General features: G+C 36.7%; 2 protein-coding genes and 1 non-coding gene across 3 annotated transcripts; 1 reads left to right on the forward strand and 2 right to left on the reverse strand.

Annotated features, from left to right (window-relative positions):
- Positions 1–34186: 34186 nt before the first annotated feature.
- On the reverse strand, positions 34187–36721 carry LOC141697867 (uncharacterized). Its single transcript, XM_074502422.1, has 2 exons — positions 35477–36721; positions 34187–34860 (listed from the first exon to the last, which is right to left on the reverse strand). The coding sequence occupies exons 1-2, from the start codon at positions 35639–35641 to the stop codon at positions 34447–34449; spliced, it is 579 nt and encodes a 192-aa protein (XP_074358523.1). The 5' UTR covers positions 35642–36721; the 3' UTR covers positions 34187–34446.
- LOC141695707 (F-box/kelch-repeat protein At3g06240-like) lies at positions 35784–36590 on the reverse strand. The gene has a single exon (XM_074499934.1). It carries the CDS (start codon positions 36588–36590, stop codon positions 35784–35786), a length of 807 nt encoding a protein of 268 aa, XP_074356035.1.
- A 32718-nt stretch (positions 36722–69439) lies between the features above and the next one.
- On the forward strand, positions 69440–69546 carry LOC141699022 (small nucleolar RNA R71). Its single transcript, XR_012565513.1, has one exon. It is a non-coding gene; the product is annotated as a small nucleolar RNA R71 (small nucleolar RNA).
- The last annotated feature ends 2543 nt before the right edge of the window (positions 69547–72089 follow it).

The following is a 72089-nucleotide window of genomic DNA, read 5'->3' on the forward strand; positions in this document are numbered from 1 at the left end:
AGGGCTTTGATTGTATATGTTCTTAGCTTTAATTTGCACTATAAAACGTTAAGTTTGGTTTACAGAATCGAAAGATGGATATTTGGCCGGAGTTCTTGATGGTTTTTATCGGAGAAATTGTTGCAGGGATGTTTCTGGTCGATTTTGGCCTGAAACAGATTGGGGAAGTAATTTGGGATGTTTTGGGATCAAAAACGGAACCAAACGGTGTCCGTTTGGCCGGGAATTGGGACGTCGGAGTCCGGGAAACCCACCGGAATCTGGGGATTTTCCGGTGAGTTCATCCCCAACCCGGAAAATTCTTGGTGACCCGGTTGCAACCCGATTTGCAACCCGGGTTTGATCTGATTTTGTCAGAAATGGATTTCTAACATCTGTTTTTGAATTTTAATTTTAATTTTTATTAATTTTAAAAATCAGATTTATTTATTTTATAAATTGATTAATTAATTATTTAATTAATTGATTTATATTATAAATAATTCTGAAATATTTCTGAAAATCAGATTTAATTATTTTCAGAATTATTTATTATTTATTTATTATTTATTAATTATTTAAAAATGATTAATTATTTTGATAATTAATCAAATAATTTTCAATAAATCATAATAAATTCATTTTAATTCCAAAAATTATAGAAAAATTATTTTTAATTCTGATTTTTCTTAAATAATGATTTAAAAATTATTTTTGAGCTTTAAGAATTAGTAATAATTAATTATAATGATTAATAAATGGAATTATCAGTATTTAATTGATAATAATTCAACCGTTAGTCCGTTTTGCGTGAAACGAAAGCCTGTTAACTCAGAAAAATGAATCCTTTTCATTAAAAATAATATCAAAGCTTAATTTCTTCTAAACATTAGTTGATTTTGTGATTTGTTTGATTATCAGTCGAGTTACCTGCTGAGACGAGTCCGAAAAATTCCGGAAAAATGGGAAACGAGTTAGATAACGATCAATTGAGCGATCTGCGAGTCGATTTTGGTTCTAAAAATTATTTTAACTATAAAAATGATTATGTGCCTATATGCTTATGTGTATTACGTGGTTAATTGAGTCTTACTTGCTTATATGTATTACACGAGTCGGTCATAAGCGTATGGGTAGATGTTAGGAACGGTGTGAAGTCGATTCAAGATGCAAATGAAGTACGACGTGACTTAACCAGTATGTTTTGCCAACAGAAGCTAAGCCAGCCAGGCAAGTTGAGTCGGTAATAGTCCAAGGTGATAGACATAAGTGATTCAATTACAGTGAGTCGCGCAGAAGGCAAGTTTTTCCCCTATTCTACTTTCAGAATAGTGATACTGATTCAAATGCTTATCACATTTGCATTCTCTTGATTATTGTTCTTGATCACTGATATACACTTGCTATTCCTTTGTTCATATTTCATTTCGATTCTTGATTTCTCCGTTTCTTTGAATTCTTGATTCATATTCCATTGATAATGCATTGTGATTGATATATTCTGGTATTTGGGATATATCAAAGCATACCGATTGTTCCAGTTGCTAAGCGATGGACTGGATAATCATATTTTTGGGATTGAGTGTGTCTTAATCCTGAGGAACGGGATGACTGGTGCCTCGACGTGGGCCGTAGTGCCTGGGTACCCGACTGGATCTATATATTGAGATATGAATCTGCATTATATTCTGACTGATCAGCAGAATATAGATGTGAACTTGTGTCCAGTTTAGTTCATTTGTACTCGCCAGTAATGGCCTTCTTTCAATTCTTGTGAGGTTATATCTTTGCAGATATACATGGGATGACGAATTCATTTAAAATGCTTTAATACTGTTTTTATTTTATGGACTTGTTGAGCAATTTTTGGCTCACCCCTTTTGTTGTTATTCACCTTATTATTTTCAGTTAAGAAGGAATATGAAACCAATCAGGACTCGAGTGGTAAAGAAGCGGGTCAAGCCTCGGGATCCTCTCATACCCAAGGTGTTGATCCCAATCCAGGAAGAAAGCTTTGAGTTGCCCGAGCAGGTGGAGTGTTGATAGATAGTGTGTGTGTTTGAATAAAAGTTGAACTTAGTTTAAAATGAATTAGACGATGGTTTGTAATAAAGAGAGTTTGTGAGACTTTGAATTTTGGTTTGTAATAAAAGTAGTTAGTGGTTCTTGTTTTCATACTTCAACCTAAAAAAATCCTGGTTAGTGTTAAAGGGGTTTAATTTCATTTCTTTATTAATTGTTAATCAGATTGTACAGGTTTGGTGATTAGCTAGTAACCCCTAGACTTATACCCCGGGTCTGGAGGACGTTACAGCTTTGGCATCAGAGTTGTAGGTTTGGTCCCTGAAAACAAAAACATTAGGATTAAGATATGATAGGGAGATCACATAAGATAGGGATAGTCAAATTAGGAAGAATAGTGTTAGGATTTAGGTCAGATTAGAATAGGGAAGTAAAAATCTTAGGATTGTTAGTGACCTTTTCTATTCTTTGGTACATTATCAGATGGCATCTTCTGGTTATTCTGCATCTTCCGAGAGGACAGTCACTGGGTCAGCAGCACCAGTTATACCTCCAGTATCTGAGTATATGTTTCCTCCTCTACCACCTCCACCACCATTGCCACAGGAGCCGGTACCACCAGTTCAGGGGATAGTTCATGACCCCATAGAGATGTTTGATCCTTTTGAGTTCTTTGAGACGATGGTTCCTTTACCAGTTGAGCACCAGTTTATACCAGGTATTGAGCAGGAGTTACCACCACCACCATTGTTACCTCCTATACCAGTGCATGCCCCAGAGCCGGACATAATTCAGATGATTCCAGTCGAGGGGATGGGAGAGCATGATATGGATCTACAGTTAGGTTTACCACAGCAGGGTGTAGGTATTCCGAGGGTTCCTTCTCAGGAGTCAGTAGGTCAGGTTGCTCAGCCGCATATGGTACCATACCATGAGTATAGAGTTATGAGGGATGATATGGAGTATTGGCGGGCACAATGTCGGGAGATTATGCATCTGCTTGATCAGAGGGACAGAGGACCGTTAGCGGCCCTACAGCCGGATTATTATATGAGACAGCGATTACAGTCAGTATTGATGAGTGCTACTTGGGAGCTGGATGATTTGACTCATGATGGACCTCCTTCTTTTGCAGAGTTCTACAGGGTTTTCCGCTTGGCACAGACTTTGGTCCAGGCACTTAGAGAGGAGCTTAGGCGTATTCCGCCTGGGTTTTGAGGCAGTGATAGTTTGAGACAGTGACTCCAGAGTACATATGTATATAGAGGCAGCATAGTATAACCTAGTGAGTAGTGTGTATGTGTGTATCAGTAGTTTAACTTGTAGTAGTAGTTTAACTTGTAGCGATAATATGACTTGTAGCCGTAGTGATGACCAGTAGCCCGAGACTTTTTGTATCAAGCATTTACACCTGAAGCTGGTGTCACATATATATAAGATGAACTTTTTCAATTTCTTTTATTTAAATTTCAGTCTTTACAGTTTTACAGCATTTACTTTCACTTTACAGTTTTCCATATTATAATTCCTGTTGAAAAAAAAAAGAGAGAACAATTATTTTATTTAACTGTTTACATTTCCAATCTTTACATTCAGCAACTGTTTTCTTTAAATAAACCATGTTATTAATACAGGATAAATTGTTTTCCTTACATATTGTCAATTGTTTATTAAACTGTTAAATAAATACCACCTGTTATATTATCAGAAGAAGATGGCACCAAAAAGAAAGACTAGGGCTGAGACCTCTAACAGCAATTCCGAAGACCAGACTAATGAGACCATGAACCAAATGTTCCATCTGATGCAACAACAGATGGTAATGATGCAGCAGTAGATGCAGCATCAGCAACAGCAGATACAACAACAAATGTTACAACCGCCACCTCGTCCTGAGCCTCAATTACCACAAGTATTACCTGTTGTTACTTTTAAGCAGTTTCAGTCAGTTAAACCTCCAGAATTTGAAGGGTCTACTGATCCTATTAAAGCTACCACCTGGTTAAAAGAAATAGAGAAAGCGTTCGCACTAGTGAAGATAGGTGAGGACCAGAAGACTGATTTTGCTAGTTACTTGTTGAAAGGAGAGGCGAATTATTGGTGGGAATCTAAAAAGGCCTTAGAGGGTGAAGAAGTTATTGCGTGGGATAGGTTTAAAGAGTTGTTTTTAGAAAAGCATTTTCCTCGCTATGTGAAGAATCAAATGCAGATTAAGTTTCTAGAACTAAAGCAGGGAAATATGTCCGTGGCAGAGTATGAAGCCAAATTCACTGAGTTGGCTAGGTTTGTTCCAGAACAGGTTGACACTGAAGAGAAGCTAGTTCAAAGGTTTCAAGAAGGGTTACGACCAAGTATTCGTGGCCAAGTTGTAGTTTTCGAATTAACGACGTATACCGCCGTAGTTAAGAAAGCTTTGATTATAGAAGGGGAAAGTGAAAGATCTCAGCAAGTCAAGGGACAGGGAAGTTTCCAAGATCGCTCCAGCAGAAAGCCGGGATTCCAAGCCCGGGCAAATTTGAATTTTAAAAGGATAGGACAAGGTCCACAGAAAGTAGGTAATCGTTTCCAAACCTCCAGTCAGCAGGGAATGGTCAGAGTTCTAGTGCCGTACTGCAAGATATGTAATCGAAAGCATACTGGTGTATGTATCAAAAGGGATGTAACGTGTTATCGGTGTAAGCAGAAAGGGCATTATTCTAACGAATGTCCAACAGGTAGAACATCGAAAATGACTTGTTTCCAATGTGGAAAGAAAGGGCATATCGCCAGAAATTGCAAAGGACCAGCTATGGCAGCCAGTGTTCCGAGAGTGTTAGCATTACCTCCGCCGCCGCCTAATCAACCCAAAGCAAGAACTTTTAACATGACCATGAAAGAAGCGGTGCAGAGTCCGAGTGTTATTGCAGGTACGCTTTTGGTGAATTCCGTAAGTTCAAAAGTATTAATTGATTCTGGAGCTACTCGTTCATTTATTTCTGAAGAATTTCTTGATAAGTTACATTGTGAAATCGAATGGTTGGGCGAAACGTTAATTATAAAATTAGCGAATGACGACCAAGTTCCAGTAGATCGAGTATGTTCTGCGTGTGATATAGAAATAGCCGGACGTCATTTTTCTGTAAACTTAATTCCTTTCAAACTAGGAGAATTCGATGTCATTTTGGAAATGGATTGGTTAGCCTGTCATAACGCTCAGATAGATTGCGCGAATAAGAGAGTCAAATTGCGAACTGCGGAAAATGCAACGGTAATATTCAAAGGCGAAAAACAGCGAAAGAAATTTCTCATTGTGATACAGACTAAACGATTGCTTCGACAAGGATGTGAGGCGTACATAGCTTACGTGTTAGATACTGAAAGAGGAAGTCCTAGAATAGAAGACATTCCAGTTGTATGCGAGTTTCCAGACGTCTTTCCAGATGAGCTTCCAGGATTACCGCCAGATCGAGAAATCGAGTTCACGATTGATCTAGCACCAGGTACAGAACCAGTTTTGAAAGCTCCATATCGAATGGCTCCAGTCGAAATGAAGGAATTGTCAACATAACTGCAAGATCTTCTAGACCGAGGCATCATACGACCTAGTGTATCCCCATGGGGTGCACCGGTGTTATTTGTAAAGAAGAAGGATGGCAGCATGCGATTATGCATCGACTATCGGGAGTTGAATAAACTCACTATTAAGAACAAGTATCATTTACCAAGAATCGATGATCTGTTCGACCAGCTAAAAGGAGCTGCATGGTTTTCAAAGATAGATTTGCGATCAGGCTATCATCAATTGAAGATTAAAGTTGAAGATATTCCCAAGACTGTGTTTCACACGAGATATGGACATTACGAGTTTTTGGTAATGGCATTCGGTTTGACAAATGCGCCAGCAGCATTCATGGATTTGATGAACAGAGTATTCAAGAAATATTTGGATGAATTCGTGATTGTATTCATCGATGACATCTTGATTTATTCCAAGACGGAAGAAGAGCATGCAGAACACTTTAGGATAGCTTTGGAAATTCTGAGGAAAGAACAACTATACGCAAAATTTTCGAAATGTGAATTCTGGTTAAGAGAAGTACAATTTCTAGGGCATATCATCAGTAGAGAAGGCATCCAAGTCGATCCAGCGAAGATTGAAGCTGTGTTAAATTGGGAAAGACCAAAGACGCCGACAGAAGTTCGAAGTTTCTTAGGATTGGCAGGATATTATCGAAGTTTTGTCAAAGATTTTGCGAAGATAGCAACGCCGCTGACCAAGTTGACTCGAAAAAGTGAAAAGTTTGAATGGAATGATAAGTGTGAAGAAAGTTTTCAAGAGTTGAAAAATCGGTTAGTAACCGCACCGGTACTTGTGTTGCCAGACGAGCTAGGAAATTTCGTTATTTTCAGCGACGCTTCGTATCGCGGGCTAGGATGTGTATTGATGCAGGATGATAATGTCATCGCATATGCTTCGAGACAACTTAAACCTCATGAGCAGAAATATCCCACTCATGATCTGGAATTGGCAGAGATCGTATTTGCGTTGAAGCTTTGGAGACATTATCTCTACGGTGAAAAATGTGAAATCTACACGGATCATAAAAGTCTGAAGTATATCTTTACGCAAAAGGAACTGAACATGCGACAACGTCGATGGCTGGAATTGATAAAGGATTACGATGTCACGATCTGTTATCATCCAGGGAAAGCAAATGTTGTAGCAGATGCGCTGAGCAGGAAAGAAAGATTGAATCGGTTAACTTCATGTGAAGAATTAACCAAGGAATTCGACAAATTGGAAATTGAGATTCGTATTCCTAATGAATCTGCAGAAGCTATCTACACTATGACTTTCCAACCGGAGTTGTTAGAAAAGATTCGCCGCTGTCAAGATGAAGTGATGAGTCAAGATGACGACCTGACGGGAGAAGAGATCACAACTCAGAAAGATAATGAAGGAATTTTACGCTTTGCGTCGAGAATCTGGATCCCTAACGTGGCAGAATTAAAAGAAGAAATAATGCGAGATGCGCACAATTCAAACTATTCCATTCATCCAGGAAGCACAAAAATGTATCGCGATCTAAAGGAGAACTTTTGGTGGCCGAACATGAAGAAGGAAATAGCTGAATGGGTGAGTAAATGCTACACATGCCAGCGAGTTAAAGCGGAACATCAACGTCCGAGCGGATTATTACAACCGTTAGACATTCCAGAATGGAAATGGGAACATTTAGCGATGGATTTTGTAGTAGGACTACCAAGGACAAAGGCAAATCATGATGCGATATGGGTAATCATTGACAGACTCACCAAGCCAGCACATTTTCTACCAATCAACGAAAGATTTTCACTCAACAAACTAGTGCACTTGTATCTCAAAGAGATTATAATGCGACATGGAGTTCCAATATCTATCGTGTCCGATTGAGATCCTCGTTTTAACTCAAGATTTTGGAGACAATTTCACGAATGCCTTGGAACTAAATTGAACATGAGTACCGCTTATCATCCACAAACTGATGGGCAAAGTGAAAGAACTATCCAAATGATTGAAGACATGTTACGAGTTCGCGCGATCGATTTTGAAGGCAGCTGGGATGAACATCTACCTCTGGTGGAATTTTCTTATAATAACAGCTATCACGCCAGCATTGGAATGCTACCGTATGAAGCATTATATGGGAGGAAATGCAGACCACCAGTACATTGGGATGAAGTTGGAGAACGCAAAATTTTGGGTCCAGAATTAATTCAATAGACGAAAGAAAAGATTGAACTCATTCGAAAATGACTCGATGCAGCGCAAAACAGGCAACGCAAATATGCAGATCAAGCCAGGAAAGATATGGACTATCAGGAAGGAGAAAATGTACTACTCAAAATATCGCCATGGAAAGGATTAACCAGATTTGGCAATAAGGGTAAATTGAAACCACGATACGTTGGACCGTTTGAAATTTTGAAGAAAGTGGGAAAAGTTGCATACAAATTAGCTTTACCGCCTCATATGCAGCATATTCACAATGTGTTTCACGTGTCAATGCTAAAACGATATAATCCTGATTCTAGGCATGTAATAGAGTATGAGCCGATAGAAATCCAACCTGATTTGTCTTTTGTAGAACAGCCGGTAAGAATTTTAGATCGGCGAGAGAAAGTGTTGAGAAATAAGTCTGTATATTTAGTGCGAGTGTTGTGGAGAAATCCTATGGTTGAAGAATCAACCTGGGAACTTGAAAGCGAAATGTTAGAGAAATACCCTCATTTGTTTTCATAGAAGATTCTGAGGACAGAATCCTTTTAAGGGGGGAAGGATGTAACGACTGGGAAATTTACGTTTATTTTATATCATAATTATAATAAAATATGTGTATTACTATGTCATTTATGTGTGATTATCTGGTAAACCCTAACTGTTATGTGTTACGTGTATTCCATATCATTTCTGTATTTTAAGGTATTTTTTTCACATATTTTATTATGCATTCATAGGTTTTATTTCAAACGTTTTACGACCCAAATAATGATTTTAAAGCCAGTATTTCAAATAAAATAATGGGCCTTATTTTTCATCATGGCTTTTACAATCGCAATATTCAGAACATCTGGATATTTTATAAATTTTCTCGTTTTGCGAAAATTGACTTTTCCGGGCCCCATCGGGTGTCAAAAACCCCACAAAAATCACATTTTTATTTTTATAAAATTATAGGACTTTCATTTATATTATTTCTTTGCATTTTTGCATTATTCACAATTTTTGGGAATTTTTGGCATATATATTGTATATATAAAATATTTATAAATTAAATTTTAATACTCAAAAATTATAAAATTAGGGGCCTATTAATTTTAAAAAGTGTAGAATTAGGGCCTTAATTTTAATTAGGAGTATTATTTTTACTACTGTAAATAGCCTAATTTTTATTTAATTAATCATAATTAACAATTAAAAATCAGAAAATTCTCTGAAATCGGGTCGGGAAGAACAGGTTCGGGTCAGGAATTCAAGTCGTGATTTTGATCTGATTACAGCACCAAAACAAGTGATTCGAGTATCCAAATTGAAGGTTTTGATCTGTTCTTTCTGTTTCTTGCATCAATTTCATATTTTATTGCATCGTTTTTGAATTTCGATTTCTAGGGTTTATGTTCGAATTAGGGCTTTTTGATTTCAGGGTTATTTTGATGTTTTGATGATTGAAATAGCTTGCTTATGTGATTTACAGTTGATTCATGGTGTTTAATTGATGAAACGATACCTAGATAGCAAAGTACGATTTCTAGGGTTTATGTCGAATTTTCAAAACACAACTCGATGATTTCTGTGAATATTTGATTCTTGTAATGATAGGCTTTGATTGTATATGTTCTTAGCTTTAATTTGCACTATAGAACATTAAGTTTGGTTTACAGAATCGAAAGATGGATTTTTGGTCGGAGTTCTTGATGGTTTTGATCGGAGAAATTGTTGCATGGATGTTTCTGGTCGATTTTGGCCTGAAACAGATTGAGGAAGTAATTTGGGATGTTTTGGGATCAAAAACGGAACCAAACGGTGTCCGTTTGGCCAGGAATTGGGACGCCGGAGTCCGGGAAACCCACCAGAATCTGGGGATTTTCCGGTGAGTTCATCCCCAACCCGGAAAATTCTTGGTGACCCGGTTGCAACCCGATTTGCAACCCGGGTTTGATCTGATTTTGTCAGAAATGGATTTCTGACATCTGTTTTTGGATTTTAATTTTAATTTTAATTTTTATTAATTTTAAAAATCAGATTTATTTATTTTATAAATTGATTAATTAATTATTTAATTAATTGATTTATATTATAAATAATTCTGAAATATTTTCTAAAAATCAGATTTAATTATTTTCTGAATTATTTATTATTTATTAATTATTTAAAAATGATTAATTATTTTGATAATTAATCAAATAATTTTCAATAAATCATAATAAATTCATTTTAATTCCAAAAATTATAGAAAAATTATTTTTAATTCTGATTTTTCTTAAATAATGATTTAAAAATTATTTTTGAGTTTTAAAAATTAGTAATAATTAATTATAATGATTAATAAATGGAATTATCAGTATTTAATTGATAATAATTCAACCGTTAGTCCGTTTTACGTGAAACGAAAGCCTGTTAACTTAGAAAAATGAATCCTTTTCATTAAAAATAATATCAAAGCTTAATTTCTTCTAAACATTAGTTGATTTTGTGACTTGTTTGATTCTCAATCGAGTTACGTGCCGAGACGAGTCAGAAAAATTCCGGAAAAATGGGAAACGAATCAGATAACGATCAGTTGAGCGATCAGCGAGTCGATATTGGTTCTAAAAATTATTTTAACTATAAAAATGATTATGTGCCTATGTGCTTATGTGTATTACGTGGTTAATTGAGTCTTACTTGCTTATATGTAATACACGAGTCGATCATAAGCGCATGGGTAGATGTTAGGAACGTTGTGAAGTCGATTCAAGATGCAAATAAAGTACGACGTGACTTAACCAATCTGTTTTGCCAACAGAATCTAAGCCAGCCAGGCAAGTTGAGTCGGTAATAGTCCAAGGTGATAGACAGAAGTGATTCAATTGCAGTGAGTCGCGCAGAAGGCAAGTTTTTCCCCTATTCTACTTTCAGAATAGTGATACTGATTCAAATGCTTATCACATTTACATTATCTTGATTATTGTTCTTGATCACTGATATACACTTGCTATTCCTTTGTTCATATTTTATTTCGATTCTTGATTTCTCCGTTTCTTTGAATTCTTGATTCATATTCCATTGATAATGCATTGAGATTGATATATTCTGGTATTTGGGATATATCAAAACATACCGATTATTCCAGTTGCTAAGCGATGGACTGGATAATCATATTTTTGGGATTGAGTGTGTCTTAATCCTGAGGACCGGGATGATTGGTGCCTCGACGTGGGCCGTAGTGCCTGGGTACCCGACTGGATCTATATATTGAGATATGAATTTGCATTATATTCTGACTGATCAGCAGAATATAGATGCGAACTTGTGTCCAGTTTAGTTCATTTGTACTCGCCAGTAATGGCCTTCTTTCAATTCTTGTGAGGTTATATCTTTGCAGATATACCTGGGATGACGAATTCATTTAAAATGCTTTAACATTGTTTTTATTTTATGGACTTGTTGAGCAATTTTTGGCTCACCCCTTTTGTTGTTATTCACCTTATTATTTTCAGTTAAGAAGGAATATGAAACCAATCAGGACTCGAGTGGTAAAGAAGCGGGTCAAGCCTCGGGATCCTCTCATACCCAAGGTGTTGATCCCAATCCAGGAAGAAAGCTTTGAGTTGCCCGAGCAGGTGGAGTGTTGATAGATAGTGTGTGTGTTTGAATAAAAGTTGAACTTATTTTAAAATGAATTAGACAATGGTTTGTAATAAAGAGAGTGTGTGAGACTTTGAATGTTGGTTTGTAATAAAAGTAGTTAGTGGTTCTTGTTTTCATACTTCAACCTAAAAAGATCCTGGTTAGTGTTAAAGGGGTTTAATTTCATTTCTTTATTAATTGTTAATCAGATTGTACAGGTTTGGTGATTAGCTAGTAACCCCCAGACTTATACCCCGGGTCTGGAGGGCGTTACACAATCCTTCTTTGAATAATCATTTTAATTGAATATCTTACGTGCTATGTGCCATATGTGATCTGATTGATGTATAAAATGACTGTACATGCATTGTTTGGCTGTTTTATTCATAACTTTCAATCCGTACGCCGGATTTGGGTGAAATGAAGGGAAGTTAGAAGCTTGTAACGAATAGAATGAGTTGGGAAATAGTATTGATAAGTACATGTGATGTTTAACAGAAGAAGCGAGACGTAGAAAAGGAAAGCAGGTAGTCAGTGAGTGGGAACCAGTTGACAAGTGCTAGTAAAGTGAAAGCGGATTGATAAGGCAAGTATTTCTGCTTTTCCTTGTAATATAATTGCAAGTATTCCTAATGGTTCTTATTCTATATTGCAAGTACTTCGAAATACTTAACCCGAACCCCAATTCTTATTGATCTTGAGCCATAAGCCCGATTCTTCATAAACCATTGATTGTTGAATTCTCAGATATAAATCACATTTATACGATACTACTCCACAAATACATATCTACCACATACTGATTCTTGATACAAGATTGCTTAACATACCAACCCTTATATCTTGTGTAACAGAAGACCAATTCTTGTAACTCTTGAACCCTTGGGTCTTCTGCTTTCTGATTCTTTCCTTGATTGAAACCCAACCTTTATGATTTCCTAGTTATTCCTTCATGGAACTATATATCATCCTATGCTTCGAAATAAATGTTGTTTATGATTCAACTATTGATTTACATTACTTATCATATTGTGATTCTGGATTTCGATTATTTTTAAATATGGACAATATTCATGGTCGGACCAGATTCGTGGTCATAATAGGCCAATGTGTGTCTTGGATCCAGTATATAGAGCAAAAATGGGAGCCTTCCTCGGGGTTAGTGCGCGACTGATCAGCAACCTAACCTTGGTTTTAAAATGAAAATGAATATCCAATTCTAATCATTGATTATCACTAAACTTGATTCCTTATATCATTTCAATCGATCATTGTTAATCTCAGAAACTGTCATTATGACTTGCTGAGCTAGTTAGCTCACTCTTGCAAATCTGTTTATATTCTTTTCCAGTTAAAAAGGAAACTGGTGATAGCGAGGATCCCCAGACAAGTGTGCGAGCTAGGTATCCAGGCTGAGATGGAATAAGCTACCAGATAACATTTGGCTTAGTTTGTGTTGATAGTTTATAATAAAGTTTACTTCCGTTGTAAGATAAATAAACTGGGATTTGGAACGATTATAATAAATAAGGTTGTGGCTTGTGGGAATACTTTAAACTGAGTCGATCCATGGATTATGGTAAGTAGGGTCATTGTATATATATAGATATCATTATTATATTCATAAACAGGTTTAAATATGGTTTATGTGTATGTGTGTTGTGGACTCCAAAATTCTGACCCGGGTTTGGAGGGCGTTACATTGAAGGTCTTTGAACTAAAAACTAGCTGGATCGTCGGAGAAACCTAATATTACCGAAAAGACTTAGAGTTTTTGAAATAAGAATGAAAGCAAAATGTGTGAAATAAGAAGTGAGGAGAAGTGATTCGACTCACTCCTTTATATAGGTATGAGGAAGAATATGAAAGGACAAAAGCCCATGAAAGCTAAGGCCCAATATTAAAAGCCAATTTCTTGAAGCTTCTGGAATATTCTTGAGATTTCTAAATTGAAGGCCCTGTTAGATATATTTGAGATGTCATGTCTAATATGATTTATGTTTAGTTTCAGAACTTAATCAGGACTTATCAGGACTTACTGGAAATCAGAACTTACTGAAGTCAGAACTTATATCAGAACTTAAGGCCGTCAGGATTTATATCAGGATTTAAGTGTGGGTACTTCAAATAAGGAATACATCTGATTTACAGGAGATGATCTGGACTAAAACAGAAGAAGATATGCATGAAGAGTTGGACAACTAGAAGACTTGTAGAAGATAATATCTGATTAATATATTTTAGGAGACATAATTATATTCCATATCAATTAGAATATATCTTGTAACTATGTACTATATAAACACAGCTTAGGGTTTATACTAGAAGTGTTATCATTAACGAGAATATTATTCATTGTAACCTAGCAGCTCTTAGTGATATTGTTCATCACTAAGAGAGTAGTTTAACCTACTTTGTAATAGAGCTTATTATATTGAATAAACTTGATTACTGTTACATACTTGTGTTCTAAGTCGATTTGATTGTATAAACACTATATTCAACCCCCTTATATAGTGTTATATGACCTAACAAGTGGTATCAGAGCCTCTCTGTTGATATACAAACAGTGAGATCCGGTTTACAATCATGTCTGACGAAACACAAACTCCACCCAAGCGCACCAAAACTCAAGATACTCAAAACAATCAAACCCACAGTCGATATGAGAGTATTAGGGTACCCAAACTGAGAGCATCTGAGTATCCTATATGGAAGGTAAAGATGGCTATGTTCCTGGAAGCTACAGATCCAGAATACCTTGATAGAATTAATGATGGACCATATAAGCCTACCAAGCTCTCTGTTGTAGTTGTTGATCAACCAGCAAAGATGATACCAAAGGAAAAAGGTGATTATACACCTGAAGACATCTCATCTATTGCCAAGGATGCAAGAGTAAGGCATCTGCTTCATAGTGTAATTGACAATGTCATGTCAAACATGGTAATTGGATGCAAGATTGCAAAGGAAATATGGGATGCTTTGGTGACAAGATGCCAGGGAACTGAAGCCATAAAAAGAACAGGAAGACTATACTCACATAAGAGTATGAGCACTTTCACTCAAAAGATGATGAGTCATTAATTGATTTATATGACAGGTTTGCCAAACTCTTGAATGACCTGTCACTGGTAGACAAGGAATATGATCTTGAAGATTCAAATCTAAAATTCCTTTTAGCTCTTCTTGAAAATTGGGACTTGAAGTCTACTACCATAAGAGATAACTATGACCTTGCTGAAACTACTCTTGATGAAATTTATGGTATGCTCAAGACTCATGAACTTGAGATGGATCAAAGGAGAAAAAGGCATGGAAGAAAGTCAAAGAAAATTGCACTTAAAGCTGAGGAGGAATCTCCTAAAGTGGTTATCTGAAAGAGGGGCAACGAAAAGGCTCTCATCATACAGTCTGATTCAGAGTCATCAGATTCTGATAATGATGATTCAAAATATGAAAATTTATCTAAAGTGGATGTTGATGCAGAGATGATGCAACTGTGTGCTCTTATGGTGAACGGTATCACAAAGATAGCCTACAAGAAATTTAGAAAGGGCAAGAAGTTTTCTAGGACAGGTGGAAGTTCTGAAAAGAAAGGGTTCAAAAAGTCTGAAGGCAAAGGAGGAAAGTTTGACAGAGGAGACAACTCAAATGTCAAATGCTACAATTGTGGTGAAAGAGGCAATATCTCTCCTGACTACATGAAAGGAAAAAGTGATAAATGCCAGGCACTTATCACAAAGAAGAAAAACTGGGCAGACACTTCAAATTCTGAAGAAGAGGTGAACTATGCTTTGATGGCAAATGCTGATAGCAGTCCTGAAACTGCTGAATTGATGGTACCTCATTCAACTCTTCCTTTTCATACTGATAAAATTTATGAGCTAAGTTTATATCTGAAAAACATGTTCATTAGTTTTAGAGATCAGACTTTAGAAAATGAGAGATTAAAATCTGAAAGTCTTGCTCTTAAAAACATAAATGACTACTTGGAAAAAGAGTTAGTTATATTCCATCAAACTCGGAAAGAAAGAGATGGGGCTTTGTATGTTAGAGATGCGCTGCTAAAATTGAATAAATCTCTTAAATCTGAACTGGAAAGGGAAAAGGAGATAATCAAAACATGGACTAACTCTGGAAGAACAACTCAGAAAATCTTAGAAATTGAAAATTGGAAAGAAGGACTAGGTTACCTAGATGATAAAGAAGAAAAGGAAACTGTGTCATCTAAACCAAACTTTACCAAGAAAGCTAAAAAGCCAAAGGTAAATCCTGTTAAATTTGTTGTAAAAACTGATGTGTCTAAATCTGAAAAGATGAATGATTCTAAAACAGAAGTCAAAGAAAAGTCAACTTCTGAAAAATTAAAACAGGATAAACCAATTATGGTAAATGTTGGCTTAATGACAAAGAAGCAACTTAAGCATAAGTTGAAAGAGATTTGAAATGTGAACAAGGTCAAAGAAGCTAGGAAAAATAGGAATGGAAGGGAATGTGTGAATAAAAGCAATAATTATATGCATGTTCCTAATACTCCTAGAAAGAAATATTATAACTGTGGAAACTCTAACCATCTTGCTACTTTTTGCAGTAAAAATAAAGATATAAACTCCTTACCTCCTAGATCAGGAGTTAAGAGTCAGTCTGTTAGGTTTAAACCACAAAATCCTTGTTTTCATTGTGGTAGTTTATGGCATTCTATTTATACTTGTAAGGAATATCATAGTTTGTACTATGATTATTATCAAATAAAACCTTCTTTAAAGAAAGTTAGTGTAATTCCTTCTAGTGTAAATTCTGATGCAAAGTCTGATATAAAGTCTGATAAAAAACATGTTAGCATAAACTCTGAAACTAAATCCACTGTAAATGCTAAAAAACTTAAAAAGGCCAAAGGATCCAAGCAAGTCTGGGTCCTTAAAACTAACCAATAGTGGTCTTTGTGATTGCAGGGCAACAGAAAAAACATCCTAGGTTTGGACAGTGGATGTTCAGGACATATGACTGGAAATAAAGCCCTGCTATCAGACTTTATGGAGAAAGCTGGCCTAGGAGTTTCTTATGGAGATGGCAACATGGAAAAGACTCTGGGATATGGCAATATCAATCTTGAGAATGTCATAATTGAATCAATAGCTCTTGTCTCAGGACTTAAACACAATCTGCTAAGTGTGAGTCAACTCTGTGACAGAGGTTTTCATGTGGATTTCTTTGAAGAACACTGTGAAGTTATAAGTAATTCTACAGGAAAAGTGGTTCTGAAAGGTTACGGACATGGTAACATATATGAAGCCAGACTTTTAACAAATTCTGATGGTTCTGCAATCTGTCTGTTAAGCAGAGCATCAATTGAAGAAAGATGGAATTGGCACAAGAGACACTCTCATTTAAATTTCAACAACATGAATGAGCTAGTAAAGAAAGATGTGGTGAGAGGACTTTTAAAATCAATATTTGCTCCTGATGGTCTTTGTGACTCATGTCAAAAGGCAAAACAAAAAAAATCTTCATTCAAGAGCAAAACTGAATCCTCAATTCTTGAGCCGTATCACTTACTGCATGTTGATCTATTTGGTCCAGTCAATGTCATGTCTATTGCGAAGAAGAAATATGCTATGGTTATAGTGGATGAGTTCACAAGATACACTTGGGTGTATTTCTTGCACAAGAAGAATGAAACTGCATCTACTCTAACTGATCATGTCAGACAGCTGGATAAGTTAATCAAAGATTCTGTTAAAATGATAAGAAGTGATAATGGCACTGAGTTCAAGAATTTAATCATGGAAGAGTTCTGCAAAGAGCATGGAATAAAGCAGGAATTTTCTGCACCTGGAACTCCACAACAGAATGAAGTTGTAGAAAGAAAGAACATGACTCTTATTAAAGCTGCACGAACTATGCTTGATGAAGCAAAGCTACCATCCTATTTTTGGGCTGAAGTTGTGCAGACTACTTGTTTTACACAGAATGCTACACTCATAAACAAGCTTGGAAAATACCATATGAGATGGTGAAGAAAAGAAAGCCAAATCAAGGAAAGAAAGAAAAAGAGAGAAAGGGAAATGGGGTGCACGGGAGGAAAAAGAAAAAAGGGGGGCAAATGGATTTATATACTACCAAAGCAAGGGCAATCTTGTAATTCATTAATTCCTTTTTATGCTCATTGTCCCTTTTTTTTTACTCAAATGCAACAAAAATTAGATATAAAATATTTCTCTCTCGGAAAGTCAAAAATTATTGCAAGTGACGATTATGACACGTAGATCTCGAAATTAGCTTTTTAACCATTACTCATAATAGATTTTTTAGCAGACGGTTGATTTTATATGAATTTCGCAAGCTCGCTTTAATAATAACATTTTCCACATAAAATCAATTTAAAAATGAAAAGACCATCAAATAAATCCACTCATCATTTTTAAAAATTCTCTGGGACTACTAAGAAAATATCAGAACAAATCCCATGCTTTTATCTTACTCGAATGATTTTATAAAAATGCGCGAAGGTTAATTAAACCTTTATTTAAATCACATAATCCCTAAAAAAATGTCACAGAACACTAGTCATGCACACAGACAACAATCTCACATATATAATCACATAACGACTCAGGTCTTATCATAGAATTTATCCTTCTTTAATCTTTATCCTTTTCTACGCGTACCGGGTCACGTTCAACCTGACGGCCCGACGCTCAGCGTTTCGATTACGCTTCTCATTATCATTATCAATCGACACGTCACTTAGGACGAAATACTTTATTTAAACATTCATTTCATAATTCAAATTTACATTCTTTAACTCCTTATTAGGACGGGTTCCGTTCTACTAGACGGCCCGACACCACAGCTTAACTTCTAAGCTGACTCTTTAAATTGGAACATTTTGATTTACGCTCCTATATTCTAATATACAGAAAAGACAATTAATCAGCACTTAGTCACATAATTATAATCACATCACATAACACATACTTTATTGACTTGATTACGTCGCAAAATTCTCAGTCGTCACAATCTACCCTCTTTAAAAGGATTTTGTCCCCAGAATCTAATCTAAGCAAATAGATGGGGATACTTTTCTTTCATTTCGCTTTCTAACTCCCAAGTCGATTCTTCGACTAATGGATTTCTCCATAACACTCTAACTAGAGGTACGACTTTATTTCTAAGCGTCCTTTCTTTTCGATCCAAAATTCGCACTGGTTGTTCCACATAGGACAAATCTGGTTGGATTTCCACTGGTTCCAACTCGATTACATGGCTCGTATCAGCATTATACTTCTTTAGAAGAGATACATGAAATACATTGTGCAGATGTTGCATTTGCGGAGGTAGCGCCAATTCATATGCCACTTTCCCAACTCGACGTAATACTTCAAATGGTCCTATATACCTAGGACTCAACTTTCCTTTCTTTCCGAATCGAGTTAAACCTTTCCAAGGAGATATCTTTAACAAGACCTTGTCTCCAGATTCGAATTGCACATCTTTATGTTCTTGATTTGCGTACTTCGCTTATCGATCTTGAGCTGCAATTAATCTCTTTTGAATCATTTCGACCTTTTCCTTCGTTTGTTGAACTAGCTCTGGGCCAATTAATTTGCGCTCACCAAGTTCATCCCAATAAGTAGGGGACCTACACTTTCTTCCATACAACGCTTCATAAGGCGGCATGCCAATACTCGCGTGATAACTGTTGTTGTAGGAAAACTCAATTAAGGGCAAATGATTGTCCCAATTTCCTTTGAAATCTATTGCACAGGTTCGCAACATATCTTCAATTGTCTGAATTGTCCTTTCACTTTGTCCGTCTGTCTGCGGATGATATTCCGTACTCATTTTCAACTTAGTTCCCAAATGATCATTGCATTGTCGCCAAAATCTCGAGTTAAACCTTGGGTCTCTATCGGACACGATAGATACAGGAACTCCATGACGCATCACAATCTCATCCAAATACAATTTGACCAACTTTTCCAATGAAAACCTTTCATTTATCGGAAAGAAATGCGCTGACTTCGTCAACCGATCGATTACCACCCAAATCGCATCATGATTTGACTTGGTTTTAGGTAATCCTACCACGAAATCCATCTCTATATGATCCCATTTCCATTCGGGTATGTCCAGTGGCTAAAGCAATCCGCTTGGCCTTTGATATTCCGCTTTGACTCTTTGGCACGTGTAACATTTACTTATCCATTCCGCAATTTCCTTTTTCATGTTTGGCCACCAATAACTTTCTTTTAAATCCTGGTACATCTTCGTACTCCCAGGGTGAATTGAAAATCTCGAGTTATGCGCTTTTTGTAAAATCTCGTGCTTTAGTTCCACGTCATTAGGTATCCAAATACGTGAATTAACACGATATATCCCTTTTCCATCATTTTGAGCTTTAATTTCTTCTCCCGTCAACTTATCCTTTTCACGATTCATCACTTGCTCTTGACAGCATCGAATCTTTTCCAAAATCTCGGGTTGAAACAACATTGCATATATAGCTTCACCTCCACATTCTGGAGTCTGCACCTCTATTTCCATCTTTTAAAAGTCCTTGATCAATCCTTCTGATGACGTTAACATATTCAACCTTTCCTTTCGACTTAAAGCATCAGCTACCACATTTGCCTTTCCAGGATGATAGTTTATCGCACAATCATAATCTTTGATCAATTCCAACCACCTTCTTTGTCGCATATTTAATTCTTTTTGAGTAAAGATATACTTTAAACTTTTATGATCCGTGTAAATCTCGCACTTTTCCCCGTCAAATAATACCTCCAAATCTTAAGGGCAAACACAATTGCTGCCAATTCCAAATCATGCATTGGATACTTTTGCTCGTGCAGCTTGAGTTGCCTTGACGCGTATCCTATTACCTTCCCGTGTTGCATTAACACGCATCCAAGTCCTTTATATGAAGCATCACTGAATATCACGAATTCCCCTTTATCATCTGGTAATACCAACACTGGGGCGGTTACAGTCTCTTCTTTAACTCTTGAAAACTATCCTCGCACCTTTTTGTCTAAAAAAACTTCTCGTTCTTTCTCGTCAACTTTGTCAACGGAACGACAATCTTAGAGAAATCTTGCACAAATCTCCTGTAATATCCGGTTAATCCCAGAAAACTTCTGACTTCCGTAGGAGTCTTGGGTCTTTCCCAATTCATTACAGCTTCTATCTTGGCTGGGTCCACTTTGATTCTTTCTTTATTAACTACATGACCAAGAAATTGCACTTCCTTTGGCTAAAATTCGCACTTTGAAAACTTAGCATACAGCTTCTCTTTTCGCAGAATTTCCAAGGAAATCCTCAAATGCTCCTTATGATCTTCTTCCGTCTTGGAGTAAATCAGTATATCGTCGATAAACACAATAACGAACTTATCCAAATACTGCTTGAACACTCTGTTCATAAGATCCATAAATGCAGCTGGCGCATTCGTCAAGCCAAATGACATTACCAAAAACTCATAATGTCCGTACCTCATTCGGAACGTTGTCTTGGGTATATCTTCCGCTTTGATCTTTAACTGATGATACCCAGACCTTAAATCAATCTTGGAGAAACACGAAGCTCCTTTTAACTGGTTAAACAAGTCATCGATCCGCGGTAGAGGGTATTTATTCTTGATCGTCAACTTATTCAGTTCGCGGTAATCAATGCACAACCTCATACTTCCATCCTTTTTCTTTACAAATAACACCGGTGCGCCCCACGGGGATACACTCGGTCGGATCACTCCTTTATCTAACAATTCTTGCAACTGGGCTGCCAATTCCTTCATCTCGACCGGCGCCAAGCGATAGGGAGCTTTTGACACTGGTTCCGTTCTTGGAGCCAAATCAATCGTAAACTCGATCTCTCTGTCTGGAGGTAGTCCAGGCAATTCATCAGGAAACACATCCGGAAAATCTCTTACTACCGGAATATCCTCGATCTTTACAAATTCTTTGTCCACGTCCACGACATGAGCCAAATAAACTTCGTATCCTTGACGTATTAATCTTCTTGCCTCAATAGCCGTTAGAAATTTCTTCTCCTGCCTCTTTCCTTTAAATATCACCTCTTCACCCTCCTTGGTTCTTAACTTCACCTTTTTACTTTTACATTCTATTTGCGCTTCATGGTTTTACAACCAATCCATTCCTAGTATGACCTCAAATTCTCCTAACTTAAAGGGAATTAAGTCAGCAGAAAAGTGCCGACCTTCTATAGTCACATCACATTCAAAACAAATCTTGCTAGCAATAACTTTCTCTTGATTGTCTACCTCTATAATCAAATTAGGTTCTAGAGGGTACGCAACACAATTTAACTTATCAAGAATACTTTCAGAGATAAAAGATCTAGTTGCTCCAGAATCCATCAAAACTTTTGCTTCTACTGAGTTTATAACAAGCATACCTGCTACCACGTCCACATCTTGCACCGTATCTTTTATCGTTATGTTAAAGGTCCTAGCTCTAGGTTGAGCTGATGGTGCTGGGAGAGACGGCGGTCCAACAATCCTGAGAACATTAGCCTTCTGAACAGGCTCCTTGCAATTCCTGGCCATATGGCCCATTTTACCACACTTGAAACAAGTCGAATCAGGCTTCCTCGCTCCACTTGGGCATTCTGAAGAGTAATGCCCCTTCTGGTTGCACTTAAAATACGTTATATCCAGCTTATTACACCTTCCCGGGTGTGTCTTTCCACAATTCCTGCATTCTTGAATCTGGGGTCTGCTATCCTTCCCCGGTTGTCCAGTTTTCTGGAAGCGGTTCTTCTGAGCTTCGTTGCCGGGTTTAAACTTCTGGAACTTTTGGTTCTGACCTCCACCATTCTTTCCAAACCTTCCTCTAAGCTTTAAGCTTCCTTGCTCTTGCTCAGAGCTTTCAAACTTCCTTTTTATTCCTTCATTTTCTCTTCTCGCTCACCTTCCACCATCATTGCTTTTTGAACCAAAGCAGCATAATTCTTGATCTCCAACATTGCTATTTGACTCCTAATCCACGACTTAAGTCCCTGTTGGAACTTCTTAGCCTTCTTCGCCTATGTATTCACGTACTCAGGTACAAATCTAGACAATTCTGAAAACTTCACTTCATATTCCACTATTGACATTTCCTCCTGTCTAAGATCCAGAAATTTCATTTCCAACTGGTCTTGCATATAGCTTGGCAAATACTTCTCCAGAAACATCTCGGTGAACTTCTCCCAAGATAAGTCTTTGCCTTCCAACAACACCTTTGAAGACTCCCACCAGAAACTTGCTTCATCTTTCAGGTAATAACTTGCATACTGAGCTTTCTTATTGTCCTTAACTTCTGCTAACTCAAAAGATTTTTCCATTTCTCTCAACCATGACTGAGCTTTAATCGGGTCTGGAAAACCTAAGAACTCTGGGGGATGAACAGATTGAAAGTATTTAAAGTTTCCAACTTTAGGGGCCACGGGTTGTTGCAAAAGCTGAGCAAGTCTGCTCATCATGGTGGTTTCTGGGTTTACTTCTGGGTCTTGGGTGGGAATTTCTTCTTCTTGATGATCTGGTGAGTTGGCCATTTCTTACAAACCTGATTGAGCAATTATTTAGCAATACAATGGCATGGCATATATATAACAACAGTTTCTATGAAATCTCTTTTGTGGGTTTTAAGTTTTACCCAATTTGCACATGCAATCCTATTACTACATAATTCGCATATCAGTGTTATTTTATCATGGCATAGAATAGGGTTTTATGAGCTTTAAACATGGTTATACGAAAACATGGTTGTATTTAAACATGGTATTGAGAACAGTTTATGAGATATTTAAGGTGCACAATGGAAAGCAAGACAATGGATTTATTCAAACAAAGGGTACATAAAGATAGTTCTGGCTATCATAGGTTCTGAAATAAGGTACAATAATATAGCAGGGTTAAACAGAGGAAAAACTGGAAAATATCCCCCTATCTACCCCTAACTTCCAACAACTACTACTACGATACAGATCTGAAATACAACAAAATAAATGAAAAAGGGATCCCGGCATCTGACCAAGTATCCCAAAGCCTACCGGCGCTGAAAAATAACAATCTACGGGCTCAACCAACAGTCCCGTTTAGTCATCTAGAATCTCTCTCAACACAACCAACATCCAGCGAATGATCTTATGCAGCCTCCGGGCCTCAGCATCAGCATCACTAGTGGATGGTCCCTCATCCAATCTCCTCTTGGAAACCTGCTCCACCATCTTCACCCGAACTCGCCACTCATCATCCATAACTGAAGCATTCTGCCTAGACTCTTTGGCTAGCCTATCCACCAAAGCTCCCAACTCAGGAATGCGGGAGTACACAAAGTCTCGATCCTGGGCTAACTTGCCACCAACACTGACAGGTACAGTCTTAGGCATCTCGGACTCTGGCTCAGGGGCAGGGGTCTCTGAATCTGGCCTCAAGGGTGAAATCTGCATAGGGATCTCACTACTCTCAGAAGGGTCCTCCTCTGGGTCTGAACTAACATACACAGGCTCCTCTGGAGAGGGTGGAATGGGGTCCACTGGGGTACCAGTCAAACTAATCTCTGAGTCTGAGTCACTACCACTACTAAGATCCTGAGAGAAAACACAAAACAGCAACCAAGAAATAATGTTAGGGTTAAATAAAGCTTCCAGCTAACTCACACCCTAACTCTAGTTTCTACTTCACCAATAAACACTTTCCTTAGACCATACCTAATAGTCTAACTCAACTCTAAATGAGTCGAACTCTCTCGTGATATAGAAATATTCCCAAAATACCCCTTTTTTAATCCTAACTTCTCTAAGGGATTAGATCATGTAGCTCTGATACCAACTTGTGACGCCCTCAATCTCGGGGTTAGAAAATGAGGACTCACACACCTCTAAACTAGAATTAAATAAGCATAAACCCTGATTAACTACTAACAGGATCAACAGGATAAAGTATGAGACAAGATTACAACTACCAATCATAAAATATAACTTACAAACCCAAAATATTATTAAATAAACAATATCGATTCAGGCTGGGAACCGACAGATAACCCATTGTATCTTTAAACACTTCTTTCTAGGCGCGAGCTCACTCATAAATACCACTACCTGCTCTGGCAACCGAAAGCCCTCAACACGGTAGGGACCATCAGGTACGCTCTTACGAGTAGTGCGCCTAAGCCTGGCCATCTTCTTGCTTAACTGCCATGGTTAGATTAAAATAAAACAAATAAGTATAAAACTCAGCAAGTAACTATATAGCAGTTCGAAAATATCAATTCACAATATGCTTTACCAATCTCAGGGCATTCTACTTTATTTGATCTAGGTGGCAGATTTCCAGCTTTTAGGATAAGGAAAGGTTTTGAAGGATAATGTGGGGCTTTCAAGAAACAAGGCTCAATGTAGGACGAAAGCCGACATTCATCACAAATCATTAAAGGATCAGAATAGATCTTTCAATAGAGGAAAGCAACAGTATTTCAGTATATGGAATCAATCATATGATCAACAAATGCAAGAATCAGGGTTCTCGAGCTTTAAGCTTCACATTGACATAATCAACACTTTTCAAAACAATATAAACCATTTCCATTTTCAAGAATCAATTTTACTGAACAGATAGTTTCAGTTCCCTTTTTAAATAATCATTTAGAACCCTTGATTGGATCACTTTATCTTTCCATTTCATTATATACGGGTGATCAGCCCGTACCGACCTCCATTTCGGTCTTTAAGGTACCAATCGGCATAATTTCAGCCTTAAGTTGGACTAGCTCCGCTAGCCTCTTACCATGACTGGACTAGTCCCACTAGCCTCTTACGTCCCAATCCAATCCATCAGGAATTCATTTGGAAAACCTTGAGTTGGAAAAATAACAAATAGGTTTTCTAAAATCCATTATAATCAGAGGATAATGGAGGGTTCAATATAATCCATGGCTTTATAGATAACTTGAACATAAAGGACAGATTATCAAAGGATTGAATCATTAAGCTTATCAATAACAGTTTATCAAGAATAAAGACAGGGTATCAATATCAGGGTTTCATAATTAAACAGTTCAATACTCTACATGGTATGAACAACATTCTCTTTATAACCATTTACACAAGTAATCAGAATTACTTGCCTGAATTTGCTTTCCTGAAGGTTGAACTACTTCCACCTAGTATATCCTTCCCTATCCAAGCCTGAATGCCCTCACGCTCCGAATCTACAATCAAAACCAAAACCTTAATCAGATTCTCAACTCTCGTTCCCGGAACGATCACTCAATACGATAACTCGATTATATCTTTGACTCGACTATACAATTATAGCTTATACACATAAGCACATAGCATATAGCATATCCCTTTCTCGTAACTTTTATATCTTATATACTTAACATTCAAAGCGTACTTGCTTAACCTTAGCTATTTCTCAAATCACACTAATATAACTCTTTTTCGACCATAGCTATCACTTATAGCTCTTAATAACAAACGATTTAATTTTCTTTTTCTTTTATTCCTTAATTCGAACCATACATACAAAACACAACCATATATATTCAATTTCGATCTCATATAATAAAGCACAACTAATGCAAATCACAAGAGTCATTTACGCACTTAAACTTCATCCTTTTTAATCAAAAATCCGAATCATAATCACATTAAAAATCAAAATCAACGCCTTCGTTTAATCATCAAAATTCGAACATAAACACCACCCCAATTTTTGTCATGCAATCAAGTTTCCACTAGCCATTAAGATAATTGACAAGACCAACTTAATTCCTCTTTTTTACTCCTAAGACCCATTTGGGTTTTTCCATAAATCAAACATGCAAGAATCAATTTTGACATGCAAGGTTATATATCACATTTCCCACTTGTTTTAATCCTTTACTAGATCATTCCATTCATTTAAACACCAAACCATGCATCACCTAGCGATTTTAACTTTAATTAACTCATTTAACCAACATGCATTCACTTAATCAACAAATTAATCCCTTTTAAACTCATTTTCCATTCGGCAAGAATCAAATTCACAACTCAAGGACTAAACATTGACATGCACAACTTGATCTTCTTTAAAACTAACATGCAATTAATATTTATGCTCAATAAGCTTAGTGTTTACTAAGATCAACTCATCAAATCCAATTCCTCATTTAAATTAGCAAAAAGCTGAAGTATAATCCAACATGAAAACTTTGATTTTTGATTTTTCTAAGCAACAATCACCTACACACATCTATTTACTTCCTAAAACAATCAATGGAATCATTTTATCAATCACATATTCGAGTTTCAACAAAAGAAACAAAACCCTTTTTCAAGCTTTCAAGAAACCATAACATGCAAAGCTAAAAATTCAAATTAGCATATCATAGAAACTCCACCGGCTCTCCTTGGATCATAGCCGGTGGTGGTCGAACTTGAGAGAGCCCATAACAGGTCTCCTCTCGAGTTTATGACCCCAAAAATTTCTTGAAATCACTCTTATAGTTATGTATCAAGAAATCATTTTCCTTGAACACCACCATAGTGACTAATCATCAAAACAGTTGCAAACACTTACATGCAAATGGAAATCGAGAAGTATACCGAAAATTAAGTCTAGAGGAAGCAATATTTTTGAGTTTGAGTAAAAGTTGAGGGTTGCATGCAAGTGACAGAGATGAGAGATGGAGAGAGCCGAGAGAGAGAGTGAGAGTGTTCGAGAGAGAGAGTGAAAGAAAGAAAGAAAAAGAGAGAAAGGGAAATGGGGTGCACGGGAGGAAAAAGAAAAAAAGGGGGGCAAATGGATTTATATACTACCAAAGTAAGGGCAATCTTGTAATTCACTGATTCCTTTTTATGCTCATTGTCCCTTTTCTTTTTACTCAAATGCAATAAAAATTAGATATAAAATATTTCTCTCTTAGAAAGTCGAAAATTATTACAAGTAACGATTTTAACACGTAGATCTCGAAATTAGCTTTTTAACCATTACTCATAATAGATTTTTGAGCAGACGGTTGATTTTATATGAATTTCGCAAGCTCGCATTAATAATAACATTTTCAACATAAAATCAATTTAAAAATGCAAAGACCATCAAATAAATCCACTCATCATTTTTAAAAAGTCTCTGGGACTACTAAGAAAATATCAGAACAAATCCCATGTTTTTATCTTACTCGGATGATTTTATAAAAATGCACGAAAGTTAATTAAACCTTTATTTAAATCACATAATCCCTAAAAAAATGTCACAGAACATATAGTCATGCACACAGACAACAATCTCACATATATAATCACATAACGACTCAGGGCTGATCATAGAATTTATCCTTCTTTAATCTTTATCCTTTTCTACACGTACTGGGTCACGTTCAACCTGACGGCCCGACGCTCAGCGTTTCGATTACGCTTCGCATTATCATTATCAATCGACACGTCACTTAGGACGAAATACTTTATTTAAACATTCATTTCATAATTCACATTTTATATTCTTTAACTCCTTATTAGGACAGGTTCCGTTCTACCTGACGGCTCGACACCACAGCTTAACTTCTAAGCTGACTCTTTAAATTGGAACGTTTTGATTTACGCTCCTATATTCTAATATACAGAAAAGACAATTAATCATCACTTAGTCACATAATTATAATCACATCACATAACACATACTTTATTGACTTAATTACGTCGCAAAATTCTCAGTCGTCACAATAGCTTTTGGCCCACAAGGCGCCTCTAGAAGCTGCATCGAGCATGGGCCGAGATTGGGCCTCCAAACCATTGTAGAAACCAGTGATCACCATCTAGTCAGGCATACCATGATGTGGACACTTTCTCAACATCTCCTTGTAGTGCTTCCAAGCCTCGCACATAGCTTCTCCTTGTTGCTGTGCAAACTGCGTAAGAGCACTCCTCATAGCTGCAGTTTTGGCCATCGGATAGAACTTCACCAGAAACTTTTGTGCAAGATCTTCCCAAGTAGTGATGGACCCAGCTGGCAAAGAATGTAACCAATCCTTACCTTTGTCCCTCAGAAAGAATGGAAAAAGCCTCAGCTTGATAGCCTCATCAGTAACACCATTATATTTGAAAGTACTACAGATCTCGATAAAATTCATGATATGCATGGTGGGATCTTCAGTCGCAGCACCTCCGAAAGAAAAAGAATTCTGCACCATCTAAATAGTGCCTAGCTTGATTTCAAAATTATTGGTCTGAATAGCCGGATGAATGATGCTTGACTGAATGTCATTAATTTTAGGCCGAGAAAAGTCCATAAGAGCTGGATCAGCTTGAACTATACGATCACCCATTATTTCAGGTTCTTTCTTTTCACTCTCTTTATCCGACTCTTCAAAAACTATCTTTTCCGAAAAGTCAAGAGATGTATCTGTCTCCTCAGCTTTATCCAGATTTCTCTTGCGAGTGTGAGATCGTGTTTGCATAAACGCTCGCTAGAGTACCTGAAACACAACCGGAAGCAGTAAATAACAAGTCTTAATCAATGAATCCTAATGACCACTGATGGCAAGTACATAAACTAAACAAATTAACACCGAGTCCCCGGCAGCGGCGCCAAAAACTTGTTAGGCACAAAGCATGCGCTAAAAAATCATGCAAGTATACGCGTTCACAAGTAATATAGAATGATTTCTAGTTCGTTCCCACAAAGACTCTAATTAATTATATCTAATTAACACTTACTCACCAATGTATGATTATTCTTCAATGTCAGGACAATAACAATTAAGATTGGATAACTAATATTAACTACGAGAATTAAACACTTGAATTAACAATATTAAACACACATGAGATTCTGACTTCATTACTACTTCATTCAATAGTTATTGTCATTAACCTTAGCATGTAATGGTGATGATATTAATTGAACAACACGAAATTGATAAATGCCAACTTTCGTTGTACGAATACCATTCTACCAAGCATTCACAATTAGGATAGAAGTTGAATAGGCATCAATTATGTTGAGACCCTATATGTTTACAGAATTTGACAACATAACGATTTAAGCGCAAGTTATTCATTATGATTACACAGGGCAAGTAAAATGGTTAGAGTTACCCACTAATCATGCATACAATACATGAACCTATGCTAGCATGGCAAGTTCTAAATCTCAAGATTCACTGTCGCTTCACAAGAGATTAACAGGCTATCTTACATGTTCGCGACGCACATAAGACGAATAAGCACAAAATATGCTAGATATCATATAATCACCACATACTAAGGTATTAAACAATTAACTAAAGAAATCCATAGTAAATCCGCTCGGATCCCATGATCACGATTAGCCCATAATAGAACTCATCGTCACAAATGGATTCATATGAAAGCATGATAATAACAAAATGATATAAACTAATAAAAATACTTAATAAATAATGAAGTACATCATAAGAGTATTAAGGTTCAAAGTATAAAGAAAACTAGCATCCACAGTTACAACGAATTAAAAGAATCACAAGATAAATGTATGCTTCCTCTTCTTCGTTGTTGCGTGCTAAAACGGTCTTCTCAATCTTCTTGCCTTCGATCTTGATTATCTCCTCTGTTATGAGGAAAACGTCTTCCCATAAGGTTTATATAATACCCCAAGAGAACCAGCGCTAACAGAAGCCCAATTGGACTCGAATTAAAAAAATCCAGATTCTAAATTTACGCACGCAGGTGGTCGCTGCTGTCTCCAGGCGGGCGCCTGCTGGCGCGCGGCCGCCTGCTCTCTCCAGGTGCGCGCCTGCTACCCTTCTGAAAAATTCCTTGATTTACTTCTATTTTTGCTGATTTCTTCGCTCATCTCCCATAGACTGATTCCAAGCACTTCCTAAAGCTTTATTTGATGAAAACCACCTATCTAAGCAAGTTATACCCTGAAATGCAAAAATACTAGAAAACACGTCAAATACACAAAATACTCGAGTTTAAAACACCAATTCAAGTCGTTATGAGACGTTCTAAGTGGTATAAAATGCCACTTATCAGGGTCGTCCAGAAGTGAATCAGAGCTTAAATAAATGGAACTCGGTTTTCGAATAATTCTCGTAGGAGGTAGTACACGAGGTATGGAGGAAAAGTTGAGGTGGACCGTTTTTAGGATATCTTTTCATAGTTTGTCCCTAGGGATTTGTAAAATTGGATACGCAATTATTTGGGGCCGTCCGGAAGTGAATCGGAGCTGTGACAAATGGAACTCGGTTTTTAAAAAAATTCTTGTAGGGGTTAGTACACGAGGTATGGAAGAAACATTGAGGCGGCCTGGTTTTGGGATAACTTTTTATAATTTTTCCCTGTGTATTTAGAAAATTACGTACGCATTTATTTGGAGTATTCCGGAAGTAAATCAAAGCTGTAACAAATGGAACTCATTTTTTGAATAATTCTTGTAAGAGGTATTACATAAGGTATGGAGGAAAAGTTGAGGCGGCCCGTTTTAAGAATATATTTTCATAATTTGTCGCTATGAATTTATAAAATTGCATACGCATTTATTTTGGGTCATCTGAGTGAATGGGAGTTGAAATGAAAGGAACTCATTTTTTAAGAATTCTCATAGGGGCAGTACACGAGGTATGGAGGAAAAATTTAGGCGGACTATTTGTGGTTTATCTTTTCATAATTTGTTCCTATGGATGTATAAAATTGCATAATCATTTATTTGGGGTCGTGCGGAACTGAATCGGAGGTGAAAAAAAAGAGCTCGGTTTTCGAACAATTCTCGTAGGAGGTAGTACACGAGGTTTGGAGGAAAATTTGAGGCGGCCCTTTTTGGGATATATTTTCATAATTTTTCCGTTTCGATAAAATTGCATATGCAATTATTTGGGGTCATCCGGAAGTGAATCGGAGCTGAAACGAATGGAACTCATTTTCGAACAATTCTCGTAGGGGGTAGTACACGAGTTATGCAGGAAAAATTAAGACGACCCATTTTTTAGATATCTTTTCATAATTTGTCCCTATTGATTTATAAAATTGCATACTCATTTATTTGGGGTCGTCCGGAAGTGAATCAGAGCTAAAACAAATGGAACTCGGTTTTCCAACAATTCTCGTACAAGTTCTGCAGAAAAAATTTATGCGGCCCATTTTTAGATATATTTTCATAATTTGTCCCTATGGATTTATAAAATTGCATACTCATTTGTTTGGGGTCTTCCGGAAGTGAATCGGAGCAGAAACAAATGGAACTCAATTTTTGAACAATTCTCGTAGGAGGTAGTACACGAGGTCTGTAGAAAAGGTTGGGGCGGTCCATTTTTGGGATATCTTTTCATAATTTGTCCCTATGGATAAAATTTCATATGCATTTATTTGGGGTCATCCCTAAGTGAATCGGAGCTATAATGAATGGAACTCAGTTTCGTACATGAGGTATGAAGGAAAAATTAAGGCGGCCTATTTTTGGGATATATTTTTATAATTTTTCCCTATGGATTTATAAAATTGCATAAGCATTTATTTGAGGTCTTCCGGAAGTGAATCGGAGCTGAAACATATGGAACTTGGTTTTCTAATAATTCTCGTAGGAGGTGGTACATGAGGTATGGAGGAAAAATTGTGGCGACCCATTTGTGGGATATTTTTTTATAGTTTATCCCTATGGATTTATAAAATTGCATACGCATTTATTTGGGGTCGTACATAAGTGAATTAGAGCTGAAACAAATGGAACTCGGTTTTCCAACAATTCTCTTAGGGGGTAGTACATGAGTTCTGCAGAAAAAATTTAGGCGGCCCATTTTCCGGGTATCTTTTCTTAAATTATCCCTATGGATTTATAAAATTGCATTCACGTTTATTTGGGGTCGTCCAGAAGTGAATCGGGGCTGAAATAAATGGAACTCATTTTCGAACAATTCTCGTATGGGATAGTACACAAGTTAAGGAGAGAACATCGAGGCGGCCTTTTTTCAGGTATCTTTTCATAGAATGTCCTAGTGGATTTATAAAATTGCACACGCATTTGGGGTCTTCCGGAAGTGAATCGGAGTTGAAATAAATGAAACTCGGTTTTCGAACAATTCTCGTAGGAGGTAGTACACGAGGTATGGAGGAAAATTTGAGGCGGGCCATTTTTGGGATATCTTTTCATAATTTGTCCTTATAGATTTATAAAATTGCATACACATTTATTTAGGGTTGTCTGAAAATAAATCGGAGCTGAAACAAATAGAACTCGGTTTTCGAACAATTCTCGTAGAAGGTATTACACGGGTTATACAGGAAACGTTGAGGCGGTCCGTTTTTGGGATATCTTTTGATAATTTTTCCCTATGAATTTATAAAATTGCATAAGCATTTATTTGGGGTCATATGGAAGTGAATCGGAACTAAAACGAATGAACTCATTTTCGAACAATTCTCATAGGGGGTAGTACACGAGGTATGGAGGAAAAATTGAGGCGGTTTGTTGTTGGGATATCTTTTCATAATATGTCTCTATGGATTTATAAAATTGCATACGTATTTATTTGGGGTCGTCTGGAAGTGAATCGGAGCTGAAACAAATGGAACTCGATTTTCCAACAATTCTCGTAGGAAGTACACGGGGTATGGAGGAAAAGTTGAGGCATCCTTTTTTTGGGATATATTTTCATAATTTTTTCCTATGGATTTATAAAATTGCATATTCATTTATTTGGGGACATCCGGAAATGAATCGGAACTAAAACGAATGGAACTCGTTTTTTGAACAATTCTCATAGGGGGTGGTACACGAGTTAAGGATAAAAAATTAAGACGACCTGTTTTTGGGATATCTTTTCATAATTTGTCCCTATGTATTTATAAAATTGTATAAGCATTTATATGGGTTCGTCCGGGAGTGAATCGGAGCTGGAACAAATGGAACTCGGTTTTCGAACAATTCTCGTAGGAGGTAGTACACGAGATATGGAGTAAAAGTTGAGTCGACCCGTTTTGGGGTATCTTTTAATAATTTTTCCCTATCTATTTATAAAATTGCATACGCATTTATTTGGGGTCGTCCAGAAGTGAATTGGAGCTGAAATAAATAGAACTCGGTTTTCGAACAATTCTCATAGGTAGTCCACAAGGTATGGAGGAAACGTTTAGCCGACCCGTTTTTTGGATATCTTTTTATAATTTGTTCATATAAATTTATAAAATTGCTTACGAATTTATTTGGGCTCGTCCGGAAGTGAATCAGAGCTGAAATAAATGGAACACGATTTTCGAACAATTCTCTTAGGGCTGTCTTATTTAAGAAAATTTAGAACGATTTGTATGCATTTTGGGAATAGAAACATTCCATCTTTTTATGGACAAACATATCATCTTTTGAATAAAAAACAATAATTTTTTTGAATGACTCATCTTCGTTATTATAATAAAATCAAATGCAAACAAGTTTCACTTTATCACTGAAATATAAAAATCAAATGCGAAAAACAAAACTTTTATTTCTCAGATCATAGTAAGATAATATGCATCATTATGTGAGTACATTAAAATAATTCTATTATTAATAGACTTTATAGTGATTATACATAGTTAGAAAAAGAAATCATAATGATCAATTATACAAAAATATTATTACCTTAATTTTTTCACTATTTATATATCTCTTTGGAAAAATACCTAAATTTTTGTACTAATTAATAAATAACTGACACGTTAAACTTGTAATTAGCCAGACTATTGTAACCATGTGTCAAACCAAAATTGCAAGATTGATATAAGTAGCCTACTAAACTTCTATGATTCATCCTGTGTGTTATTTTCCCAAAATTGTATAACATTCAAAATTAGATCAAAAACAAGCATAAGCTAAAGCTACAAGCTCCACGGATTGATTGCCATTTACCTTTGTTTACATGTAACTCTAAGTCTAACTATAAACATGTATAATATGATTGGTAGCTGTACCATAAACTCCAAAAACAAAAAAAAAACAAAAAAGTAGAGGTCTGCGTCCTAAACTTGTCTATTCATCTGTGCCAGAGAGTCTCACCATACCAATAACATGGTGCAGAATAAGGTCACACATGGGATGACAATCACTGCTACAGGTAGCATCTTCGGGAAGGGCCCTTGGCCAAAAAACCCTACTGCGCGTTGGACGCACCAGCAGGACCACCATATCCAGAACTTGCACCACTAAAACTTCCATAGCTACTACCACCGATACAAGCAGAACCATACCAATAACCTGGTGCAGAATAACTTTGAAACCCATGACCACACATGAGATGGCAACCACTGCTACAGGTAGCATCTTCAGGAAGGGCCCTTTCAACTTCCACTTGTTTACCTTTTAAATCATTAAAAGACTTATGCGAAACCCAGTCAAAATCATCTTCAGAGCTCAAAGACCCTGCCTCACTCAATTTTTGAGGTAAACCTGAAACAAAGAATTTTCTTTTCTTGCTATTCTCAGCATCACGATATTTTCCACCGTCAGTGTGTTTCTTAGATTTTGAAACCTGTTCTTCCTTTTTAGACCTGGTCCTAGCCTCAACCTAGATAGAATAGTGATGGTTACCAAAAACGAACATACAGTAAAAATACAAAACACAAAAAACAATAATGATATAAAATTGAACATCTTCCTAACTTAAGTGAAACATAGATCAAAAGTATCAGTAAGATCATAGTTTCGTCATACAAACTAAACAAAGGTAGAGCTATAAAATGCAACCAAGGTCATACAGTAATGCTAGTTCAAGCATCAGAAAATAAAGTTAGGTGGTTACGTTGGTGGTCTTACGTGGATTGTGTATGCAAAGACGAGAATGTTTGCAAATGTGTCAGAGAATGATACAATATAATAGACAGGTGAGACGTGCATATTCATAGTACCAGCCTTCTGAGACCTTAATGAAGTAGGTGGCGGTTCTGTGAAATTGAAATTTTCAGTTGAGACTTTTATCACAATTTTTTTATAGCTATATAAGACTATTGTATTAAAATAAATAGACATGAATACATGCACAAGGCATACAAAAATATAAATACTGCATGGACAACTCCTATTAAAATTCAGTATCAATTATGTAACTACAAACAAACAAATTTGTGATATATAGTATAATGCGAAAATATCCAGTAAAGACAGTAATTTTAATGTGGAAATACCTTCAGCTGTTCAATTTTTGGTGAGATAAGGCTCTCACTATAAACATCAGCTTCAATACACCCACCAAAATTGTTAATATGAAGTACCTTGATCTCATTGTTCTTTGGGGTGTACACTATCATTTGAGAACCGAATTCGAGTAAAATCTCACCATTTGTTGACATGAATATTGGAATGATGAAGGTCCATTGGTGTACGGAATGGTAAATAATTTCGTCCACGAGTCTAATGAAGTGGTCAGCAGCCAACAGTCAGCATTGCTGGTCTCGTAGTTGCACAGTATCGAGAGACATTGCTTTAGAACCCCTAAGTTAAATCATAATCATTTCCAGGAAACTTGGGTGGCATAATTTCGCTATATGTTTCATTTTCTACATTAAATGACACAATGACCCAAGGCTCATTAGTATCAAATACCACTCCGAGATTAAAAACAGGTTTCTTACTAGCAAGCCAATTCAAAGATCCATTTACGAATTTTCCTGAATTATAAAAAGGAGATCCAAACGGAAAATCGGAAAGCCTCTGCCAACCCTCACCCTTACATACCTTTGTTTGAGTAACAAATTCCAAAACTTCATCACATGATGTGCACAAACAAACAACAAGAAATTTGTTTATGGATTCTGAATATGCAAACCCATAGACTTCATAACTCCCAGAAACCCCTCTACTAGAATTAGACAACTTCTCAGACTCTTTAGTGCAAGGATTCCATAGAATGATAGAACCATCATCAAAAGACAAACAGCTAACACCTCTACAACAACCAACAAGTATACCTTCAACATGGCTATTTCTCACAGGGGAAGGAAGATCATAACTAGTTGAAATTGCATTATCAAACAAAGAGTAAAGATACATAGTTTGTGCATTGAAAAAGGGAGTTTTGCACCTTACAAGAAGATGTGAATCGTCTTCTTTCCATAACAAAGTATGGGCTCTGATGAAATCAGAACTACAAATCAATCTCATCCAAGATTTACAAATAGCCCTCAATTTCAACAAGATACTGGCAGGTATCAAAAGGAGAATCACATACACAATTTCTTGAGGAAGCTCACAGCTGTTCTTGCTTCTTTTCCTTCTTTTGCTTCTGTGCCCTCTCTCCATTTTAATCAAAGAATTTATTTCGCTGTTTGGGTATTTCAATTGGGTAAGGATTTCAATTTTAGGGTTAAGATTGGAATCAAGAAGACAAGAAGTATGGGATTTTCAAATTTGGGTGTTTGTGAATGTAACGGGCAAACAACTCTGCATTTAGTATTTCAATTTTCAATTTTATATTTTTATCAGCCAATTTAAAGGTTTTCTATATTAATTTTTGTTGCACTCTGCCGAATAATAGGTTCAGTTTCATATTTTTATTTATTTATAAAATAAAATTTTAAATATTAAACCCAACTCAAAAAAGGTATGAAATTTGTACCGTTTTAGATAAAAACCCGATTCAATCAGAGTAAACTGAAATGAATCTGATTTAGAGCTGATTTATTCAATTTTTAATTTAAATTTGAATAAAATTTTAAATTATCTAATAGTTTATTGAATTAAAAAAAATTAAGTACGATTCCGAATAAAATTATATATTTTTACACCAAAATACGAAAAAGTATTTGAAAGTACATATCATTTGCCAGCAATTGTTGGCTCAGTTAAGTTAGTTAAAGAGAGTATAATTGTCCTCTTGATCACATGTTCGAATTCCATGTAAGGAGAATTTATAATTTTGCTTCCTGAACTAGAGTCTGTCGCTTAAGTGCGGTTTATCTTGGTTCACGTAATTTGCAGGATATTGCGTGAGCCAGTGGGATTTACTCTGTGCACACCCGAAGGGTAGCGGCTGCGGGTTTCCTACGATTAAAAAAAAGGACATATCATATTTATTTGTTTTATAAAATATTAATTTTAAATTATAATAAATATGAATTTAAGTAACATATATTTTTTCTTATATATGTGCAATTTGCAATATATTGTGAAAGATATATTTTTAAAAAACAGATTGTTAGGAACTGTTGTTATTCCCTAACAATACAACAAGAATTACAGAAGGGGGATTGAATGTAATTATGCCTACATTTTCAAGATTTTAAAACAGTTCTAACTCGACAGATATATATGTGTTTGATTTGCAGATTGCGGAATGAAGTAGTTATATAAATCAAAGCACAAAGTAATAAAAATACAAGTTTTTAAAACTTTCTGGTGGATTTGAAAGTATCCACCAGATATATATATATATATATATATATATATATATATATCGATTTGAGAACTCTGTGAAGCTCAAATTGGCTCACAGCTGCTTTACAAGTTGAACAAACGAACTACATAAAAATTCTTGACAAGTACAGCTTTATCTATTTCTCTTCTACAATGTGTTTGCTTAGTTATTTGTTCTACTAGCTACACTTGGTTTATATATATATATATATATATATATATATATATATATATATATCGATTTGAGAACTCTGTGAAGCTCAAATTGGCTCACAGCTGCTTTACAAGTTGAACAAACGAACTACATAAAAATTCTTGACAAGTACAGCTTTATCTATTTCTCTTCTACAATGTGTTTGCTTAGTTATTTGTTCTACTAGCTACACTTTGTTTATATATCACCAAGTTTACATGGTAATAAGACAAGATAATAAAATAAAACATATCTAGCCTAACTCCATCCTGCTTCACTACTCTATTCCAGCATCTTTGAAAATCTTCATAACTTGCATGAAAATGGTAATGCTTCTTTGTTCTCAATTTCCTGCTAAACAGGCTTCCACATTCCTTTTGCAAACACCCAACACATGTGACTGTGTTGTCACTGTCAACAGATATTTGAATTGATCATTCGTCGGGTACATGCTTGTTATCCGTCGGGTAGCTTTGTTGATCATCCGTCGGGTAGCTATGTCGATCATCCGTCGGGTAGCCATTTGTCACTTGACTCCATTTCACTTATGCAGAATAACAAGATATCTCATATTTATAATTAATCAACCTATTCTGCTTATCCACTAGTAGTCAACATGACTCATATGCTCCTACAGAATTTACACAAAGTTGTTTGTAGAAATGTGCTACAGATCTTATTATTACATAAGCTACTCACCCGATGGATGTCAATTTGTCATCCGTCGGGACTATAACAAAATATCCGTCGGGACTATAATTGAACATCCGTCGAGTGCTACAAAATTCATTAAGTTAAATCTACTAAGGTGTTTTGTTTAACTTATTGTCAAGTTCACAATATATTCCTAACAATCTCCCCCAATTTATGTCTACTGGAATTGTAGCCATAAATTAAGAGAAACTTGATGATAACAAAACACCAAAGACATACAGATTGAAAAGTAGTAGAGAAAACTGATAAGTTCTACTAAATTTACTGAAAATTGAACAATGCAAAGTATACAAAGAATGGCTCACAATAATTATCAAGATGCTCCTCTAGTCTGAGCAGATTAATCTATTTCCTTGATTGTCTGGATTTCTTCCCAAGCCTCATGTTGTTCTCTTCTATCTGATTTTGGAGTTGTTTGTGGAATTCAAGTTCATCAGCTTCTAAGAGATCTACCATTTCTTGCATTTCCAATAGAGTCTCATTGCTAGAGATACTCAACTGGTCCTCCAATCTGAAGAATCTTCTAACTCCCTTTTCATCTCTGAATTCCATCAGTCAATAAGGCCTCATATGCACTATCTTTCCTGTTAAGGGAATTGATAGAGTTTTAGGAACTGCATATTTGGCTTTATTACTCCTCAACTCCTCAATCTTCTTTAGAACTAATCTCCTTGCAGTCACATTGTACCCAAAGTTCTTTTTGAAAGATGAGTAGATCTTTATCAGAACAGATTGGCTTTCTAGAAGGATCCTGTGAAGTGGTCATATGATCTCTTTTCCTCCCTTGTATTTGAATACCGGTCTTTCAGGGAGATGTCTATGAGCATCAATTCCTCTCACTTCTTCCAATTCATCTAAGTAGAGGTTTATGTCAGAGAACTCCTTGATGTCACTGATATATAACATATCTCCCTTGTTGACTGTAGATTGAGGTTTGATTAGGGTCTTGGATCTAAGAGTCACATGTTTCACTTTCTTGTTTGCTCTAATCTTTGTCTTCTTTGCCTTGTTGAAGATAGGAAAGTTCAGCTCAGGAATTGGCAAACTATCCCAGTCCACTGGCTCATCCTTTGGAATTATGGGCTCACCTTGAATATTTCTAGTTGGATCCACTACCTTGAATTTTTCAAATACCACTGAGGTTTTTGATGTCTGAGTTGAAGTTGTGGACTTTTTAGGAATATAGTCTTCCATTTTCTCTTGGAGTGAAGCTTGTATATGAATCTTCTTTTCTGCTGTGGTTCTTCTTGCACTTTCTGATCTTTAGGTTCAGCAATTACAGTTGGTTGTGCAGGAATTTCTGTTGTGGTTTTTACAGCTTGAAGCTTGGCCAAGATAACAGCTTGCTCCTTCTTTTGTTTGAGCTTCTTAGCATCCAGAGCAGCTTGCTACTTTTCTTGCCTGATTCTTTCGTTCTCTTCCTTCTTGGCTTCCACAAACATGGGGTGTCCAGCCACCACACAAATTTCCTTACCATTTCTATAAATCTTGGTTAACCTTCTTTTAAGTGGTGAATCAGCTGGATCTTTGTAAAATGCAATTGACCTAGCCAACAGATTATTCTCATCTGGCCTAGGTGTCTCATCCACAATATCCATAAGATTTTTGTCTGAAAACCTTGAGTAGTTCCTTTAGGCCTCATGATGAGATTTGCTTTTGGAGATTTGATACAAGATGTTTGGCCTTTTTCCAGATAATTCATGCTAATGTCATTGACAGAAATCTGCTTGACTTGAGAGTGATGATTGAAGACTTTATCTGATTTCTGAATTGGCCCAAACTTTTGTTGAATTTCTGCATCTATCTTTCTCCATTTTTCATCCAGTTCCTTCTCCACAACTACAACATCAAGATTTTTAGGAAATGACTTTGACAAAAGCTTAGCAGCTGCTATTTGGATTAGATTAATTCTGTCCAATACTTGTGGCTTTGGCAGAGTAATTTCTGGAATAATTACTTGGATGATTTATACATTTACCACTTTCTCTCCCTCACTAGATGGCTCTACTTGACTGACTTAAGATAATGATTTCTCCCCCTTTTTGTTATCATCCAGTAGATTGGAGGACGAAGATTGTGTAGCCACCAGCTTTTGCAATAGTTGAGTTTGTTGTGCTTGATGTAGATGTATTACAGTGAGAGAAACTTCCATGTCAGTCATCCTTTTATCCAAGGAGTCCACTTTTGTTGCAAGATCAGAGTTCTTCCTTAGCTATCTTTTAATATCAATCATTTTGGCTTCTGGAAGTTTGGCATCTAATCTATCAGAAATATCCTTCTTTACTTAATTAATTTCTGTCTTGATAGAAGTGATATCCTGATTGTGTTGAAAGCCTTAGATTTGATGTTGTTGCAGAAAATTGAGATGTGCCTGTAAGAGCTGCCTGGTGCCTGCATCTATTGTATATTGAATGACATTATGTGTTTCCTGGATTTGATGAATGAGAGTAACCTTGAAATATTGAAGATCACAGTCCTTGGAGAATGCCTTCATAGGCAGGCCAGATCTAGAACTGGTGTCTGCTTCTCCCCCTATGTTCATGAGCTCCTCACTGTCACCATCATCTCCAAAGAAATCAGCAGACTCACCAATCCTATAGTCAACATCATCACCAGCTCTAGGTGGCATACCTGTGATGTCATCCTTAGCTCTTTGCATTAATTGGGTGGTGTGCACCAAGTTCAGCATCTTCTCTGCATTTTCATTGCCCTGTCCAGCTAAAAGTTGATGAGTAAATTCCTCAGCATCCAAAGAGATGGAACCTATGACAGCTTGATCATGCTGAGATAGTTTCTCTTTGTTAGCATTATTGGCATTCATTGACTCACTAACAATGATGTCCATCCTTCTCACTCCTGTACCTGCATTTCTCTCAATATCTCTCTCTCTTTTTGCATCAATGCCTCCCCACCCTCACACCCTCACCTTCACCATCTAAGGTGGGACTCCTGTCACTCACTTTTGCCAGTCTTGAAGAAATGGACTGCATTTTTTCACTCTTATTCTCTCATTTTGCCTGGGAATAACCCAGTCTCTCACTCAGTTCACTCCTTTCCCTCAGTCCTAAGAGTGATTGTACTACTACTAAGTCCTTTGCACTTGTGATGATTGAAGAAATTTGAAGTTGTGTAGAGACTCCCGACGGATGAGGAATATCTATTGGGGTAGTAGTTTGACTAGCCGGATGACTGCTGTTAGGCACATCCATCGGGATACAATCACTACTCGACGAATGAATGATATCCACCGGGATAGAAGAAATGAATGAGTTTAGAGTGGAGACTATTGTAGACTCCGTGCAGATTGATAAAAATTTGGGTACAGATGTCTCAATAGACTCAGATTGAATTGGCAAGTGAGCCAACAAATCATGTAAAAGATGATGCTCACTTGCTTGGATTTTTGGCTTCTCCAATAGAGTTAAAGATGGAGAATTTGGAAGTGATGTATTGATCATGTCAACATCCAGTGAGTGTGTAGGTGAATTTGGTGTTTCAGGGGCTTCAATTGTTAAGGATTTTGGCTGTGACTCCACATTTATTGGAGTCACATCAATCTGACTTTGAGAGGGTGCAGTGACTGGGTCTTTAGCACCAGTTTGCACTGTGTGTGTTCCCTGTGCATCCCCAAGGGTTTTTGATCTTTTCTTTCTAGCATAAGTTTGTGGTGAACTAGTGTCCCTAACCCTCTTGGCCTGTGCTCCTGGTTGGGAGCTTGTTTCAATGGTAACATCCTTTTGAGAGGATGAAACTAGAAGTGAGCTAATTTCCTTATTAATAACCACAGTTTGTTGGGAAATTATGGTATGGCTAGGCTTGGGTACACTCATCTCACCAGCCTTATCCTTAGGGTTTCTTTGATTTTCACCCTGTCCCTCACCTTGCTTACTCACCTTCACATTCCCATCTTTGTGTTTAGTGGACTTTGCAACTGGTTTCTTTTGAAAGAAACCAAAGGGGGCTTTCTTATACTTGGATTTAGAAATTGTTGGTTTGGTAGCTTGGGTAGGCATCTGTTGGGTCATTGACACAGATGACATTGCTACATTTGAAGGCAAAGAACTATGTGAGGTTGGAAGAGTGGAGACAGTGGTGCTTACCTCACTTACCTGAGGTCCCTCCATGACTGAAAAATAGAAGAGGGGCACCTCTTTGTGGTGGTTTGCTCTATTAAGATCTGTAATTATTCTTCTTTCTTGAACCCAATGTTAGTGTTTGTTCCCTAGAGACAACACTATGATGTTTTAGTTTAAGATATTAGGATTATTAATGTTTATGTTCTATCGATTATTCCCTTTATAATTTATTATTTCTTAATTTACTGCGATATAAATGTTAGATTAATAAATGTCCTTGGAGTATGATATGAAATTCTATATCTCTAAGTACGTGACTTAGAAATGAGATTATGAGAATAGTATCAATATTCCTAAAGGTCCCTAGTCGAGTATTATTATTAAGGGACAATAATAATGCATTAAGACTGGTGTGGTTGTTGACTGATGATCACATCTCATTAATCATAGGTATAGTGATATTAAAGTCAAAAATACAGTCAGATGTATATGTACATGGTGCTGGACAGACCCGATGTGAGATCCTACAGGTCTGTTGTGTCATAAGTAATTCTCACAGTGATAATGATGTAATGGTCCTTAGACCTGAAGTCATTATATTTCTATACGAGAATTAATATACATTGATTCCATTAAAAGTTATCCTTGACCGGGTAATGATAAAAGTGGACATTGGGTATATTATGAATCGTATGAGAAATATGAATGATCTAGATGGGATTTAACCCTCCTATTTTAGGAGTGATATTATTGGCCTCTTGTGTGAGCTAGACTATGAAATGCGTGGTCACGCTCAAATATTGATTTGATATGATAGTCTACTCATTGATCAAGAAAACTTGGATTAAACTATGATGAGGATGACACACTACATGCCTCTAGTTTAATCTATAATATTTGGTTAAAGGGATTATATTACATTGTACATTATTCACGAAAGGTTTAATCGATCACCGATTCATTTATTATTACTTGGGTAGCAATGATGTATTACTAGATGCCACTCATTGTTTACGATTTTAAATTAGATTTAAAATTCGTTGCCAATGTAATAATAACCTATAGGGTCACACACAAAGAATGCTTGAAGGATTATTTAATTTAAATTGGATTTAAATTAAATTAAAGTAATTTGAATTATTTTTAATATTAATTAAGTTTGACTTAATTAATTAGATAAATAATGATATTCAAATTTACTAATATTAATTATGAAATTTATTTGTTAAATAATTAAGTGAGACTTAATTATAATACAAATAGGAATTTTGAATTAATAATAACTCCTAATTAGTTAAGAGTTATAATTCGTTTTTCTACTCTTTATATAACATCTCTTGTGTGGCAGATTTTTGGTGTGAAAAAGACTTTACTAAAACCCTAGCCACCAAGAGAGAAGATAGAGAGAGCAAGAAGAAACGAGTTTATGCTAGTACACATCCAATCCTTGAGTTCAAGCATTCGTGTGGATATCGATAGAGTGTGGATCGCGAGAGCGGGATGCGTGGTGATTGAACAAGTTTTGGATCTCCATTAGTCAACCAATTGGTAAAACTTCTTAAGGTAACAATCTGATCTACGAATTAAATATATGTTTTTCGCATAGATCCTACGGTGGGTTTCGAAAACTCTGTTTTTTCACATTTTTAATTATTTTTTCCGTTGCGTTTATGTGCTCGAAACTCAACAATGGCATCAGAGCTACTTGTGAAAAGTGTTTAATTCGTTTATGTATTTATTGGTTTTATGATGATAACATGTATACAATATTCCATGACTGTTATGTATGCGATTTTGTATGTTTTACATGTTGTTATGTTTATATATGTGCGTGTATATATATAATTTGAATATATGATATTCATTAGAGTTGTATAATCATATGATGATTATATAATCTGTATATATACTGATATATACATGTTATGTGTTTGTTCTTATTATAAGAATCGTATTTGATAAGATTCTGAATCGGATGCAACAGATTTGCTGAAATCTGGGTCTGGTGTCCGATTTTGGCGAACGAATACGCTATTTCATATGGAATCGAGCGTCTGAACGTAACTGATAGCTATAGCTATCAGCGAATGATCGGTATGGCGTTTGATATCGTTTAAGCTCTGTAATTTGCGATTTAATGTTATCAGATTTAATTTCGAATTTTCTGATTTTTTCAATATTTGGTTTTTATGATTAAATCATGATGGGTATGATATGTTAAGATCAAATTATGTATTTTAATATGTTATTTTGTGTTAATTGAGCATGGTGGATGGTTATGGCTTATGACATTAGGTTAATGGTTTTGGTTTTTCAAATACGGCTTGCATGTCATTTAATCTTGTAATTATTAAATCTCGAATGTAACTCGAGTTCTTCTTGTAAGTTCATTAGATTAGTTTTCATATTTAATTCTTGTAATGTACATGAAGACATGAATATTTGAAGATCAAGGGTAATCCCACACGGAGGCCTTCCAAGGAAACAATACAAGAAAGAAGACATGTAATAGTTAGCTTGTATTTATTTTCCATCTTAGATTGACCTAGATCTTTGTCATTAGCTTGATAAAGATCACATATGATGAAGCCATAACCAACCACGTTTATTTATTGCACTTTACATATATATGCGCATATGATGAATGTATGTGCAGAGTAGTTTATAAAGATGCATGCTTAATTAGATTAAGGATGTATGTATTAAATATGACACCCATGTCATACTTGCTAAACAAGATAAAATCTGTAACGATTCAAGATTTTAAAATGAACAAACGATTATGAGATCCTCGTGTTTATGAAACACGAAATAAAATACAAATTTTCATTATTTCTGACATGGGGCGATTTTGTCAAAAGCGAGTTCATTGAACTTGTAAGGTTGTGGGTTTTAAGCGAGACCGTTGTGACTCCCTCACTACCTGGAAATTAAACTATTGACGAATATTAATTTGAAGTATTTTATTCAAGGAAAAATTGGGAATCTCTTTATGATGGGATCATGATCGTTTTAAAATTAACAAAACCCTAAAGTTAATATTAAGTTGATCAGATGCCTTCCAATGAGTCCAATGCGTTAACCCCTAGATTGATCAGGAGTGGGTTCGCCAAAGCGAAGTACTCCTATCTATCGTGGGAGATGTGTTGAATTATATTGATACTTTTTGAATATTGGGTTTGACTTAACTAAGTTATCACAATAGGATTGTGAACTTAGAGGCATAGAGTTTGGCGAGATTTATTAGATAAATATGAACAAATGTTGTTCCACCAAGCTATCCAAGAGTTATATAGTTGATATAATTGATAAATGTTGTCTACCTAAATAATCATATTTTAGGAGAAAAGCCAAAACTGACCTAACACGTGGTGAAATATGGATCTTGGCTCACTAGAAAGGATATAAAAGATATTTTTTCTGAATTAATAGTTAAGGCTATTGGTTTGATAAAAATAGTGGGAGATATATATTATGAATATATATATATATGAATAATCACTTGAACATAATTTAATGATTATCTGTAGACTAAGTCATTTTATGCACTTTAATATTGTAGATATCAAATGACAAATAACACAAATATCTTCTCTATGTAATAGTCCTTGAGAAGGACAAGCTGACATGAAATAAATTCCTCGATTGACATGGGAACTTGAGGATTGTCCTTAGGTTCAAGAATGTCACTCAAACCCCTCCCTTATTTCTTCTAGCTGAGAATGAAATATGTGTTGAACATAATGCTTACCAGAAGCAAATTGATTATGCAACTGATATTTCATGTCTCATGCTTGTAATTATGAGTGCTGAGCTTTAGAAGCAACAAGATCATAATGATTCTTACAATATGATTGAGCACCTTCAAAGGATAGGCTATTCAGAAAGATTTGACAATAATAAGGCACCATACTTTTGCATTAATAGGAGAATGATATCCGGTTGGACCACATGTTCTAAAGATGATAGGTATGTGTACCTTGATATTTTGGATTTCAAGAATAGTCTAGAGACCCAGTTTGATTTGATCAAACAATCTTTGAACAACTTCTATTCTCAATCTGTTAAGAACAAAATGAATGAGATAGATAGAACACTCACTAAGTTGTTAAGCATGTTTAGAACTGCTGAAAATAACACGGTAAAGGCATGAATTAAGTCCATATTGATGATGTACACATGGAATGCAAATGGGATTGGAAAGTGGACAGGTAAGGTGAAGATTTGATCTTATTCGGTGCCAAACCAAAGTCCAATCCCAAAGGGCTTTTGAAGCCTAATAGCGGTGTTGCTAAAGGAGATGATTGTCATTTCTGTGGAAATAACTGGATGAATGGAAGTTAAATAGTCGAGCTTATTTGGAAGATCTAAAGAAGAAGACTAGCAATGGTCAAGATTCAGGTATAGGATTAGAATTGGAGCAAAAGTTGTTGCTCTAGTTGAAGGAACTCGATACCTAATTTTGCCCATAAGGCGAGATTGAGAACTTGATAAATTGTTATTAAGTGCCTGCTTTAGCGGATACATTAAGTCAACTTCTTGTCAGGACAAGAAAGGTTTTCATTTTAAATTAAATAAACAATAGTTGTTTTTTCTATTTTAATGATAAGGCTTATAATGTTGCACAATTAGTTAACAATTTATATGTTCTAAGATGACTCAAATCAAACATTACCTCTAGCATTGTCGTTAAGCCATATTAATGAGAAACGCATTTTTGAGTTATATATGGATGAAGACTTGGATAAGTTTGATTTTGAATCATACGGAAGATGCGAACTTTGTCTCATCGGCAAAATGACTAAAGCTTCTTTTACCTGATCAGGTGAAAAGGCCACCAAACGATTATGACTTATACATAATGATGAATGTGGTCGAATGCGTATGATGGCAAGGGGGGCTTATACTACTTTATAACATTTACTGATGATTTTAGTAGATATGGATATGTGGTTCTAATGAAGAACAAATCCGATTCTTTTGAAATGCTCAAAGAATATAAGGCCGAAGTAGAAAAGAAAACAAGGGAAAAGTATAAAAGTTTTACGATCAGATAATGGAGGAGAATATTTAAACCTCAATTTCAAGAGTTTCTTGAAGGAGTGTGATAGTGTATCATAACTTACTCCTTCTGGAACACCTCAATGGAACAGAGATTTTGAGAGGAGAAATCGTACCTTGTTAGACATAGTGCGATCGATGATGAGTCAAGCGGATCTTCCATTCAGTTTCTAGGGTTATGCTCTAGAAACGACTGCATATACACTTAACCAAATTCCGACTAAAGTGGTTCAAAATACTCCGTATGAGATATAGAGTGATGAATTTCATAGCATGTCATTTATGAAAATTTGGGGATGTGAAGCATTTGTAAAACATTTAGCCTCTGACAAGCTTGGACCAAAATTAGTTTGATGCTATTTTGTGGGATATCCAAGTGAGACTAGGGTATAGTTTTATAATCCTTTCGAGAACAAAGTGTTTGTTGCTCGGGCCACTGTATTTTTTGAGGGAGAACTACTTTCTAAGAAAATTAGTGGGAGGATAACACATCTCGATGAAGATCGAGAACCACATGATAATATTGAACCAGAGTTGGAATAAGATCAGGATGTACATCAAAATGTTGAAAGTAATCATGTTTAGGAAATACAGGTTATTCGTAGATCTAGTAGGATTCACCATGAGTCCGGAAGAAATTATGGATTTCTTTTGACTCAAGATGGTGATGTGATGCTTACAAATAATGATAAGCCTCACACCTACCAAGATGCTATGAACAGTCCAGACTCCGAGAGATGGCTGGAGGCCAAGAAATCCGTGATGAAATCCATGTATCAAAATAAAGTATTGACTTTAGTTAATCCAATTGAAGGGGTAAAACCTATAGGGTGAAAGTGGGGTTTCAAGAAGAAAACTAACATAGATGGTAAAGTACAGACCTATAAGACGCGACTAGTATAAAAAAAGTTTTAAACAAATTCATGGTGTAGACTATGATGAGACTTTTTCACCGGTTACTATGGTCAAGTCCATCAGGATTTTGTTAGCAATAGTTGCTTACTTTGACTATGAGATTTGGCAAATGGATGTCAAAACTGCTTTCTTATATGAGAGCCTTGAAGAGGATGTATAGATGATACAACCTGAGGGTTTTGTAGATCCAAAGTTTGCTAAGATAGTTTGTAATTGCTTCTATCTATTTATAGATTGAAGCAAACCTCAAGGAGAATGAATATTCATTTTGATAAAACGATCAAAATGTTTGGCTTTATTCAAAACAAAGATGAACCATGTGTTTGCAAGAAGGTCAGTGGGGGCCATGTGACATTCCTAATATTATATGTAGATGACATATAACAAATAAGGAATGGCATACCTTCTTTACAGGCTATTAAGACTTGGTTGAGAAATAATTTCTTGGTGAAAGACTTAGGCGATGCTACCTATATATTGGTGTTAGGGCAAAAACACGCGCTAATAACACACGCAAGTATACGCGTTTGCAAGTAATATAGAATACTTTCTAGTTCGTTCCCACAGAGACTCAGACTAATCATGTTCAATTAAACTCACTCACCAATGTTTGATTACTTCTCAATGTTAAGACAATAACACTTAGAATTGATTAACTAATTATTAACTACAATTAACTACTATAATTAACCACTTAATTAACACTTGAATTCATAATATTAAAACACTCATGAGATCAAAACTTCATTACTACTTCCTTCCATAGTTATTGTTATTACCCTTAGCATGCAACAGTGATGATATTAATCGAATAACACGAAACTGATAAAAGCCAACTTTCATTGTACTAATACCATTTTACCAAACATCCACAATTAAGATAGAAGTTGAATAGTCATCAATTATGTTGAGTCCCTATATGTCTACAGAAATTGACAACATAACGATTTAAGCACAAGTTATTCCTTTTGATTACACAGGGTGAATAAAACGGTTAGAGTTACCCACTAATCATGCATACTCGTACATGAACCTATGCTAGCATGGCAAGTTCTAAATCTCAAGATCCACCGTCGCTTCACAAGAGATTAACACCCTATCTTATATGTTCGCGACGCACATAAGACGTATACGCACAACCAATACTAGATATCATACAATCATCAAACACTAAGGTATTAAACAACTAACTAAAGAATTCCATAGTAAATCCGTTATGATCCCATGATCACGATTAGCCCATGATAGCACTCATCGTCATCATGGGTTCATATAAAAACATGATAAATAAACACAAGAGAATAATAACTAAAACTACTTATATTAAACCAGAGTACGTCACAAGAGTAAATAGGTTCAAAGTAAGAAAACTAGCATCCAACATTACAACGAAATAAAGAATCACAAGAAAATATGCTTCCTCTTCATTGCGGTGTGCTAAAACGGTCTTCTTCCTTATCTCCTCGCTCCTTGATTAATACTACGATCCAACCTCTGTGAAACGTCTCTGAAATCTACTTATATAGGAGTCCCATAAAACCCAGATAGCTCAGAAGTTGGAAGCCAAACAGAAATAGAAGTCTAAAATAATAAATCTGAAATTAAGACCCTGCACGGCCGCTCAGCTTTCCTGAGCGGGCGCTCAGCTTCCTGCGCGGCCGTTTAGCAGAGCTGAGCGGGCGCTCTGACCCCTTCTGGAAAAATGATCTGTTTTGCTCCGTTTCTTCGCTGTAATCTGCTCCTATCTTCCCACTTGCAATGCTGAACACATGACAAGGCTTATTATTGATAAATTCTCTCCCAAAATGCAAATAATACCCTGAAATGCACAAACACTAGAAAAACGCATCAAATACACAAAATACTTGATTTCAAGACACCAATTTAAGCTATTATAAGACGTTCTAAGTGGTATAAAATGCAACTTATCACACCCCCAAACTTAAATCGATGCTTGTCCTCAAGCGTCACAGACTCAAAAACAAAATAAAAACATGCATGAATGCAATCTATATGAAATGCAGCGATCCCCCTTACTACGACCAAACCAACCAACTTACGACATCTCAACAAATGCAATTAGGCGAATAAAGATCAATCGAATCATACAAACTAACATACAACCAGAAATGTGGTGTGTGCAGATGCTTAACAGATATGCTTCGAAACTAGATCAATTATCATGACTCAACTATCATCAAGGCAATCGCATGATTATACAAAGAATAAAAATTCTAGGCACAAAGTAACTTATAACACTTCAAGAATCCTGGAGCTTATTACGGAATCATGCTTTCAACAAATGCTTATTTGACCGTGCAATGAGTGAGGTCCACAAAAGACTTATACAATGACATCCATGTAACGAGCGTTAGGTTAGCGGATCCCAGACTATAAAAGCCTTAGGTCACTAGGCACAAAGTCCCCTAAGAACTTAATAACTCGAATACCAAAGAGCCCACTCTTGATCAATTATGCATACTCTTTATATATATATATTTTTTTTTCTTTTTTCTTTTTTTTAAATTTCTGAGCAAGTGCGTTTCGCTCCATCTTGCTCAACCCTAGACCACTCGCATAAAAATACGAGCCGGCTACTAGCCATTTGACGCCTAGCCATAATTAGAAATGAATTCCATTTTTCACTCCATTTTTTTCTTTTCATGCCTTTTATCACTAAGAACCTATTATAAAATTCTAAGCATAATCAATAGATTAACCTCGATAACCATCAAACCATAACAACAATCTAGTCCTTCAGCATTCTCTAAGACTTAGTGAAATTACAAGTGTTTCTAGCGTGCATATCACCCTACACGACTCAACATCACTTTAACGCTATCACTACACTCGCATCAATCATCACAAATAAATTGGTCAATCAGCGCAAAAGGGATCATGGTAAATGCATGAGCTACATGACATGATAAACAAATAAAGCTATAAAAAAAATAATATGGCAAAAATTATGCAATTATATGAACTAAACTATCATGAATATGCAACTATATGACACACACACAAAATATTCCTTAACTACCAACCCCCAAACTTAAAATCTTCACTGTCCCCAATGAAGGTAGTAGAAAGGAACACAGGGTATACCTACTCGGAGAGATCATCATCAGCATCACCCACAGCGGGTGGTGTATCAAGAGGCGGATATGCAGAGTCCTCACCAAAAACTAGCCACTGGATGTCATCTCCAAGGCCTCGAAAAGCAGTCCCTAGTGCAAGGGTGAGCTCCTGAGCAAACCTGCTCTGCGTCTCGTACATAGCATCCATCCTCCTTGAAAGCCTCCTATACTGGGCATCAGCCATCCTAGCACCCTCCTGAGCTCTAGAAGAACCAGCCTCATCTCGCCCTGGCCTCGCCATGGTATCACCTCGTGCTAGACGCCCTCCTGGAAGACGATAACCCAGCCCATGCTCCTCGGGCTCACCATCGGTCCATTCCTGCATCGCATGCAGAGTCCCGGAATCAATAGGAGCGGCCAGCAATTGCAACTACTCATGAGACGGCCACTGAATTCCCACCGGTCGACAAAGCTTTGTAACCATAGATGCATAAGGGATGTTCATTTAATCTTGTAATTATTAAATCTCGAATGTAACTCGAGTTCTTCTTGTAAGTTCATTAGATTAGTTTTCATATTTAATTCTTGTAATGTACATGAAGACATGAATATTTGAAGATCAAGGGTAATCCCACACGGAGGCCTTCCAAGGAAACAATACAAGAAAGAAGACATGTAATAGTTAGCTTGTATTTATTTTCCATCTTAGATTGACCTAGATCTTTGTCATTAGCTTGATAAAGATCACATATGATGAAGCCATAACCAACCACGTTTATTTATTGCACTTTACATATATATGCGCATATGATGAATGTATGTGCAGAGTAGTTTATAAAGATGCATGCTTAATTAGATTAAGGATGTATGTATTAAATATGACACCCATGTCATACTTGCTAAACAAGATAAAATCTGTAACGATTCAAGATTTTAAAATGAACAAACGATTATGAGATCCTCGTGTTTATGAAACACGAAATAAAATACAAATTTTCATTATTTCTAACATGGGGCGATTTTGTCAAAAGCGAGTTCATTGAACTTGTAAGGTTGTGGGTTTTAAGCGAGACCGTTGTGACTCCCTCACTACCTGGAAATTAAACTATTGACGAATATTAATTTGAAGTATTTTATTCAAGGAAAAATTGGGAATCTCTTTATGATGGGATCATGATCGTTTTAAAATTAACAAAACCCTAAAGTTAATATTAAGTTGATCAGATGCCTTCCAATGAGTCCAATGCGTTAACCCCTAGATTGATCAGGAGTGGGTTCGCCAAAGCGAAGTACTCCTATCTATCGTGGGAGATGTGTTGAATTATATTGATACTTTTTGAATATTGGGTTTGACTTAACTAAGTTATCACAATAGGATTGTGAACTTAGAGGCATAGAGTTTGGCGAGATTTATTAGATAAATATGAACAAATGTTGTTCCACCAAGCTATCCAAGAGTTATATAGTTGATATAATTGATAAATGTTGTCTACCTAAATAATCATATTTTAGGAGAAAAGCCAAAACTGACCTAACACGTGGTGAAATATGGATCTTGGCTCACTAGAAAGGATATAAAAGATATTTTTTCTGAATTAATAGTTAAGGCTATTGGTTTGATAAAAATAGTGGGAGATATATATTATGAATATATATATATATGAATAATCACTTGAACATAATTTAATGATTATCTGTAGACTAAGTCATTTTATGCACTTTAATATTGTAGATATCAAATGACAAATAACACAAATATCTTCTCTATGTAATAGTCCTTGAGAAGGACAAGCTGACATGAAATAAATTCCTCGATTGACATGGGAACTTGAGGATTGTCCTTAGGTTCAAGAATGTCACTCAAACCCCTCCCTTATTTCTTCTAGCTGAGAATGAAATATGTGTTGAACATAATGCTTACCAGAAGCAAATTGATTATGCAACTGATATTTCATGTCTCATGCTTGTAATTATGAGTGCTGAGCTTTAGAAGCAACAAGATCATAATGATTCTTACAATATGATTGAGCACCTTCAAAGGATAGGCTAGTCAGAAAGATTTGACAATAATAAGGCACCATACTTTTGCATTAATAGGAGAATGATATCCGGTTGGACCACATGTTCTAAAGATGATAGGTATGTGTACCTTGATATTTTGGATTTCAAGAATAGTCTAGAGACCCAGTTTGATTTGATCAAACAATCTTTGAACAACTTCTATTCTCAATCTGTTAAGAACAAAATGAATGAGATAGATAGAACACTCACTAAGTTGTTAAGCATGTTTAGAACTGCTGAAAATAACACGGTAAAGGCATGAATTAAGTCCATATTGATGATGTACACATGGAATGCAAATGGGATTGGAAAGTGGACAGGTAAGGTGAAGATTTGATCTTATTCGGTGCCAAACCAAAGTCCAATCCCAAAGGGCTTTTGAAGCCTAATAGCGGTGTTGCTAAAGGAGATGATTGTCATTTCTGTGGAAATAACTGGATGAATGGAAGTTAAATAGTCGAGCTTATTTGGAAGATCTAAAGAAGAAGACTAGCAATGGTCAAGATTCAGGTATAGGATTAGAATTGGAGCAAAAGTTGTTGCTCTAGTTGAAGGAACTCGATACCTAATTTTGCCCATAAGGCGAGATTGAGAACTTGATAAATTGTTATTAAGTGCCTGCTTTAGCGGATACATTAAGTCAACTTCTTGTCAGGACAAGAAAGGTTTTCATTTTAAATTAAATAAACAATAGTTGTTTTTTCTATTTTAATGATAAGGCTTATAATGTTGCACAATTAGTTAACAATTTATATGTTCTAAGATGACTCAAATCAAACATTACCTCTAGCATTGTCGTTAAGCCATATTAATGAGAAACGCATTTTTGAGTTATATATGGATGAAGACTTGGATAAGTTTGATTTTGAATCATACGGAAGATGCGAACTTTGTCTCATCGGCAAAATGACTAAAGCTTCTTTTACCTGATCAGGTGAAAAGGCCACCAAACGATTATGACTTATACATAATGATGAATGTGGTCGAATGCGTATGATGGCAAGGGGGGCTTATACTACTTTATAACATTTACTGATGATTTTAGTAGATATGGATATGTGGTTCTAATGAAGAACAAATCCGATTCTTTTGAAATGCTCAAAGAATATAAGGCCGAAGTAGAAAAGAAAACAAGGGAAAAGTATAAAAGTTTTACGATCAGATAATGGAGGAGAATATTTAAACCTCAATTTCAAGAGTTTCTTGAAGGAGTGTGATAGTGTATCATAACTTACTCCTTCTGGAACACCTCAATAGAACAGAGATTTTGAGAGGAGAAATCGTACCTTGTTAGACATAGTGCGATCGATGATGAGTCAAGCGGATCTTCCATTCAGTTTCTAGGGTTATGCTCTAGAAACGACTGCATATACACTTAACCAAATTCCGACTAAAGTGGTTCAAAATACTCCGTATGAGATATAGAGTGATGAATTTCATAGCATGTCATTTATGAAAATTTGGGGATGTGAAGCATTTGTAAAACATTTAGCCTCTGACAAGCTTGGACCAAAATTAGTTTGATGCTATTTTGTGGGATATCCAAGTGAGACTAGGGTATAGTTTTATAATCCTTTCGAGAACAAAGTGTTTGTTGCTCGGGCCACTGTATTTTTTGAGGGAGAACTACTTTCTAAGAAAATTAGTGGGAGGATAACACATCTCGATGAAGATCGAGAACCACATGATAATATTGAACCACAGTTGGAATAAGATCAGGATGTACATCAAAATGTTGAAAGTAATCATGTTTAGGAAATACAGGTTATTCGTAGATCTAGTAGGATTCACCATGAGTCCGGAAGAAATTATGGATTTCTTTTGACTCAAGATGGTGATGTGATGCTTACAAATAATGATAAGCCTCACACCTACCAAGATGCTATGAACAGTCCAGACTCCGAGAGATGGCTGGAGGCCAAGAAATCCGTGATGAAATCCATGTATCAAAATAAAGTATTGACTTTAGTTAATCCAATTGAAGGGGTAAAACCTATAGGGTGAAAGTGGGGTTTCAAGAAGAAAACTAACATAGATGGTAAAGTACAGACCTATAAGACGCGACTAGTGTAAAAAAAGTTTTAAACAAATTCATGGTGTAGACTATGATGAGACTTTTTCACCGGTTACTATGGTCAAGTCCATCAGGATTTTGTTAGCAATAGTTGCTTACTTTGACTATGAGATTTGGCAAATGGATGTCAAAACTGCTTTCTTATATGAGAGCCTTGAAGAGGATGTATAGATGATACAACCTGAGGGTTTTGTAGATCCAAAGTTTGCTAAGATAGTTTGTAATTGCTTCTATCTATTTATAGATTGAAGCAAACCTCAAGGAGAATGAATATTCATTTTGATAAAACGATCAAAATGTTTGGCTTTATTCAAAACAAAGATGAACCATGTGTTTGCAAGAAGGTCAGTGGGGGCCATGTGACATTCCTAATATTATATGTAGATGACATATAACAAATAAGGAATGGCATACCTTCTTTACAGGCTATTAAGACTTGGTTGAGAAATAATTTCTTGGTGAAAGACTTAGGCGATGCTACCTATATATTGGTGTTAGGGCAAAAACACGCGCTAATAACACACGCAAGTATACGCGTTTGCAAGTAATATAGAATACTTTCTAGTTCGTTCCCACAGAGACTCAGACTAATCATGTTCAATTAAACTCACTCACCAATGTTTGATTACTTCTCAATGTTAAGACAATAACACTTAGAATTGATTAACTAATTATTAACTACAATTAACTACTATAATTAACCACTTAATTAACACTTGAATTCATAATATTAAAACACTCATGAGATCAAAACTTCATTACTACTTCCTTCCATAGCTATTGTTATTACCCTTAGCATGCAACAGTGATGATATTAATCGAATAACACGAAACTGATAAAAGCCAACTTTCATTGTACTAATACCATTTTACCAAACATCCACAATTAAGATAGAAGTTGAATAGTCATCAATTATGTTGAGTCCCTATATGTCTACAGAAATTGACAACATAACGATTTAAGCACAAGTTATTCCTTTTGATTACACAGGGTGAATAAAATGGTTAGAGTTACCCACTAATCATGCATACTCGTACATGAACCTATGCTAGCATGGCAAGTTCTAAATCTCAAGATCCACCGTCGCTTCACAAGAGATTAACACCCTATCTTATATGTTCGCGACGCACATAAGACGTATACGCACAACCAATACTAGATATCATACAATCATCAAACACTAAGGTATTAAACAACTAACTAAAGAATTCCATAGTAAATCCGTTATGATCCCATGATCACGATTAGCCCATGATAGCACTCATCGTCATCATGGGTTCATATAAAAACATGATAAATAAACACAAGAGAATAATAACTAAAACTACTTATATTAAACCAGAGTACGTCACAAGAGTAAATAGGTTCAAAGTAAGAAAACTAGCATCCAACATTACAACGAAATAAAGAATCACAAGAAAATATGCTTCCTCTTCATTGCGGTGTGCTAAAACGGTCTTCTTCCTTATCTCCTCGCTCCTTGATTAATACTACGATCCAACCTCTGTGAAACGTCTCTGAAATCTACTTATATAGGAGTCCCATAAAACCCAGATAGCTCAGAAGTTGGAAGCCAAACAGAAATAGAAGTCTAAAATAATAAATCTGAAATTAAGACCCTGCACGGCCGCTCAGCTTTCCTGAGCGGGCGCTCAGCTTCCTGCGCGGCCGTTTAGCAGAGCTGAGCGGGCGCTCTGACCCCTTCTGGAAAAATGATCTGTTTTGCTCCGTTTCTTCGCTGTAATCTGCTCCTATCTTCCCACTTGCAATGCTGAACACATGACAAGGCTTATTATTGATGAATTCTCTCCCAAAATGCAAATAATACCCTGAAATGCACAAACACTAGAAAAACGCATCAAATACACAAAATACTTGATTTCAAGACACCAATTTAAGCTATTATAAGACGTTCTAAGTGGTATAAAATGCAACTTATCACACCCCCAAACTTAAATCGATGCTTGTCCTCAAGCGTCACAGACTCAAAAACAAAATAAAAACATGCATGAATGCAATCTATATGAAATGCAGCGATCCCCCTTACTACGACCAAACCAACCAACTTACGACATCTCAACAAATGCAATTAGGCGAATAAAGATCAATCGAATCATACAAACTAACATACAACCAGAAACGTGGTGTGTGCAGATGCTTAACAGATATGCTTCGAAACTAGATCAATTATCATGACTCAACTATCATCAAGGCAATCGCATGATTATACAAAGAATAAAAATTCTAGGCACAAAGTAACTTATAACACTTCAAGAATCCTGGAGCTTATTACGGAATCATGCTTTCAACAAATGCTTATTTGACCGTGCAATGAGTGAGGTCCACAAAAGACTTATACAATGACATCCATGTAACGAGCGTTAGGTTAGCGGATCCCAGACTATAAAAGCCTTAGGTCACTAGGCACAAAGTCCCCTAAGAACTTAATAACTCGAATACCAAAGAGCCCACTCTTGATCAATTATGCATACTCTTTATATATATATATATATTTTTTTTCTTTTTTCTTTTTTTTAAATTTCTGAGCAAGTGCGTTTCGCTCCATCTTGCTCAACCCTAGACCACTCGCATAAAAATACGAGCCGGCTACTAGCCATTTGACGCCTAGCCATAATTAGAAATGAATTCCATTTTTCACTCCATTTTTTTCTTTTCATGCCTTTTATCACTAAGAACCTATTATAAAATTCTAAGCATAATCAATTGATTAACCTCGATAACCATCAAACCATAACAACAATCTAGTCCTTCAGCATTCTCTAAGACTTAGTGAAATTATAAGTGTTTCTAGCGTGCATATCACCCTACACGACTCAACATCACTTTAACGCTATCACTACACTCGCATCAATCATCACAAATAATTTGGTCAATCAGCGCAAAAGGGATCATGGTAAATGCATGAGCTACATGACATGATAAACAAATAAAGCTATAAAAAAAATAATATGGCAAAAATTATGCAATTATATGAACTAAACTATCATGAATATGCAACTATATGACACACACACAAAATATTCCTTAACTACCAACCCCCAAACTTAAAATCTTCACTGTCCCCAATGAAGGTAGTAGAAAGGAACACAGGGTATACCTACTCGGAGAGATCATCATCAGCATCACCCACAGCGGGTGGTGTATCAAGAGGCGGATATGCAGAGTCCTCACCAAAAACTAGCCACTGGATGTCAGCTCCAAGGCCTCGAAAAGCAGTCCCTAGTGCAAGGGTGAGCTCCTGAGCAAACCTGCTCTGCGTCTCGTACATAACATCCATCCTCCTTGAAAGCCTCCTATACTGGGCATCAGCCATCCTAGCACCCTCCTGAGCTCTAGAAGAACCAGCCTCATCTCGCCCTGGCCTCGCCATGGTATCACCTCGTGCTAGACGCCCTCCTGGAAGACGATAACCCAGCCCATGCTCCTCGGGCTCACCATCGGTCCATTCCTGCATCGCATGCAGAGTCCCGGAATCAATAGGAGCGGCCAGCAATTGCAACTACTCATGAGACGGCCACTGAATTCCCACCGCTCGACAAAGCTTTGTAACCATAGATGCATAAAGGATGTTCATGTGCTTAGCTCCCCTTAAAAAATTCAGAATTCCTTGATAGATGAACTCACCAAGGTCTATATAGTACTCCTCATTCAAAATTCCCCATAACAACTATGCTCTCTCACCTGTGACCTCATGTGCATGCGAAGTTGGCAAAATATTAGCACAAATAAAAGCATTCCATGCACGGGCATACCTATTCATGGCGATCGCCGGAAAGTGACGATACTCGTTAGTCCCAGTCTTGAAGGTCCACACTGTGCCCGGCCTACAGAGAGTAGCACAAATCAAATCCAAGTCAAAATCCTCAGCAGTCTTCTCGTTCAAGTTCTACTCCGTGGGCTTCCTCTGTCGCTGCCCAATCACACGGCGAATCACCGCAGGGTGATAATCAACCGTCATCCCCCGGACCACATAATACCCATTCTTCTCGGCCTTCGCGTTCGCATAGAACTCGTGAACCACGCTCATCGGCACTGCTTCAGGAGACTCACAAAAAGCTATCCACCCATTCTCAGCAATCATAGGCAACAACTCACCATCCCTCCCCGATGGTAAGAACCCTCTCTCCTTCAAAATTGGCTTACCCAGAAGCCTAGTATACTCCTCATCAGCAGCCCTATCATTCAAACGAGGCCTCGCAGCAGTACCCCTTGAAGAATCAGCAGTAGGGACAGTGCTGCTGCTATCAATAGTCCTTGATCTCTTAGGTGCCATCAAAACTGAGTAAAAGTGTTAAAGATTTGTGTTTTTGTGTTTGGGAGAGAGTTGAAGATTTGAAAGTGTATGGGGGATATATGGGATAGGTGTATGTATATATAGGGTATGGATTAGGGTAAAATTTGATTAGGAGTGGGTTTGAGGGTTAAAATTATGGGGTAATGGGGAAATATGTTGTGGGTAATGGGGTTGTGTTTTATTTTTTGTTTTTCAGTTTTTTTTGGTTTTTATTCGGACTAAAAAAATTCTTCAAGTCGACCCCTAAGCGGTCGCTAGCTTGTTGAGCGGTCGCTCAGCAGAGCTGAGCGGGCGCTCAGGGGGCTTCTGGAATTTTTTTTTCCAGGCTCCGTTTTTCTGATTTTTTGTGGTTTTGGATAGGTTATTAACTTCTAAGGGTTCCTGTAACAACAAATCATGGGTTGCCTCCCACGAAGCGCTTCTTTTTCGTCATTAGCTTGACGATGCGTACCTTCCTCAAGTTGATAATAAAATGGCACTAACCACTTCCCGGTTTGTCATGTCCCCATAGTAGTGCTTCAAATGATGACCATTAACCTTGAATGCTTGGTCCGGATCATTCTCAAAAATCTCCACCGCTCCATGTGGAAACACAGTTTTGACAATAAAAGGTCCCGACCACCTTGATTTCAACTTCCCAGGAAAAAGTCGGAGACGAGAGTTGAATAAAAGAACTTGCTGCCCCGGCACAAATAACTTAGGATGTAGCTTCCTATCGTGCCATCTTTTCACTTTTTCCTTGTACATTTTGTTGTTCTCGTACGCTTGAAGTCGAAATTCATCAAGTTCATTAAGCTGAAGTATTCTCTTCTTTCCAGCTGCATCTAGATCCAGGTTCAACTTCTCCAATACCCAATAGGCCTTATGCTCAAGCTCTGCAGGTAAATGACATCCCTTACCATACACAAGTTGAAATGGGGACATCCCAAGTGGAGTTTTGTATGTTGTTCTGTAAGCCCAAACAGCTTTATCGAGCTTTAAAGACCAATCCTTCCTTGACGGACAAACAACCTTCTCTAAGATGCGCTTGATCTCTCTATTAGACACTTCTGCTTGACCGTTTGTTTGCGGATGATAGGCAGTAGCAACTCGATGATTCATATTGTAGCGCTGCATCATAGAAGTAAACTTACGGTTGCAAAAATGCGACCCTTCATCACTTATGATTACTCGTGGCGTTCCAAACCTTGTGAAAATCTGCTTATGAAGAAAATTCAATACTGCCTTTGCATCATTAGTCGGTAGAGCTTTGACTTCTACCCATTTTGAGACATAATCGACTGCCAGTAAGATGTACTGATTATTGCAAGACGAGACAAAAGGCCCCATGAAATCGATTCCCCAAACATCAAAGACCTCGACTTCAAGCATCACATTTAACGGCATCTCATCCTTTCTCGTAAGATTTCCCACTCTTTGGCAACGATCACACCTTAAAACGAACTGATGAGCATCCTTAAACAAAGTAGGCCAGAAAAAACCTGCTTGCAGAATACTAGCTGCCGTCTTTTCACCACCATAGTGTCCGCCATAAACTGTGGAGTGGCAGTCTCGTAATATCCCCTCCGTCTCACAGAATGGGATACATCTCCTGATGATCTAGTCAGCTCCATGCCTAAATAAATATGGTTTATCCCACATATACCACTTCACCTCATGTAGAAACTTCTTCTTTTGAGCTGTGGTCAAATTAGGAGGCATTATATTGCTGACAAGATAATTCACAATATCTGCGAACCATGGCTCCTCCTCCTGAACTGCAAACAACTGCTCATCCGGAAAAGATTCGTTGATCAATGTCTTATCATGTGAAGTAGACTCGGGATTTTCCAATCTAGAGAGATGGTCAGCTACTTGATTCTCAGTACCTTTTCGATCCTTGATCTCTAACTCAAATTCCTGTAGCAAGAGCACCCAACGAATGAGTCTCGGCTTCAAATCTTTCTTGGAAACCAAATAGCGAATAGCCGCATGATCAGTGAATACTGTCACTTTTGTCCCAAGCAAATAAGATCGAAATTTTTCGAAACCAAAGACTATAGCCAAAAGCTCCTTCTCAGTAGTGGTGTAGTTCATTTGGGCCCCATTTAAGGTCTTGCTAGCATAGTAGACCACATGAAAGAGATTATTCTTGCGCTGCCCAAGAACTGCACCCACCGCATAATCACCCGCATCATACATCATCTCAAAAGGCTCTGTCCAATCAGGTACAGGAATAACTGGTGCAGTTATCAAACTCTTCTTAAGAGTCTTGAATGCCGTTAAGCAGTCATCATTAAATTTGAAAGGCACATCCTTCTCAAGCAAGTTGCACAGCGGCTTAGATATCTTCGAAAAGTCCTTGATGAAACGCCGATAAAAACCCGCATGACCAAGAAAACTACGGATTCCTTTCACAAAAATAGGTGGTGGAAGATTTTCAATGACTCCCACCTTGGCTTTGTCCACCTCAAGACCCTTTCTAGAGACCTTATGCCCAAGAATAATGCCTTCACGCACCATAAAATGACATTTTTCCCAACTGAGCACCAAATTAGTTTCCACGCACCTTTTGAGTACTGCACGGAGATTATTCAAATATTCATCATATGAATGTCCAAAGATGGAAAAGTCGTCCATGAACACCTCGACATTATTTCCAATCATGTCAGAGAATATAGCCAATATACATCTCTGAAAAGTGGCCGGTGCGCCACATAACCCAAACGAAACTCTACGAAAAGCAAACGTGCCAAATGGACAAGTGAAGGTAGTCTTTTCTTGATCCTCTGGTGCAATACAAATCTGATTATACCCTGAATAGCCATCCAGAAGACAATAATACTCATGATCGGCCAACCTGTCAAGCATCTAATCAATAAACGGAAGCGGGAAGTGATCCTTCCTTGTGGCCTTGTTCAATTTTCTGTAATACAAGCATACTCTCCATCCTGTGACTGTTCGAGTGGGGATGAGCTCGTTCTTCTCATTTGCTACCACAGTAATGCCTCCTTTCTTAGGTACACATTGCACGGGGCTCACCCAAGAACTTTCAGAAATAGGATAAATGATTCCTGCATCTAGCCACTTCAGAATTTCTTTCTTCACCACTTCTTTCATGATAGGATTAAGTCTGCGCTATTGCTCAACAGTCGGCTTACTACCCTCCTCTAGCAGAATCTTATGCATACAATATGAAGGGCTGATCCCTTTGATGTCTGCTATAGTCCATCCGATAACCGATTTTAATTCTCTCAAAATCCTTAAGAGCTTGTCCTCCTCACTACCTGAAAGGTTAGATGCAATAATAACAAGTAAAGTAGATGCATCACCTAAAAAAGCATACCTCAAGTGTTCAGGCAATGGCTTAAGCTCCAAGGTAGGTGCTTCCTCAATAGATGGTTTGAGCTTTCCTTCAGCATTTTTGAGGTCAGAAGTACCAAGAGATTCAAACGGCATGTCTAGCTTTCGCCTCCAGGGAGAAGCATTAAGATATTGTGGTTGCTCATTGCCATCCTCATCATCACTGTCAAAATCCCCCACTAAGGCCTTCTCTAATGCATCAGACATTAGCATATGATTGAGTTCTGAAGTAACCGCAGAATCAATCAAATCCACTTTTAAGCACTCCTCATCTTCTGTAGGGAATTTCATTGCTTTGAATACATTGAATGTCACATCCGGATCCTGCACCCGCATAGTAAGTTCACCATTCTGCACATATATCAAGGTACGGCTAGTAGCCGAGAAAGGTCTTCCCAAGATTATGGGAATGTTCTTATCTTCCTCGAAATCCAGAATAACAAAGTCTGCAGGAAAGAAGAGCTTATCCACCTTTACTAGCACATCCTCCACTATGCCTCTTGGGTAAGTAATAGAACGATCAGCCAATTGTAAAGACATGTAGGTGGGCTTTGGATCAGGCAAGTTTAACTTTTTGAAGATCGACAATGGCATCAGATTGATGCTTGCTCCCAAATCACAAAGGCACTTGTCAAAAGACAAATTGCCAATAGTGCAAGGAATGGTGAAGCTACCTGGATTCTTAAGCTTTGGAGGTAACTTTTGCTGCAGTACAGCACTGCATTCTTCCGTTAGAGCAACGGTCTCAAGGTCATCCAGTTTCACCTTCCTTGAGAGAATACTCTTCATGAATCTCGCATAACTAGGCATTTGCTCCAAAGCCTCAGCGAAAGATATATTGATGTGAAGTTTCTTGAACACCTCCAGAAACTTACCGAACTGCTTATCCAGCTTTTGTTATTGCAATCTCTTAGGGAAAGGTGGTGGAGGATAGAGTTGTTTCTCCCCTGTATTACTCTCAGGCAGAGTGTGTTCAACAGTAGTCTTCCTTGGTTCCGCCGCTTTCTCCTTTTCCTTAGCTTCTTCATTACCAACTTCAGCTTCTCCTTCTTTTGCTTTTTCAGCATCAGCAACTTTTCCAGACCTTTAGGTAATAGCCTTGACTTGCTCTTTAGCTTCCTTCCTGCCTGGCACTTCAGTGTCACTGGGAAGTGTGCCAGGTTGGCGATTAAGCACTGCATTGGCTATTTGACCAATTTGATTTTCCAAGGTCTTGATAGAAACTGCCTGACTCTTGCACAACAACTTAAGTTCCTCAAAATCAGCACTAGTGGGTGCAGCTGCACCTCCCTGTTGAGGATATGATTGCCTTTGAGCATAATTCTGCGGTTGCTGGAATCCAGGTGGATTGAACTGCTTACTTACGCCTTGCTGATATGTGTAACACCCCCAAATCCGGGGTCGGGGATTCAAGTTGTCACGAGTTCCATTTCCCTTATCAATACTTAATCTTAATAGTCAACCAACTACTGCGTACTGTGACCCCACAATATACACACACACCACAAGTTATAGTCTCAGAGATGAATACCAAAAATAACACAAGTCATTTTATTCCACAATTATAAACCATTTCACCATAAAAAGGGTTTCTGAATAATTTACATATTCTTTGCCATTATTACAATTCATAAATATACATAACTCTAGCACAACAAAAGTTGAAAGCCTAGCCTACTGGTAGCTCCTACCTCAGTTACAACGACATCAACGCCTACAGGAAACTGCGGAACGTTTCCTAACCGCTCACGAATTGGGAGCTTGATCCTGTTTATCTTGTCTATCTGTTGTTGTGTGATGAAAGAAGAAAGCAAGGGTGAGCAACAAGCCCACCAGAATAATATGTATAATGATTTACAATATGTGAGCATCCTCATAGTACTCATTAAAGTCTTAGTCAAAAAGAAATGAACCAAGTTTGTTATCTTAACGTGACCAAGTCGCAAAATATTCAGTATATATATAAATATACTTTTCACAATCTTTGAAATCCTCTGACATGTATAATATACACAAAGTTCCAGTTTATAACTGTATAAAAATATCTTTGCAAGGTGATCTCATATATCTAACCTTGTCTCAACGTTTTTCTGAAAATCTTTGACATGCATAAGATAATCATTTACTAGATATAAGTTTAAAAGATGAAGTTACAAGATACTCCAATGTACTTATATCTTTTCCGAATACTACTTGAACTACCACCGTTCAAGTTATAATTAGTTTCAAGATAAGACTTGAATAGATTCAATCTTTGAAATATTATTGAATGAAATGAAGTTAGGAGATACTTCATTAAGTCCCGATATATATCCATATATATCTCTCATACATTTCCTGAAAACCTCTATCATGTAAAGTATGAACAGAGTTGTAATATCCAATGAGTTTGGAAAGAAAAGAATTTTGGCATAAACCCGATATCTTGCTGATCAGGCAAAGATACTAATAAGTAACCTTTTCTACTGTAGATGGATGAATTCCTCGTCGGTCATCACTCTGGCCGCATTCGTACCTCGCGCTAGACCGTTACCCGGTCACTCACGCATGGATGGACTGTCACCCAGCCTTTTACACCTTCATAGACCGAACCCCGGCATGTCGCTTATGCCGACTCAATCAGATGGACTTACTTCCCGAACATTGGGCAAGTAATCAAATTGTTGTCTCAAAACAGCAACCACGTTGCGAATATAAAATACACCACATAGCCGGATCCCTCAGATTTTGAGCGAGTATTTAAATCCCCTTGAAAGGAAGATCTTAAATATAAAAATGAGTTTTGGGATCCGCTCTAACTTTTAAAAATCATTTTGAAGACTCGAAGACATTTTTAAGAATGTTTGGAGTAATGCTGATTTAATAAATAAATCAGTCCCAATATATTAGAAAATATCTGAATATTATTATTTAAATAATATTCCCATAAGGATAATCCTTATAAAAATAATTGAAGTAAAAGTTTTAAAACTCATACTTGAAATGGATATTAAATAACCAAAGATATACTTATACGAAATTATGATCTTTATTTGAATAATCGAAAATAAGTTTGATTATCGAAACATTATTCTTTAATAAAATAAAGAATATTAATTAGTAAATAAACGGAGTCATAAGTCCTCGAATGAATATTCAAAATAATATTCATTAAATAAAATAACGGAGTCATAAGTCCTCGAATGAATATTCAACTAATATTCATTAAATAAAATAAGCGGAGTCATAAGTCCTCGAATGAATATTCAAAATAATATTCATTAAGTGAAATAAAGTTATCGAATAAACCTTATTCGAATAATAGTTTTGAAAACTATTTATATATATATAAATATATATATATATTTAATGTACTCGGGAACATCGTCTCCCGGTTTAGAAAATATGTTCACCTTTGGGTCCCCTATACTAAGGGTATACGCAACTACTGCTTATCTCTAGCATAGGTATTATGCAACTTATAAGCAATTGAATCAACAGATATATATCAAGATTACGAAACAGACATGCATATATACCATATCACATGCTCCAATATATCGCAAGATTTGCTAATTAACCAGCATGCATGTATCACAAGATAATGCATGTACATATGTATACATCACAACAACAGTATAACGGGTAGAAAACTTGCCTGAGTGCTCCCGGATAGACTTAAGCTTAGAGTGGGTCCGATAACCTATGAACAACAACATAAGTTGAAATTAAACCCCGGTCGCTTAAGAAACTAGACTTTAACCAATTGAACCCTAACGTTCGCTTATGGTCACTCCTATGCTTAACGAATCACCTAAGTCGTTCGAGTACCCTTGGCTCCACCATTTTTAATAAATTAACCATTAAGAATTTTAAAGCGATTCTTTCGCGAGTACCTTACCAACTGCCTAATCCACTTAACATAATTGTTTCATACCCCGATTAGTCATCTAAAGTCCTTAACCAAGGTTTCAAAGTAAGGCGAGGGGTAATGGTTCGGTCGCGAAACGCCGTTACTTAAAACGGTCGTTTCTCCTAAACCGTACATCGGATTCAAACGAACCACATATCAAAACGAAGCTCGTAACATGAACTATCTAATCATGGCAATGGTCAAAACCTAACAGTGAGTTCACGGGTCCTAATGTTAAGAACAAAAACAGTCTAGGGTAATCGGACATTACGACGGCTATGTTTACGCGATTACCAATTTCATACAACTCCAATTCAATTCACAAACAACCCACAATCATCACCATTCCACCATCATTCAACCACAATACAATATCATTCAACCATAACTCAATATCTCAACTTATTCATCTAAACCAAGTCAAAAATGTGGCCAAGAACTTTAAATCTAACAAGTATCACTCCTAACTCCAAAATCAACAAAACCACTTACTAAACAAAGCTCTAAACATGATTGCACACCCATTACACTAACCCATCATCTAAACATTAGGAAATCTAAACAACAAAACTTAAGACTAAGATCATGAAGAGTTATACCTTCCTTGAAGCTTTTAATCCATGAAAGATCCTTGGAATGCCCATGAAAGCCTTAATCTAACCTCCTACAAGCTTGATCTTTCAAAGAAATCAAGAACACAAAAATTAATTTCAAGAAAGTACTATTCACCATCTTCTTGAATGATTTATAGGATATGTTAGGAAAGGATTTTGAAGCTAAGATTCCTAGGAAGTAAGTAACTTAACTAGGAGAAGCTAGGATAATTACCTTGTAAATTAGCAAGTGAAGGAGCTTGGACTTCCCTTTTTCTAAGAAAGAAGCCGAGAGCTTCATGAAGAAAAGAGATGAATGAAATTTTTTGCTTGCTTGGTGCATTTGTGTGGTGTTTTGTTAGCTTGGTTAGTTTAGAATTTACCATGGTAAATAATGCTTGGCTACAAATCAACCAACAAAACAATCTCACTTGTCATGTTTATGTCACCTTTCTTATGTCATCCATTTGTCACATATCTTTGTCTTGTGGTTTGATGATGTCACAATCCTTGGCTTCTTGTACAAGCTTGTCTCTTGGTCGCTTATTTGTTTTACGGTTCGCTTAACTTTCGTTCGCGTTTATCGTTCGAGGGATCATATCCGGGATCTTATTACTTGGGCTTCCCCTAAACCTTTCTCAATATTTTATATTCCATTTATGATCCTCTCTTAAAATTCTTGAATTTAAATCCTTTTTATCATGTTACCTTATACTCAATTCTTTCTGTATCTGGTAGATTTCCGGGAAAAATCAAAGTGTTCGAATTTGGATTCTGACGATCTTTACATACACTTATATATCATATAGAGTACTAATAAGATCTCAGAATAACAATAAAAGAACCCCTATATAGTGTGGCATGAAAAGTTTTTCTTATTCAGCATAATCAGCAAAATCACTATTTATAAGGGTTTCAAAAAAATTCCAAAAATTGGGGTTATTACAATATGGTTGCTGAATAACATTCTGATTATTACTTTAGCTGAAATTTGGATGATTTCTGTTGTTAGGATGATAAGTAGCTGGCACAGGCTGCTGTTGTCGCGGATAATTATTCACGTACTGAACAGATTCGTTAACAAGAGAACACGGATCCGTAGCATGAGAACCTGCGCAAAGCTCACAGACCATAGCTATATGATTGACCTCGTAGGTGGCTAGAGAATTGACCTTCATAGACAGCGCTTGGAGCTGCGCTGCAATAGCGGTGGCTTCATCGACTTCCAGAATACCTGCTACCTTCCCAGGCATCATCCTTTGAGTTGGGTTTTGATGCTCATTTACAGCCATAGTCTCAATAAAATTATAAGCCTCAGTATAGCTTTTGGCCCACAAGGCACCTCCAGCTGCTGCGTCGAGCATGGGCCGAGATTGGGCCCCCAAACCATCATAAAAGCCAGTGATCACCATCCAATCAGGCATTTCATGATGTGGACACTTTTTCAACATCTCCTTGTAGCGCTCCCAAGCTTCGCACATAGATTCTGTAGGTTGCTGCGTAAACTGAGTAAGAGCACTCCGCATAGCCACAGTCTTCGCCATTGGATAAAACTTCACCAAAAACTTTTGCGCAAGATCTTGCCAAGTAGTGATGGACCCAGTTGGTACAGAATGTAACCAGTCCTTAGCTTTATCCCTCAGAGAGAATGGGAAAAGCCTCAGCTTGATAGCCTCATCAGTCACACCATTATATTTGAAAGTACTACAGATTTCGACAAAATTCCTTATGTGCATGTTGGGGTCTTCAATCGCAGCACCTCCGAAAGAAACAGAATTCTGCACCATCTGAATAGTGCACGGCTTGATTTCAAAGGTGTTAGCCTGAATAGCCGGATGAAGAATGCTTGACTGAATGTCATCAATTTTAGGCCGAGAAAAGTCCATAAGAGCTGGATCTGCCGGAACAATACGATCACCCATGATTACAGGTTCTTTCTGCTCACTTTCTGAATCCGAATCTTCAAAATCTATCTTCTCCGGAATATTAAAAACTTCGTCTGTCTCCTCAGCTGTATCTAAAGTCCTCTTACGAGTACGAGAACGAGTTTGCATAAATGTAATAACCCCCAAAATTTTGAACTTTTTTGTAACCCTTGTGAATAGTGTTTTTGCTGAATGAGAAAACTTTTCATGCCACACTATGTAGGGGTTCTGTTATGGATATTCTGAGATTTTATTAGTACTCTATATGGTATATAAGTGTATGTAAAGATCGTCAGAATCCAATTCCGAACACTTTGATTTTTCCCGGAAATCCACTAGATACGGAAAGAATTGAGTATAAGGTAACAGGATAAAAAGGATTTAAATTAAAGGATTATAAGAGAGGAGCATAAAAGGAATATAATATATTGAGAAAGGTTAAGGGAACCTAAGTAATAAGATCCCGGGTATGATCCCTCAAACGATAAATGAAAATGAAAGTTAAGCGAACCGTATAACAGATCAGTGGTCATTAGGCAAACAATTAGGAAGTTAATCAAAGGGATTAGAGGGGATGATGTCATCCAACCAATGAGAAGAGGACAAAGAGGGGAGGATGACACCACATGATGACATAAGCATGACATAGGGAGGAAGGATATGTGGTTGAATTAGAACCACACAAAGTTCAAGGCTAAAAAGGTAATTAACCAAAACAAAAACAAAACTACATCCACCAAGCCAAAACAAATCATTTTCATCAAAACAAAAATTCTATTTCTCATCACCAAGAACATTGCTCTCGGCTTTTTGCATTTTCAAAGGAAAGAATTTTCAAAATCCAAGATTCAAGCTTCCTAAATTGGTAAGATAATTCCCTAGTATTCCTTATGCATAGTTATGGCTATATTATGAGTTTAAGCCACCAATTCATTCTCTATCTCCTCCAAGAAATCAATGAAGAAGACAATGAATAGTGATTTCAAGGTTTTTAACTTGATTTTTCTTGTTTTTCCTTTAAGATCCAAGCATCCCTAAGACCCCTCAAGGCTTCCTAAGGCTTCCTAGCTACTCACACCACTTCAAGGAAGGTATATCATCTCCAAACCCTAGCTTTACTTTATATATTAGTATGATTTTAATTGTTATGGTATTAGAGTAGCTTAATGATGGTTGGTTTAGAGTTGGGTTGGAATGGTGGAGATTGGAGTGTTGAAATCTTATGATTTGGTTAAAGAATGTAGTATAGTTTAAATTCAAGTTTAAGAATAAGTATAAATTGTTAATGTTGAGTGTTGGGGCTGTTATGATGTAGTTTGGATGGAGTTTTGATTGGGTTGTGAATTGGGGTTGAATTGTGGTTGTTTTGAATTGGTTTAAATTTTGGAAATCGCGTAAACATAGCCGTCGTAATGTCCGATTTACTTTAGACTGCTTTTGTTCATAACATTAGGACCCGATAACCCCCTGCTAGATTTTTACCATTGCCATTTTTAGATAGTTCATGTTACGAGCTTCGTTTTGGTATGTAGTTCGTTTGATTCCGATGTACGGTTTAGGAGAAACGACCGTTTTAAGTAACGGCGTTTCGCGAACGAAACTTTTCCCCTCGCCTTACTCTGAAACATAGGTTAAAGACTAAAAAGGGTTAATTAATGTATGAAACAATTATGGTAAGTGTGTTAGGCAGTTGGTAAGACACTCGAGAAGGAATCGCCTTAAAACTCGTAATGGTTAAATTATTAAAAATGGTGGAGCCAAGGGTACTCGAGTGACTTAAGAGAATCAGTAAGCGCAAAGCAAGCGTTAGAGTCTAAGTTGGTTAAAGTATAGATTTACAAGTGACTTTGGTTTAATTCCAACTTACTTGTTGTTTATAGGTTACCAGACTCGTCCCGAGCCATTAATCACCCCCAGTCGCTCAGGCAAGTTTTCTATCCATTATACTGTTGTTGTGATGTATACATTTGTACATGCATTATCTTGTGATAGATGCATAATGGTTATTTAGCAAATTCTTGCGATATATTGTAGCATGTGATATGGTATATATGCATGCCTGTTTCATATTCTTGAAATATATATCTGTTGGTTCAGTTGATAATACCTATGCTAGAGAATAGCGGTAATTTGCATATACCCTTAGT

Source organism: Apium graveolens, chromosome 11 (genome assembly GCF_009905375.1).
Source record: "Apium graveolens cultivar Ventura chromosome 11, ASM990537v1, whole genome shotgun sequence".
NCBI lineage: Eukaryota > Viridiplantae > Streptophyta > Magnoliopsida > Apiales > Apiaceae > Apium > Apium graveolens.

Bases quoted from the DNA above. Each gene is read 5' to 3' on its own strand.
- LOC141697867 (XM_074502422.1), bottom strand. From the start codon at position 35,641: ATGTCAACAAATGGTGAGATTTTACTCGAATTCGGTTCTCAAATGATA. The intron at 34,861-35,476 runs GTATTTCCACAT...TATTCTATCTAG, and splicing joins CAAAAATTGAACAGCTGAAG to GTTGAGGCTAGGACCAGGTC.
- LOC141695707 (XM_074499934.1), bottom strand. From the start codon at position 36,590: ATGGAGAGAGGGCACAGAAGCAAAAGAAGGAAAAGAAGCAAGAACAGC.